Raw genomic sequence first — 70,662 nt, forward strand, 5'->3', positions numbered from 1 at the left:
ATACTCAAGCCTTTCTCAAAAAAATTCCAACCTTCGGCTTTATTGTCCAACCTTTGAGTCGATAACTCAAATCAATCCACGTTGCTTCAAGCTCAAGCAGAGTCGATTGCTCTTTTAACCGCTCAAGCCCGCCAGGACAAATCAGCAATAATATCTTTACAAGCCGAATCAAAGAACATTAAAAATATTTTTCATGATGAGTTAATGAAGAATCAGTCGGCTTCTCAAGAGGCGATTGCTCACCTTTGAGGATTGGTGGAAGGTTCAAACAGCTCCTTGGGAGGAAGATTGGGCAGACTGGAGGTTGTTAATTCGCAGCTTTCGGATAAACCTAGGGTTTTTATTGAACCTCCTCATCAGCCGCATATCTACTTTACCGGAGCTCCTCGAGAAACTAATAGTTTTTGTTTCTCCATGCAAAATACTTTTGAGAGAATCGGTGATCAATTTAATACAGAAAAACAGAAAATTTTGTGGATTTCCGGTTATTTTCGTTTGGGATCCGGTTGTTTGGATGGCGGCGAGGTTCCTGCCTATACGTGGTGGCGTGGATTGCTTTCGAAAAATGCGGAGGTTTTACATTTGCCGCCCCTCAAAGCATCTGCGAAAATGGAATATGTCATAGCTGAGCTGCAAGATGTGGATTCCTTTATTGACGTGATCGATCGTACTTTCGCTAATCATCATGAACTTGAAGAAGCCAAGTCGGCATTTTATTTGGCTTGTCAGGGAAGCAAGACCATCGAAGAGTTTAACATTCTCTTTAATGCTCTTCTTCATCCTTTAAAGTTGGATGATCGTTCCAAGTGTAAAGCATACGACAAGGCTATCAACCCGAATCTGGTGAAGCTGGCGCTTATTCGCGGGCCATGGAACGATGTCACCGACTTGGACTTTAAACAGCAGATTGCGGTTTTGGTGTCGCGAAATTTGGCGGGCGTCACCAAGATTCTTGATCCCAGATCCCATCAGAACCGCTCAATCAATCAATTGGCTCAACATCACCCTTCGGCTGCGCAAGCTCATCATTTGGTTCCAAAAACTCCAAACCCTGATGTGATGGACGTCGATGAGATCAGCTCGGCGATAAAAGATTCAGGCTTCTCCTATGCGGAATTTCGACAACTTTGCGTGGATCGCAATATCTGTATTCGTTGTGGTGGAGCTTTCGATGAAGCTCATTATCAGAAGAGAGGTTGTACGTTGGGGACCGACATGAAGATGGACCTGACGGATATGTTGCATTTGTGGAAGGAGTGGGGTGGTGCAGTTCGCAAGAAAAGGGCTGGGTTTAGACGGGGTGAATCAAAATGGGCTCCCGATAATCAGGCGAGACGATCGACAGGCGCTTTGGCGACAAAATCGCGGCCCCAACATGATACCAGTGACTCCGACTCTCCGGTTGAACGCCCCGATAAAGGAAAGAAGCGTCAATCTCTTGCGGAGGTCGACGGCTTGCCCTTTAAGAAGCATGCAGCGCAATCTCATGGGCAATGTGACGATTCTCATGGGCGAGGGGAAGAGCCGTCTTTGTCTGCGGATGCAATTTCTACGGAGGCTGTGGGAGAGATGACGGCGGGCGAAATTTTCTTCAACACCTGCATGGCAGAGAAGATGAGCGCCAGTGATAGTAAGCACAGTCATTTTGTCACCAAGTCTATTCGCGCAGACAATCGACCCTTCTTTAATGGGAGTTTATTAATAAGTAATAAATGTAAAGCTGACACTTATGTTTTGGTTGACTCCGGTGCATCTGCATCCTTCATTGACATAACGTTTGCTGAAAAGGTTAATTTAGATGTATTCCCGATGGAGGTGGGCCTTCAGTGTAAATCCTTCAATGGGTCAGCGGCGAAGTCGGGTGTAATTAACTCTTATGCAAAAGGGAGTATTTTGATTCCCACGAATTGTGGATCTTTTCTTTGTTCTCATGTAACCCTACACTTAACAAAATTAGCTTCAGCAGACATTATCTTAGGCAACTCGTGGTTGAAGGATTCGGGCTCATTTGTAGGGGGTTCTAACAGCGATATTGTAATGTATGATAGTGCACAAGAGATTTGTGAAGTGACTTGCGATGAATCGAATCTGCTTACCAAAGAGTTTTCTGACGTGTTCGTCACTGAGTCTTTAGCGTGTCTGCCGCCTCATCGGAGTCAGTTTGACTGCCAGGTGAATCTTAAGGACAGAGCGGTGCCACCCTTCGGGAAAATGTATAATTTGAGTAAATCTGAGCGCGACAAGTTAAAAATTTATGTTGACAAAAATCTTGCAAAAGGTTTCATTAGGCTGTCTTCCTCATCCGCGGCGGCGCCAATTTTTTATGTGAAGGTGGCGGGTAAGGCGAATCGGCCTTGTGTTGATTATAGGATACTAAATAGTATGACTGTTTGGGATTCATATCCGCTTCCGGTTATCTCACATTTACTGAACAATTTGCAGGGAAGCAGATTTCTTTCCAAGATCGACTTAAAGGCCGCCTTTAATCTTTTGCGAGTCGCGGAGGGGCACAAATGGAAAATGGCATTCCGGACCCCTTGGGGGTTGTACGAGTATCAGGTAATGCCTTTCGGCTTAGCTAATGCACCCGCGACGTTTCAGCGTTTTATTCAACACGTTTTGCGGGAGTTCCTGGACGTTTGTTGCTTTGTGTACATTGATGATATCTTGATCTTTTCGAAAACAAGAAAGCAACATGTGATAGATTTAAGGAACGTCTTGGTAAAACTGCGGGAATACTTGTTGAAGGCATCTTTAAAGAAATGTGAGTTTTTTTGCTCTATGGTTACCTTTTTGGGGTTTGACATCACGGACAAAGGGCTTAAGATGAATAAGAGCAAGTTGAAATCAATTGAGGATTGGCCTTTGCCAATTTCAGTCCGAGGACTTCGGAAATTTTTGGGGTTTACTAACTTTTACAGGCGGTTTATTCCTCGTTTCTCTTTGGTTGCGGGCCCCTTGACTACGCTGACGCAGAAAAAATATAGCGATTCTATGCTCCTTAGGTCTGACGAAGCGAAGGCCGCTTTTGCGGCGCTTAAGGAGTTGTTTGTCAATGAACCACTGTTGCTTTATTTCGATTTCAAGAAGGACAGGATTGTGCACGTGGATAGCTCGGGATATGCGATTGCAGCAGTTTTGAGTCAGCCGGATGCTAAGGGCAATTATTTGCCGGTCAGTTATTTCTTGCGTAAGTTGTCAGACCGGGAACGGTCTTGGAAAGTTTTCAATTTGGAGTTATTGGCAATTGTCTTGGCTTGCGAGGAATGGCGCGCATGGTTGATGGGCACAGTAAACCCGGTAATGATGTTCTCTGATCATTCAAATCTTTTGTATTTTAAAACTGCTAAATATTTATCTCCGAAGCAAGCCCGGTGGGCTTTGTTTTTGGATAACTTTAATATGTTAATCTATCATATAGCAGGTTCGCGGAATCCGGCGGATGCCCCGAGCGGGCGGGATGATTATTATGATGGTAAGGCTTTGGTCTGCAATGCTGATCTCATTGCAAAGCGAATGGTGGATTGTGGAGAGATAGTTGGTGATGTTGTCACTTCGCATTTGTCATCCCATGATTTATTCTTCCAGCGGCCAACGGCTGATTTGTTGAAGTATTTTGCGGATAATTATTTACCTCTTGACAAAGCAGGAAAGGGTGTTTGCTTGGCTGACGGAGTGTATTGGTTTCAAGATAGGGTTTTGGTTCCATCATCTTTGCGAACGAGGATTTTAATAATGTACCATGATGCGCCGGCGGCGGGACATCCAGGAATAGCGAGAACTTTAGCAGGTCTGACACGCACGTTTTCTTGGCCGGGTGTCAGGGCTTCTGTCATCAAGTACGTGAATAGCTGCGATTCGTACCAGCGGGTGAAAGCTTGGCGGCGGTCTCCGGATGGACAACTTGTTTCCATTGTGGCGGAGCCTAAACCGTGGAGTGTTATTGGTATGGATATGATTGTGAAGCTGCCCTTATCGGGCGGGTTTGATTCTATTCTTGTTGTTATTGATCTGCTAAGCAAACTGACTCATTTCATCCCTTGCAAGGAAGCTTCTTCTTCCGCGGTTTTAGCTTTACTTTTTTGAAAGCACATCTTCCGGTTGCATGGTCTACCCGATAAAATTGTTTCTGATAGGGGTAGTACGTTTGTCAGCGACTTTTGGAGGGCGCTTATGGGATCTTTAAGTATTAGGTCTGCTGTATCAACGGCTTACCACCCGCAGACGGAGCGTATGAATCAGGTTGTAGAGGATTATCTTAGGCATTTTTGTTCCTATTATCAAGACAATTGGGACAAGTGTTTGGAAATGGCGGAGTTTTCCGTTAACAACACTGATTCGGCAAGTTTGAAGATTTCTCCCTTCTTTTTCACTTACGGTTTTCACCCGCGCTTTAATACTTTGACGCAAAACACGGGTCGGAAGGGTTTAGATGAATTCTTAACAGATTTACAGGTGACCCAAGAAACGGCTATGGATTGTTTGCGGCAGGCGCGCATAAAACAAGCGGAATATTACAACAAGGGAAAGCGGCAATCGCCGGTATATCAAGAGGGCGACAAGGTCTTGCTTCTTCAAAAATTCATTCAGTCTCGGAGGATGAACTCTAAGTTGGATTACCGTTACATTGGTCCTTTTAAGGTAAAGAAAATGGTAGGTACAAATGCAGTAGAATTGGATTTGGCGGCGGATTACCCAAAATTGCACCCGGTTTTTAATGTTTCTTTGCTGACACGTTATGTTAGCCCTACTGCGGTCGCAGGACGGAACTCGTTGTTGGGGATAAAGTAAAAGTACTATAGTGATAATCAAGTTGTGGATTGAACCAAAATCAGGGCGGTGTTGGATGAGAGGAGTGTGAAAAAGGGTAAGCTTGACTATTTGATCTCCTGGGTAAATTCTACGCCGGGTGAAGACACGTGGGTGTTGCAGAATCACATTCCAGTCACGGCTAATAAATTTATAGAAAGCTTTTGACAAATGGCGGAAGTTCGGGATAAAAAGACTAAAAGAAAGGTGGCGCAGAAGAGCGGACAGAACATTCCGGTGTAGTAGCCTGGTCTTATTTTGTAACGACTTGATTTGATGATCCTATGAACTTTATTGATCTGAGGTCATGCACTACTAACTTTCCGTTAGGAACAATCGACGATCGCAATTCTGTGTCGTCATTGTTGACTAATTCACGTGTGTTGTTAATCATGACGTATCTCTTAGTTTTGCTTTGTTTTGACGTCATCGGGAATTTCCCCAAGAAGTTTGATTTATCAGTTTACCTTTGTATTTGTTTCGCTTCTTCTTCTTTCCTCTTTTTCCCATCGAGATATTCTTTGTCATTATATTACAAATTCTACTTATCATCTTCAATCCGAGTAAACATTGTTTCTCGCGAAAAGCTTATAAAAACAAAGTTATCATAATCATTGTGAACCAATCTAATCTATTACTCAAGCAATCGGCGAAGTATCCTCTTGGATAAGTTTCATAGCCATTATAGCGAACTGAGTAGTAGGGTAGACCTCACACATGGGCCCGCTGGCGACCCCAGTGGGTCAGTGAGGTGAGCATGGACAGCTTGCGCTATACACTCAGGTTGGCCTCAGTGGATTATACATCAGATGAAAGAGAATAAAACCATTCGAGACAAAAGAGAAAAGATATTCTGGGGGATGATTTCAAAAACTAGCCAAATACTGGGCACCAATAATAAATCAGATCATCAAAGAAAACAAAAAAAGCGCGCAAGAGATTTGGCCTTCATGGTAGATTCAGTCTTTGTGGTTTGAACAGGAGTCCTTTCAATATCAGAGATCAAAGTGTGCATTTCAGAAATTGCATCATTGCTTGCCACACCAAGCAATGTACTTGGGGTCATCTTGCTCCTGACTCCATCACGATATACTTTTGCAAATTCTGATCTAACTTTGTTGTATTCATTGAGATAAAATTTGTGTTTCAGTTTTTGGTAAGAAATAATTGGTCCAAGTCCATTACTCTGTCTTGATATTTTGTTGTAATGGTCAGCCAATCTGAATAATGTCCAATATCTTGAGGACAATGAATATAATTTCAAAAGGTCTTGGGGTTTCAATTGGGTTTCATCTAGTCCTACTTTCCCAACCCAATACTTTGGAAATGTGGCATCTTCAATGCTATAAACATTTCCCAGATCACTGAGTCAGGATGAATTCAGAGCAAATATTTTTCAACTGAAGTCAAAAATTTTACTCACCATTCTTCAATAATTCCTGGAAAGATTTCCTGTTCAATAAATTGCAAAAAAACAAAAATATATTTCATCATTTTTTCACCAGAGAAATGATCAACTTGCAAAGCTTTTTGATAATGTTCCATAAGTTTTTTGTTGAGAATTTGTTTGATTTTCTCTTTGATTCCTACTGGATCCCTTATAATCAAACTGCCCCATTTGTCATTTACAAGGCCCTCTTCAATTTTTTTGAAGTAATTCTCAACAGACAAGAGATTCAAAATTTGCCTCCAATCTTCAGATGGATTGTGATCATTAAACCTTTCTCCATAATATTTGATCTTTTCAACAAGGAATACAATGCTGAATAGTGTGTCTTCTTTTCTACTGAGAACTGATTTTAACAGAGAAGCAAAAAAATATCAGCTTTCTTAACAAGAAAGATTGGGAGGAATTTTGTAGTCCAGTCAATTACCACCAAATGCCTTCTTGAAGTATGGCCAACACCAATGCTCATTCAAGCATGTCACATCAAGAATTTCAGTTAAATATTCATTCTTAAACCAATGATTGGTATAGGCTACAACTTGCTTCATCATCTGGCCTTCTTGAAAGATGGTTTGGACAAATGAATCATTGATGAATTCATTCTGGAGTAAAAAATCCACTATTTCAAGAACATACTCCAAAGCAGCATAATGATTGTAGGTGCCTTTGGAGATTAATTTTGGAATCTGGACTAGTATATTTTCATCCATGATTAACTTCTTTGCCTTCTGGAAAAATAAATTACCCACATTCTTCCGGAACTCTTTATCCACAGCTTCAGATTTGCCAGATGTTACTTTTTCTGGGTCAGGAGACAAGAGCACTTTTAATAGAGGATGTAGATCACTTGTGTCCCTACCCCTAAGCTCCAAGAACCGCATTTCCTTGAGGTGTGTAATTATTTGTCTGCATTGATCAACTAATAGTTTTGCATTTAAATGTTTCAATATTTCTGCCTCAGGAGTATACTCTTTCAAATACCTAAAGTGGTCTGGGAGCTTTCTTTGGGCTTTCCAAAGACTTTTTAGGGATTTTTCAAGCAGTTTGGCATCTGAAAATGTAAATTTACTCTTCTTAACAAGATAAATTTATTTGGTACAGAATTGAAGGATTCCAGATAAAGCTGGACTCACTTGAATTTTGTTTTTTTCTAAATAAGCCTGCTCAGAAGAATGGTATAAAGCCCCAAATTAAGAAAACAAACAGATATCATGAGTAAATCACAGGTACAAAACTAAATATTCCGCACAACCTTTTGTCTTCAATTTCTGGAGCCATTTGTTTTCTGATTCCTCAGATCCATTCAACCAGAATTTCTTGCATTCCTCTTCATCATTATCAAAAAAGCTGAAATCTTCCTCTGATAAAGCTTTCTGATTTCCTTCATTGGGGGTAGACTGTAGATCCCGCAAAACAGCCAATCTATCGTTTTGTGAAAAGACTGAGAAGTCTGAGGCTGGGGTTTGTTGAGTTTCTGTGAGGTGGGTGTTAAGGAGGCAATCAGAAATCAGCAATAAATTTGAACAAATATTTCCAGGACATGAGCTTTTACTTATAAACAGAAGCTATATAATGTGTATTTACCGTGCCATGAACCCCCAATATCTTTGGTAAGTTCAATCTCATCTCCACTTGGAGTACCAAGGCAACCAGGTATGAACAAGATGTACCACAAACCCATAAGCAGGAATGAATGAAGTGTCACAGAAAGCATGAAAACTGCTTATTTTGGAGATATGTTTAAAATGTTATGGAATAAGCTGCACAATACGGTTTGGATATGATCTTGCTTGGGACACAAACCTACCCTCAAGAACATGGCAAACTTTATAGCCTTCAATTTACTTCCAATGGTAATTGAAAAATTTCAACCCTGCCAATTGAAAGCCCGCAGTCAGACAGTGTAATGACATCCAGTGTCACACAAACTCAAGGCAAGTGTTGCACCTCAAACATAGCTCAAAGATTTGTTTCTACTTCATGCAAAACAGAAGCAAATATTGCAACTCAAACACAACCTAAACACACATTTCTAGTTGATGCTGCCATACTTGCATCATAAATTTTTCCTACTTCCAGATCATCAACTGGAGGATGATGGCTCTTGTATTGGATTTTGCCTTGAGCCCCACAGTTTACCTGACACCTGTCAATATAAAACATGCATAGAATTAGGTTTCTCAAAGCTAAAACACCAAAACCTATCATGTTGTGGCACACTGACATAATATTGATGTATATAAATTTGGCTTTAGAGGATGTATTAATTGGTCCAAGGTTTGTAATTTGAGGCCAAAAAATGGCTGGTCTTAAACCTTAGCCCACATAGAACTGGAATATACATGCTCCAGTTACATGACATGCTACTCATATGCGGAGCCATAGATTGGGCCCGCATTTCAAACATCTTTTTGAGGGCATGGCGGTACAGTAGAATGCCTTGTGCAACTGTAAATTTTTATGTATCTGCCAACAAGCAACTACGTGAAATGGACTAATGTTGCATTTCTGGTCAATAAATACACGCACTGCGCAGCCAGATCTGCAGCCTCTTTTTCCGCAAAATTTAAACTTTGTGGCTGTAAGAGCATTCACATTTGTGGGTTTGACCTGCCAATATTGGTTAACTTAACCCAACTGGTAATCACATTGGTCAGTGCTAACCCCGGTTCAGCAAAACTTGGGCTTGATTCCTGGCTAAGAGCATTTGTATTTCTGGGTTTTAAGTCAATGATTTTGAGGAACTTAACCTGGTTGGAAATTGCATTGGTCCGGGCTAACCCCGGGTCAACAAACCTCCCAGGTTTAAACTTGCTAAATTTAGATAGCCTAAACCTGAAATGTAGCCTCAGGCTAGGGCATTTCTGATGTCAGTTAGCCTGAAAGAAAGTGTTTTCCCACTTGAGATAGCCCCCGTCAGCTATCCCGCCCACAAACCCGGGCTTGCTTGACCCAAGAATAGTGAATGAATGTGAATACTCCAAGGTCAACTTAAATTAGCTAGGCTTACCCAAAATTAACCCTCAGGTTAACTTGACCTGAACATTTAACCAAAGAATGTGAGTGCTCTAAATCAGCATCTGCAGGGGCTGCAGACTAATGGACTGTCCTCCCACTTTGTACACACCCGGTTCAAGGCATCTTTAACACTGTTATTAACACATTTTAGCAGCAAGTTTTCATGGGGGTTTCATCACAAGCAGCGGTTTCATACAGGACCAAGTTGAAAAAATTGCAAAAATTTGTGAGAAATGCGAAATGTTGATCAAGATTCAACGTGAACCGGGCTACATACAGGGGGCTTCCGGGCTCATCTTCATCCCTGTCTGCTCATGCTGTGCAGTTCGGTGGTGGTGATCCGTCTCAGCGCGAATGGTGATGATATGACGTCATTTCTATTGATGTTCACAACCAAAGTCGCAATTGTGATTGGCCGGATTTAGACCTCCTTATTTATCTTCAGCGAGTACACCTGCCCCCAGCAAACATCACCAGATTGTTTATTCCCTCACAGACTCCTCGTGCACCTCATCGAGCATAGAAAAACAAATTGAACAGCTAAGAATGGCATCCAAAGATGGTCGTATCGATGAGGGGCTATCAAAACTGGGCATATCCGGTCACTCGAGTTTGACTCCTACCACTAGTGTTCTCATCAACTTTCCAGCTCAAGACCGTCGGCAAACAGCAAAGCTAACTGGAGAACTCTTATCGGTGAATAAAGTGCACCTGATGCAGTGTAAGAGTGTAAAACTGAACGACGTGGTTTCTTCATCATGCTTGCACAGGATAACCACGCGAAATATCACTGTTTCTTTAACGAAAGGCGATTTCATAAGTCAGTCTGTGTTCATGCAGGATTCATTTCTTAGGGACACTAAGCTCATGCGTACTTAATTCCTTTTGCTTTGGTGCACATCTTAACAGTCACATCGTCCATCACCTATTGGCGCTATATTCCTTAGGTGCTGATGGGAAGGCTATCCAAGTGTGTGATATCTTGGTTTCACATCCTGTGTCGAGTGCACCCCGCCCGAATTGACAATCAATACGATCACAACAGGCTTCCTATGACCGCGAAGTTCCATCTCAAGTTTGTCCCTTCTCTTTCGAGTCGAGCATCGAAAGCTCGAGTAACGTTTTCACATGATGAATTTCGACTGTGATTAGAAACCGATTGCTGGAGTAGATAACGAAAAAATTACTGTCAAAAACTGGACCTCGTTCCTCGGTCAAGCCGAGTAAGTGCAGCATTTCATGACTATCTAGCACATATATCTCCAAAAATAAAGCTCTAATCGTTTTGGATTATTCGGGAAAAGGTATTACAAGAACTATTTGAACTTCTTCTGTGAAGAAATTGAAAATAAAGGCGCGGTTGAGGCCATCCAGGAGTACATCTTTGGAAACCCGGATAGCCAGATGTTGAACCGGTAAATGATCATTTCCTTCAAAATGAAGAAAGCGTATAACAAGACGGAGTCTGACCGAAGCATGATTTATTTGTAGAACTTTCTCGGGCGTTCTGCACCCGCGTAAGTTGTTTTTCGGTCACCCTTATTGTCCGAAAAAACGGTGCTGATATAGTCTCGCCGCTTTGCTGAATGTGTATACGTAGTCATCCATGTGAGTTTAATCCCTGACCTTTTTTCATTTAGTTCGAGATGTACCTTGGTTGACATGATCTGCAATTTATTAGTGGGGATACGGTCTTGAATTCAAGCTTGATGGGATCGTGGCGGAAGGTGAGAAGTTGTCCAACTGCATCGCAGATTGTATGATTTACTTTGCTTAAAAATCAACAGGGCTGGCGATTACTGCTGTCCATGGGGCAAATCTTTCCAACTTGAAACTATCCGAACTTTTGACGGAACATGCGACTCACGGAGCTCCCAAGCGACATCACGGTGATGGTAACCAAAAAGGAATCGAGCCATCTTTTGATTTTCGATGTGAAGAAAGCCACAAGATCTATAAGCCTAGGACTGGGTTATCTGCTTTCCAGGTAGCCATCCTTGCCTCTTTTCCATGATGGTTGAAGTAGAACGTGACCTAACGAAGCTTTGGACTGGGTAGATCCTTCACAAGATATCTCAAGAAGCCGACTTGGTGGACCCAATCTTTCAGACTTACGATACCAGAGAGCAATTTTCCAAGGCAGCCGAACACCCAGCGTTGGTCCCATGGTTCAACAAGTGGGAAATTGCAGCTGATTGCGATTGGAAAGAAATCCTTGAAAGGACTAAAGAGGTTGGGGAAGACTTTCTACGTGCTTATTTCTTCAAGGAACATAACCTACTCATCTTTTCTTCCTTTTCGTCGTAGCTCATATGGATGGTCGCCGTTATCTATACGACCAGTTATGACCAAGAAAAAGGGAAATTTGCATTGAACTTTTTTCTGTAGGTTTTCTCGAGTTCTTTTTTACTCTGACACCAATTACGGAGCCGACTGATTCACTTTTGGATCCATGGAATTGACTGGGTCACAGCATGCATCTAGTCACTTCATCGCTCTTCTTACCGGCCATATTACCCCACATCGACGAACAACTGCGCCCCATTTTGCTGAAGGCTTTCTTCAAGGTGAGTAATACCACTCCCGATGAAAGATGCTAAGGATTTGATTTCGAATATACGCGATCTCTTGGTACAACAAGACGGCTATTTGTATCTGGGTAGGGCAAGGAAGATATGAATTACGAATCTCTGAATGCATGAAAGAGCCGTCCTTCATCATGGTACCCGATTCTCAAAGTCCCGGAAAAGCAGATAATCCGTGGTTCAAAGTGTTGGCGAGCGCCGCCAAGCATCCTGATGAACATACCACCAAGGTTTGTCTTTGCGATATTCCCATGTGTTTCTGGCCGCAAAACTCAGATCTGACTCGAGCTTGTATACCAGATTATCCGCGCGTTATCTTTTAATGCAAACACTTATGGAGATAGCCAACCTGGATATTATTCCTGCGATTTAAAAGGCTCTGAGCTATTGGACTCGACCCTCTTTCTCAGGGTACGTTTTTGATTCTCGTCATTTGGCACATTTTTTTTCCAAAACCAGGGGATTTGTGGATTGACCTGTGTTTACGATCCATCTGTCTAGGCTTCCATCATGACTCTTAACAAAATATATTGGTCGGGAGAAGGAGCAATGGACTCGAAATGGTACTAAAAAGAGATCGTTTATGTATTATTGCTCAAAGCAAGGTCATTACCTCCCCGGGCTGCTCGGTTTACAATCATCTGCCGGTCTATTTCGTGTATTTTTTTAGTAGCAAAACTAGGGATTATGTCTAAAACGGGGCCTGAGTCTCATAATAGTCAATTATTATGCTGGGAACCTATCCATATTCACTTCACGTTTATCTGCTCTTCCCATCCTGGCTGATGGCCCCCACCTCTCAACACAAGCGCCTACAAGATATTTTCCACTGATAAGATCATTAGCTCGTTCCACATTGTTCATTGCGGACTCGAGATGATTTTTTTCATCAGATGAGCAGTCAACAGGTCACTGCTTCACTTGGGCACATCACAATTTCGTTATTTTATCTATCAAAAAAAAAGAAAGTAGGTGGACCTGGGCCGACACGGTGTTTGTACTCAAGGGGAGTACATATTCTTGCCGCTTATGGCTTCCCAGTAAACCGCGAAGAAGGTGGGTGATCCAGCGTTTGTGAGATCATCAAGGATAGAAAGAGGACCCCTCATCTAAGGATGCCACCCGGACCCGGGTAATCCGACACTACCCGGTCGGGTGTCGGGTCGGGTCGGGTGTCGGGAGGCCTCTGCGCACATCCGGCATCCGGCCGGGTATTGAGGAGATCCAGCTGGGGCCTGGAAGCAAGGTGATGGAAGTCATTTTTTCCTATTTTTTCGCTGAGAACTATTGCAAACTGTGTATATAATGTTATGTACGATATGAGTTGTATTACAAAGAGAGAAACAAGAGGAAAATTGGCCATGGATTCGTTACTTGGAACAGAAAAAGATGGAACAGATAGATGCAGCAAGTTAAGATGATGTGATGGAATCAACTTCAACAATGTTGTGTTTCACCCAGTCTTTTAAGCAAATGAGGGCCTCCAACGTGTTGAGTGACATGCGGTTGCGGATGTAAGATTGGACGTGTCGACCTGCCGAGAATGCTCGTTCGCATGGAGCACTTGAAGCAGGCACAGCCATGAACGTTCTGACCATGTTCGAAAGAGATGGAAAAGTTTCGGAGTTGGTCTTCCAAAACTGTAAAGGTTGACAAGATTCGTCTTCGCACTCGGAACCTAGGTACACATCTATTTCCTCCTGCAATGAAGTCACCTTTTGCTTCTTTTTTTTGAAGAGACTAGCGCTAATGTTTTTTCGGGATGAATTTGCTGCAGGTTCGGGTTCAGAAGTTGTGTACTTGCTCACTAGGAATTTCTCGGCTTCATTCTTAAACATTTCCAAGATTTCAAACTTTGTAAGGTTCATCAAGTCGAGTACCTCAGGAGTGAGTTGACTAGTTTTCACTCGAGGATCAAGTAGAGTCGCACAGAGATATGGAGGCTTTTGAATGGCCTCATCGAAGTACTCCTTCAGTTTGGTAATCATCACCTCGGCAGCTGGAATCAGTTCCTGCGCTCCGTATTGCTTTTTAACCTGGGATGGAAATACAACCACACGGATCAGCTTGATAGTTCAGAGTCACAGATATTATGCAGTTTATTTTTTACTTACTTCAACGAGATTTTCAATCAACCAGATGTAAACTGGTGCAGCAAACGCTAATGAAACCTGTTTGTGTGGCGAGATCGTATCGGTTGCTTCATTGAGTGGTTCCAAAACAGCACAAAGCTGTTCAACTTTACGCCATTCGTCAGGTTTGAGATCGTACCGTTGAGTCAAATTGTGATTTTCACAAAATGCTTTGATGCAGGGTCGAAGTTTGATAGCTCTTTCGAGCATGGAATAAGTAGAATTCCATCGTGTACTAACATCGGCTATCATCGTCAGGTTTTTTGAAAGCAGAGCCTTTGTAATTTCTTGAAAGGCAGCGGACTTTTGGGGAGAGTGCTTCAAGAAGGATATGAAACCACTAATACGAGAAAGTGAGCTGGGTACATCCACTTGAGGTGGAGGATCATTCAGGATAGCCGAAAGACCCTGATTCTGAGGTTGTCTTGGGGTGGACGACGAGCTGTTGAAAGACTTGATGCCTGCTTGGGCAGCCAGATTGATGACATGTGCCATGCAACCAAGTCTACAGTAGTAACTATTGAATCTAATCAAAGTCGAGAGATGAGAAGCCATCGTAATGTTGTTGGCTGCGTTATCGGTCGTGATACAGAAGATGCGATCTTCAATCTTGAACAACTTCAGAATCTCAACCATGTGCTCCGCTAGATTAACTCCAGTGTGACTGCCTTCGAGAAGCTTGGCAGCAAGTACCATTGATTTGAGCTCGAAATCCGTGTTGATCCAGTGGGCAGTAACACCAAGGACAGATAGATTAGTCGGAGAAGTCCAGACATCACATGTTAAGCTTATTTTTGATTTGGTTGACTGGAATTGGTTTACGAGAGCCTGTTGACCTTGTTGAAAAGATTTCCGGATAAACGACGCCAGAGTCTCTCTCCCACAAAGAAGAGATTTTGTCGCTGGGTTACAGAGTTTCAGAAGCTCGCCAAAATCTTCGTGATCAACAACCTGATAAGGAATGTTGCTGGTGATGAAAAACCGAGCAACAGCACAAGTCAAAGTCTCGCGGGTAAGTTTCTTTGGTGTCGTCGATTTTCCACTTTTGATGAAAGCCGCCATAGCGCCGATGTTACCAGATTTTCCGTCACCGTGTATGCCGTGGCAGCTTGCCAAGTGATTGATCATACTTTTGGTGGATCGCTTTTTGTCAACAGCAAGCTTCTTGAGACAAAGCACTGTTCCTCCAGGAACACGGCTTGCTTGACAAATATTTGAGGTCGTTCCGCCGACAGTTTCAGTTTTGAAATACTGCCAAACCCAGCTTTTTCTAGCCATCTCGTGAGTTTGAGAATCCGTAGCCTCCGAGTCTGGAGGGTTTACTTCGATTTCTGGATCGGATGAGGATGAATCAACATCAATTGTTGTTCTCTTTGAGCGGGGCATTTTTGAGTTTGCAGAAGTTTCAAGCAGTAATGTTTTGGAAGATTAAAGGATTTGTGGCCGACTGAGGATTCAGGAGTTGAGATCAAGTCCTCTCTTTCTATTATTGCAGACAGTAACAATGCCGATACTCATTTGAATCTTTGATAGAGGTCTCCGAACATAAGTATGTACAATTCTCAGCTTAACATGGTATACAGCAACCTTGGCAAGATTCCCCAGCTGGTTTCTCATCATCTTGGGAAGATCAGACCTTGCCGACTCATGTCTGGCACTTAATTTCGTGCTAGGGATAGATTTTCTCACGAAAAGGTCAAGATCCGGCCGATACCCGGCGTCGGGGCCGGATTTGCCGGGTTCGGATGTCGGACTAGCTCTACCCGGTACCGACGCGCCGGGTGGCATCCTTACCCTCATCTTGGCGGCTCCGCAGATCTGTGTTATGTGCAACCAATCTGTCCGTGTGCATGTCACACCTCGTTTTTTTTTTTTTTACATAGTCTCCGTAAGTTTTCACACTTTGATAAAGTTGACATTGAGTAAGTACAATTTGAATATGTACACAGCTGAGAGAGTCGAGAGAACTAGCGAGGATGTGCAAATCCGAGCAAGATAAACCGTCGTCACCAGAACCGCCTTCGTCATTTTTTTTTGTTTCATTTTGCAGCAGAGGAGAGAGAGAGAGAGAGCGAGCCAGCGAGCGAAGGATGATCGGGACTGTTTTCGGGCACCATCGACGACTGGCGGTTATTCTGACGATGTGCAGTCTCGGCTGGATGCTGACGATCGAGCTGGGGGGCGGGCAGGAGGCGGGCTCAGCGGGGAGCCGGCTGAGTGCGAGTCTGCGGCGGCAGTATCCGGGGACGCCGACGACGGCGACATCGGCGGGTCTGGACTGGCTAGGACGAGGGGGGCGCCGGGCGAGCATGCGGTTCCGGGCGGAGACGTATCCGGGGCCGGCGACGATCGGGCCCCGGCCGAAGCGCGAGTGGATCCGGCGCCTCCAGTTCGTCCATCGCCACGCCCCGCCCGCCCTCCAGACCGCGCTCGCCCTCCCCCCCGCCGGACTGATGAAGGACGGCTACGTGGTCTACCCCTCCCAGGTCTCCGCCGGCGGCGGCCCCGCGGGCGCGTGCAGCTGGGAAAACTCCGGCTGCCTTCGGACGCCCGAGCACGGCTTCAACGAGTCCTTCGATATCGTCCACCCCGATCCCAACACGTGGGTCGTCAACTTTGATGATGGGTAACATCCATCCTTCTCTCCCCCCTCTCCGCTTGCCCGGATCCTTATCTCGCCCTCTCCCTTTCGTCCAGTCCGCTGCCGCCGTCCGAGACCCTGTACAAGATCCTCGATGAGCTCGAGCTCAAGGCGACGCACTTCTGGGTCCGTCCCTCTTTCTCTCTGCCCTTGCTGGCACACACACACACACACACACACACAAAGCTCATGAGGATGTCCGACACCCAAAAACAGATCGGGGGGAACGTGTTGAAGTACCGCGAATTGGCGCTGAAGGCCGCTCGGCGGGGGGACCATCTGGCGGTGCACACCTGGTAGGCCCCCACGAAACTGCCTGTCTCTTTTGAAAGGGGACTGACGTGTGGTTGTCAGGTCGCATTCCCATCTGACCTCGTTGACGAACCACCAGATCCTGGGCGAGCTCGGCTGGACGATGCAGATCATCGCGGACCTGACCGGCAAGGTGCCGCGATTCTTCCGGCCGCCGTACGGGAACATCGATAACCGGGTGCGGGCGATTGCCAAGGTACGGCCCGGTTCCCCCTGCATCTCGATCCGAGCAGTATTTTAATGATCTGTGTGTGTGTGTGTGTGTGTGTGTGTGTGTGCTAGCATGTGTTTGGACTGGAGACGGTGATCTGGAACTGGGACTCGGTGGACTGGGGCCTGAACCAGACGTATGCGACGGGCGACCAGGTGGACCGGCCAGAGGGTGCGGCGCTGGGCCGGACGGTGGCCCAGGTGGCCGAGGACATCGCCCGGTTCGCCGGCCAGCCCGCCGCCGCCGGGCTGATCCTCGAGCACGAGCTCAGCCTGGAGGCCGTCGAGGCCTTCCGACTCTCCTTCGGCGCCGTCCGCGCCCGCCACTTCGGCGCCGTTGGCCCGCTGCCCGTCTGCCTGGAGGGTGGCCAGGCGGCGTGGTACCAGCAGTAGTTTGCTATGTCCATAGTCTATGTAGTTACACAGTTTAAATGGTTTTTATTATGTATTTTGCGTGTTTTGTGTTGTGATGTCATCCGTGCGAGTTGTTGGCGAACTTTGGAAAGTTTCCCAAGTGAGCAGCAACCAGATGGCCGAGCAGCAGCCGATCCGACGCAGGAGACAGTCCAGCCTGCTCAGCACCACCACCACCACCACCCCCCCGCCGAGCACCACCACCCCCAGCCACGCACCCAGCCCGATGAGCGCCCCCCAGCTGGCCAGCTACCTCAAGGCCAAGCTGCCCGCACTCATCAGCCTCGCCGTCGGCATCATCGTCGGCCTCCTCGTCGCCCTCCTGCTCTCCTCGGCCAGCAGCAGCCCCGGCAGAGTCAGCAGCCCCCCCCCCCCCCCCCCCCCCCCCCCCGCCTTCTCTCGAAAGCTGCCCGTCGCTGACTGACTGCCTCCCATCTCGCACACAGAAACAGTCGGAGTGGCGGGGCGGAGCCAGCGTGCCCACCTGGACGCACTCGCGCACCGCGGCCACCAAGTTCGCCGTGCCCGTGCCCACGCTCGACCAGCGCTTCCGCGTCTTCAGCCTGCTCGCCACCCTCACCGGCCACCACACCCAGTCGTGCACCAAGGCGGCCCAGAAGCCCTACAAGCGCCAGGTCTACGAGCGCTACGAGCCCCTGCTCGGCTACGACCCCGCCAGCAGGGCCAAGAGCGCCGCCGCCGCCGGGCCCATCCATCTCTTCAAACACCTCATCCCCGGCGCAGACGACCCCGACCAGGACTTCACCGGCATCCTCGACTTCAAGGGCCACTCCAAACTCAGCCTCAACGCCCGGCGCTCCCCGGACGCCTCCTCCTCGTCGTCGTCGTCGTCGTCGACGACCTCCGAGCGCTCGAAGGCCGTCCGACGCAAGGGCACCGGCCACAAGTACTTCTTCGCCATCAACCTCTACAACTCCTTCGACGTGATCCCGGACCTGTTCTCGACCATGTTCAAGGTCTCGGCGATCCTCGGCTTCCAGAACGTGTTTGTGTCGGTGTACGAGAACGGGTCGTCGGACCAGACGAAGGCGCTGCTGCGGCTCTTCGACGGCCTCAGCCGCTCCGTCGGCATCCGTGTCGTCATCCGCACCTCCCTCCGCACCCGCGGCGCCTTCCACCACCGCATCGAGTACCTCGCCGAGGTCCGCAACGCCGCCCTGGCGCCCCTCCAGGAGCTCCGCGACTCCGAGGGCGAGCTCTTCGACACCGTCATCTTCATGAAGTCCGTCTCCTCCTCCTCTCTACTCCTCTCTGCAGTCATGCTGATGCTTTCTTCGTTGTAGTGATGTCTTGCCCTGCACAGACGATCTGCTCGAGCTTATCTGGCAGAGCCGCCGGCAGAACGCGGGGATCACCTGTGGGGCGGACTACATCTTCCACGAAGAGATCGCCCAGCCGGTGTTCTATGACAGTACGTGAGCCATCTACCTCGAGACGCAGAAGAGAGTTGATGGGGGGATGATGCGTGCAGATTGGGTGGCGCGCGACATCAACGGGACCGCGCTGGAGAATGCGCCCTTCGAGTCGATCTTCCGCGACCCGCCCTCGCAGCACGCCTTCGAGCGCCACCTGCCCATCCAGGTGCAGTCGTGCTGGAACGGCATCGCCATCTTGGACCCCGCCCCGCTCTACGCCCATCCGCGGGTGCGCTTCCGGATGGCCCGGCTGGCCGAGGGCGAGTGCAGCGCCTCGGAGTGCTCGCTGATCTGCAACGACTACTGGAACGCCGGCTACGGCCGGATCGTCATGGTCCCCCGCGTCAAGCTCGCCTACGATAACGTAACCCCCTCCCCCTTCTCTCTCTCTGCTTCTACAGCTTGTTGATCGGTTCTGTTTGCACAGAGGGTCTGGCAGATCATCCATCCCGAGCGCAAGAATCTGACCGTCATCCGCGGGTACACGAGGCTCGGCGGGACGCCCGACGATCCGACGGCGGACCCGCAGGACCGGGCCTGGTTCGGCCCGCACGACCGGCTGTTCCGGCAGGAGGAGAGCGAGGAGCTGGCGATGAAGCCCGAGCCCGCCTTCGGTATGCTCCCCCCCCCCCCCCCCCCCCCCCTGCCCTGTCTGTGTGTGTAGGACTGACTGGTGTCTGGTGTTTGCAGTCTGGTGCTGGGGCTGGGACGGCGCGGGCGACCTGGACGGGCCCGACGTCGACCCGATCTGGGAACCCACCAAGAACCTCACCTTCGATCCCCGCGTCATCCGCCACGACCGCGGCTTCGACCTCGGCGCCTGACCCTCTCTCCTCTTCTCTAGACCCCCCCTCTTCCTCCAACTCAAAAATCGCGCCCTTGGGGGCTCGTTCCTGCGTGTGCCTCTGCTGGGCTGTAGTCTTACTCTGTTGTATTTATGTACAGTGTGTGTGTGTGTGTGTGTGTGTGTGTGTTTGTGAATGTGTTTAGAGTGTCCCAGTCGCTGTTCTCTGGGGCGGAGGATCGTTGGGTCATCATCTGCCACTCTCCACCCCCAGTCAGCCGCGTTGGCTTGCCGATCCGCCCCGGTCTTCCCCCGCCCTGCTCCCGGGCTCGCCGGCTGGTCGTGTGTGTGTGTGCGGGTGATCCGCTTGACAGTGTCCCTCTGCCCAACACAGCCAGTCTGCTGCCGGCAGTCCCATCGCCACCAAGAGGTATGTCTGCATCTATGTACTCACATGCGTTTTGTGTGTATTCGAGGGGTGTGTGGGCTGCTGTATGCTGGATATACATATCCGACTGGCGCCGATTCGCGGAGTCGCGCCCATCCGCCGCCGCCCAGACTTGCACTCACATCCTGCTGCAGTGTCTGTCCCTAGCCAAACAGCTCGATTGGCAGCGCCTGCGACACAACCCCAGGCGCTGTACACACGCCGTCTGCCAGCCGATCGGAACGCCCGGGGCAGCCCTCAGATTATAAGAACTCACTCACAGCCAGCCGAGAGCACAATCCATCCCCACATATCCCCAACCATGCACCACCACCTCACCAACAACAGCAACAACAACAACAACAACAGCCACCAACCCCCGCCCTCAGACCCTCCCAACTGGCGCAGCGGACTCGGAAACGGCCGGTTCACCGTCGACAGCGGCGGCGGGCCCGACAGCACCACCTCCTACGACCCACTCTCAGACACCATCGGCCCAAACAGCCTGCCCACACACTTCCACCCCTACCCGCACGGCCCACCCCCCTTCGCCTCCGTGCCCTCCTCCCCCGGCCATCGGCTCGCGATCGACTTCCCCTTCACATCCCTCAGCCCGGCCGCCGCCGCCTCCTCCTCCCGAACAATCCCCTTCCCCCCATCGAACCCCTTCCCCATCCATCTCCCCAACCCCCCGCCCGACCAGCGCCCCATCTTCTCCCCGCTCAAACCCGCCCCCGCTCCAGCCGCCGCCGCCGCCGCCGCCAACAACAACAACAACAACAGCTACAGCCTCATCCACCATCCGCCCCACAACAACAACCCCAGCTGGCACCCACCCGCCGACAACAGCTCCCAGCCGATCCGCAAGCTGGCCGAGGATGCGATCTACGTCTCCAGCGCCCACCCGAACGACCACCGCCCGGCTGCCGACTGGGGCACCCATCATCCCCACTCCGACCGCTCTCTCTGGCTGCTGAGAGACCCGAGCACCACCGTCCTCGAGTCCCCCCAGAGCGCCCCCTACTCCCCCTTCTCCCCCTCCTCGCCCTACTCCTCCTGGTCCTCCCTCACAGCCGCCGACGACGGCAGCTCCACACACGAATACCGCCCCGCTCCCAACCTCCCCGCGCACGACCCCCTGGCCGCCCAACTCTGGCAGCTCTACGGCCCCCGGGACGAACGCCCTCCGACGAACGATGCGCTCGAGACCCTCGTCCGGAGACTCGCCGAGCTCGGCCTGGACGTCAACGAGCTCCGGCAGCGGCTGAATTCGCAGGAGTGGAAGGACCCCAACCTGGCTACCTACGCCCAATCCGGGCGCCCATCCTCAGAGCTTGGTGGGAAAAACAGCCAGAACAGCGAGCCTGCCGACCTCTCCCAAGAAGGCTCCTCCTCCGACAAGGCCTCCCGGAGCAGAAACACCCCTCAGCCCTCCGCCCGTCTCGCCAAGATCGACGAAAACCTCGCCAATCCCTCGCTTCGCAGCCCGCTCTTCACCAGAGAGCCCAGCCTCGAGCGCGGGCGCAAGATCGAGGGCGGCCGCCGCGCCGCGTGCAACCTTGCCGGCCGATGGCAGGAGGAGTGCACCTCGCTCAACCGCAGCCCTGCGGTCTCTGACATGTGAGCATTCTCTTGTGTGCCCACCTCTGGCCTTTTTTTTTTTGTTTTGTTTTTATATCGGGTCTTCTGAAATGGAATGCGGTTCTCAGGGACTGGAAGGCTCGCAGTCGCTCCCGCTCCCGCCCCCACGCGGACTGGCGCCAGGGCTCCCGATCGAGGTCGCGGCTGCAGGACCTCCGGCCCGACTTCTTGGCCGCGACCCATCTCCTTGACGCCGACTCGTCCACGTGCGGCCAACGGCTCAAGCCGGGCCCTTTCGAGCCTCCAAGCAGCCTGTTCCCCGAGTCGAGCGACCAGTCCGGCCCCAGCAGTGGGCTCGCCGCCAACGAGGCCTATCACCACGGCCTCATCCAGCAACTCATCGGCTCCTATCAAGCCCAGCAGTCGGAGGAGAACGGGCTGCAGAGTCTGGCGCAAAAGCAGGCCGACCATCTCAGCTTCGACGCCCTCGGCCCCCTGGCCTCTTCCTCTGGCCTCTTCCAATCCTCCTCGACCCTCCCGCTCGGCGAATTCGAGTTCGGCTCCTGGCACCTCCCCATCAAGCCCTCCCAGCACTCCTTGCTCGGCTCGATCCCCGGCCTCACCCAGGACTTCGCTGACATCGCCAACGCGCATGCCGAGTACGGCTACATCCCCAGACTGGTCCGCAAGACTAGCTTCGACGAGATCCTGGCCCAGCAGCACCATCCCAAACGCGCCCCCGACTCCGCCGATCGCTCGCCTACCCGCCTCGACCATCTCAGTTGCTCCACTAGCGAGTCCTTGGTTCGCCCCAACACTGCCACCGATTCGCGCGAGGGCCAGTACCGGATGGGCCTCGATCCTTCTTCTGGATACGAAAAGGTCAGCCTTGTGTCTCTTCCCCCCCCCCCCCCCCCCCCCCCCTTTCAATCAATCATCCTTAAAAGCTGATGGATTGTCTGTCCTAGCAGGCCCAGTCCGGGTCTGCGAGCCAGCCGGACTACTTCGACTTGTTCAGCTCGACGCTCTCCCCGCGCGACCCGAGCTCGAGCGAGTTCAAGCCCGACTTCCAGTCGCCCCGGCTGAGCGCGGCCTCCTCGTCGGACGAGCCGCTCTTCCAGGCGCGGGGCGCGGGCCCGGCGCTGCCGGCCTTCTTCGCAACGGGCGAGTCCATCGTCGACCGCATCTCGCCCTTCGACCTCCTCACCCAGCTCGACCACTTCGACAGCACGCCCACTGCCCGCCGCGACCAGTGGCTCCAGCCCAGCGTCGCCCCCGCCGCCCTCCTGCCCCCCGCCGCCAAGGCTCCCGAGGCCCCAGCCCGGCTGGTCTCGTCGCCCAGCAGCACCAGCAGCTCCAGCGCGGCCTCCAGTCGGCCCGGCCCTGCAGCTGCCGCGCAGAGCAAGATGGAGAAGGATATCGCCGCAGCGGCTGCGGAGGACGGCCAGGCGCCGGCCACGATCAGCTTCGCCGGCGGCAGGAGCTGCCAGCCCAGCTCGATCGCCGAGGCCCGCAAGCGCTCCAAGCAGATGCCCTACCACGCCGCCGACCCGGCCTCTGCCGCCGCTAGTGGCCCCGGGAGTTCCGGGCCGCCGGGGACCGGCGGGATCCAGTGTCTTAACTGCCAGACTACCGTGCGTCTTTCTCTCTTTCAGTGCTGGATGGCGGATCGCGTGCTGATGGGTCGGCCGTCGGCGCAGGAAACGCCCCTCTGGAGACGCGACCACGAGGGCAGACCGCTCTGTAACGCCTGCGGCCTGTTCGTCAACCTCCACGGCACGCCGCGCCCGGCCGCCTTGAGCACCGGTTCGTCCCCTCTCTCTTTCTTCTCTTTCTGGTGCTTCTGGGGGGGCTGAAAGGGTGGGGGTGGTTTTGTAGGCGTCATCAAGCGCAGGAATCGCGGGAAGAACAGGGACAAGCCGCCGGCCGCCGCCGCGTCCAAGCTTCCCCTGCCTGCCGCGGGGACGGGGACGGGGACGGCAGACAGGCCCGGCTTCCTCGTCCGCCCCCGCCCGTTCCCGCCTCTTCCTCACCCGCCCGCCGGGAACGGCGCCGACTCGTGACCGGGCCGGCTTCGCGTCCTGGGTCTCCTTCCAAGGTCTTCTTCCTGCGGTCTCCTTCCTGCGGTCTTCTTCCAAGGTCTTCTTCCAGGGTGTTCTTCCAGGGTGTTCTTCCAAGGTGTTCTTCCAGGGTGTTCTTCCAGGGTGTTCTTCCAGGGTGTTCTTCCAGGGTGTTCTTCCTCTCCTTACAGGGTCTTCTTCCAGGGTGTTCTTCCTCTCCTTACAAGGTCTTCTTCCTGCGGTCTCCTTACAAGGTCTTCTTCCAAGGTCTCCTTTCTGCGTCGTCTTCCTGGGTCTTCTTCCTCTCCTTCCTGGGTCTTCCTGGGTCTTCTTCCAAGGTCTTCTTCCTGCGGTCTTCTTCCAGGGTCTTCTTCCAGGGTCTTCTTCCAGGGTCTTCTTCCAGGGTCTTCTTCCAGCGTCTCCTTCCAGCCGCGCCCGCTCCGCGCCCGCTCCGCGCCCGCCGGCTTCTTCCTCTTCGGCGCGAGGGCCTTCCGTGCCGCTCATCCCCTCATCTCCCCGACTCCCTCTCCGCCCGCCACGCCCCCCTCTGTACTACTCTTGTCCGCTGAATTGTCCGCCCCCGGGCTCCTGTCCGTCTCTCTCTCCCTCTCGAGAGAGTCTTGTGTGTGTGTGTGTGTATCGAATGTGTATCTGTCTTGGGCTCTTTCAGGCGCGCTGGGTCTCGCGACCCGTCTGTTTCTGATGGTCGGAGGATCCGGGTTGGGAGGTGGGGGTGGGGGTGGGGATGGGGTCGCAGGAGAGGTGAGCGCTGAGCGGGGCGTGGAGGGCGGGCGGCGTGGAGGGGCGCTGCTGTTGGACTCCTCGCGGCACTCGGGGCGCGGGCGGCGGCGTGCTTGGGTCTGGGCCGGCTGGGCGCAGATGGTGGTCGGTCAAATGTATCATTACTTGCGAAGTGTGTTAGGCAGATTCGGAGTCTGGGTTCCCATTGCATAGACTTTCTGGTGTTCAAGGATTTTCTGCTCGTCTATGTACTGGAGAAAAAAAGGCTTCTTCAAAGGCCTGGGACGTGTGTGGCTTGCTTGCACTTCCTGGCCAGCTTTGAATCCCCCTATTACAGCCAATCCGAAAAAGCTTGGCTTCCTTGGAAGGAATTTCCAGCAGAAATTCCTTTTGGATTTGCCAACCTATGTCCATCCAACATCAAGCTTGGACACATGATATTCAGACCTGCAAGCGCAGTCACAAACCAAGCTGTTTGGTAGCAAAAAAAAAAAAAACTCGCCGGACCTTGCAGCCGGCAGGAGAGGGGCATCAGCTGAATCCCTTGATTCTGGAATCAGAATGGAGAAAAAAAGAACAGGAAGTGGCTTGTGGGATTTCCTTGGCTGCTGTATATGCAACCTGCACATATTGGCAGCAATTATTGGGGAATTGGATGCATAGTTTGGGTGGGAATTCCTCCCAAGGAAGCCGAGCTTTTTCTGGATTGGCTGGACTAGTGTTGTTGCGGGTTGGGGCCCCTGGTTGGCTTTGGCTGGGGGAGAGGGATCGGCAGGATGCTCCCCAGCGGGCAGGCGGTGGTTGGACTTGTCTGGCTTTTGGGTGATTGGGGACTTCCTGTGATCACCCCCTTCCAGAGCCAGATCTGAGCCGGATTTTGGGGCAAAATCTGCGCTGTGGGGCGCTGGGGCTGGCTCTGGCTGGCTCCCTGGGTGCGACGGGAAGACCCCCGATTGCGATTTGTGGGTGGTGTTTGTGCGGGCTTGTGTGCAGAGGCATTGCGCACACTGGGTTGCAAACTTCACACAGGCCCTGTGCTGCTGCGGGCGCCTGGTCTTGCAAGGCAAGCCTCCGATAGCCCTTGGCAGGAGGGACTTGGGCACTGTTGCCCCTTTTTGGTGTGCCAAGATGGCTGGCTGGTTTCTTCAGACCATCCCATTTAACCTTGAGGATTTGCTTGTCATAAAGCCTTGCTTCTTGCCCCCCATCGCATACAATCTGAGGTATGTTAGACCTTTTCTTCTGGTACACTTAAATCATCCAGGAAAATCAGACCGTGGAGTTTGCTGAAGTCGGGTACCAGAGATCATCTGTGCTCAATGAAATCTACATGCAGTTTTTTTTTTTTTCAACTTGCAGTTTGTTTTCATACCATACACCAGCATACTCCCCACTTGATGACGGGTCATTGGATGGAGTGTGCTACAATCAGGTAGAGTCCAAACTCCATCCAATCACCCAGCTCCACTCAACGGCCGGTCATCGGATGGAGTCCCACTCCACTCTATTGGATGGGGATCACGGGTCATTGAGTGGAGTGGTGCTCCATCCAATGCCCGCGAAGTGGCACTCCACCCAATGACCGGTCGGGTGGGGTATACACCCCACTTGATGACCGGTCATTGGAATGGATGGAGTGTGGACTCCGCAGACCCCACTTGATGACCGGTCATTGAGTGGGGTGTATACCCCACCCAACGGGTAGTGCCACGTTGGATCAGGTCATCAGATGGAGTGCCACTCTACTTGATAACCGGTCATTGAGTGGAGTGTACACCTAATGGCCGGTGTGGTACTCAAAAATGTGAAAAATCAAAAGTTTTTGTCTCCAGGTATTTTTACACATAGAACGCCACAAGATACAAGCAAATGGACTCTACGGCAAAACTTTACCCTTGGTCCCCACCGGAGGCATCACTGGAACCCCGCTACACTGGAATATGGACTCTTTGGACACCTGTCATGCGCCTCAAGGCATCTTCCCCACTATACATACAGGTACACAGCAAGCATACAGTTACATAATTCCCAGCACCATTCTATCTCCACTACATATATTAGTTTGGTTTTGTTTGTTATCTGCATAACATCATGCGGCACTGCCTCATGCAGGCTATGCCCCCCCCCAACTGAACTATTACCCGCATTATAATATCTTCCAACTCCACTCTATTTGGCCTTATTACATCACCTGATCATTCCCTGCACAGCTTATGCACCCCTTGCATAAATTGTGACATCATCTGGCACAGCCCCACCTCATGTATGCACCCCTTGCATAAATTGTACACAGACACTCCTTCTTAACTCCCTCATGTTGTACAGCACAGGCCAGCTAAGATACCTCACTCAGGGGTTGCCCTGGAGCCAAAATCCCTCACATTTGTCTATATAGAATGGTTACATTGTCCAGCTACATTGCCAGGGTCCGTGCTCTAATCTCACAATGAATGTCTCCAGATCTGGGTTACAGAGTCAGTAACGTTCATCAGGTTTGTTTCTCTTCTATAATTTCTCAGGATACATATGAGCCAGTACCATAAAAAAAACGGAATCAGCGGTAGCATGTTGGGCTGATCTGGAGCAAAAAATAATAACAAAATGTTGTGGTATGCGAGATGTACAACAAAGAAAAGGAAAAAAAGACCTGAAAACCCCATTCTCTGTGCGCCAGAATGGGGAGGTACGGTGTAAGTCCCTCCTGAAGGAGGCTTGCTTTGTGTGTTCAGCCTACCCCCTGGGGGCCCGGAGTCTTGAGGAACTTTGCTAAGTTTGACAGGGTCGCCATTGCTAGATTTCTTGAGCGGACTCGTGGGCCCAGAGACTGTGAGTTCAGCTTGCTCATCAGATGCTCACGCGCACACCGGCTACATCCCCACTCTCTCCCCCCAACATCCGCAACTTTTGGGCGCCGGGAGTTTCATTTGTGGGGGTTGAGGCTTCAGGAGCCTTGAAGGTTGGGCTCCAGTCATGCTGCAGCCAGCCTCCGTCACTGTGAGCCTGGGTCTCTATAGTGACCACAGGACACAAGAAATGGGGGGGCAATGGTTGGATTTCTTGGGATAAAGAAACTACAACTATAAGAGAAAAGAGAAAGAGAAAGGGAAACCAAGCAGGATAAGGAAGAAGAGAAGTACTAGGTTATTCTAGTGGGAATGCACGTCCACTGGCAATGCTACTCTTCTGAAGAGTGCTGCTTATCTGTGCTAGAAGTGCTACAGCTTCCTCTCAGGAGGGTATCTGGATTAGATAAGTTTAAACCAGCCACAGTTTTTTAGACTTCTCTCTGGACAGTCAAGGTTCTTAATGGGAAACCTGAGGGACAGCCCTGCAACCTAGATTTGTGGCAAAGGCCAAGTGATAATAAGGGACAGCCCTGTGATCAAGATAGAGGCAAAGGCCTGTAGATTTGGAGGGACAGCCCTGTGATCAAGAAGGAGGCAAAACCAGAAGAAAGAGCAGATCAAGCAAGACACAGAGTTGTACCTCTGAGATAAACAAGGTTCAGTGAAAGAGGTTACTTACTGTCAATATCCTAGGCGCCTGTGACGGTAGGTATACTGGGAGTATAGTAGGCTCTTTGGTGGTGATCCTGGAGTTATCTGGGTGGTGGTTCTGGTGTGCTGAAGTCTGTAGATCCGCCTCAGGCAAGGGGGATCCTGACTACGAAAATTTTCACAGTTTGCTTATGTAATTTACATATGTACATGTGGTTTGGCGCGCCTGGTAGCGCTGACACGTCACAACTGCGCAAGCGCGCCACAACTCAATAACTCAGGGAAGGAGTATAGTTACAATGAATTAATAAGTTGTAACTAGGGTTAAAATTGCATGAGGAAACAGAATATGAAGTCAAAACAAGGTTATCTCTTAAGATGAAAAAGATATAAAGTAATTTATATGTAACAAAGGTAGAACAGGCAGCTTTTAGGTCAGCTGTGATGACTCTAAGGCTGACATTCCCTACCACCAAAAAGGGTTGGATTTCTGTAAGAAATTAAACCACAGGGTTATACCTCTTCTCACTTCTGAATTTCCTGAGAAGGATAGCAGAGTCTGGGATGTCTTTCTCAAGGAGCCATTCATCATGATCAGCACTCATACCTTTGTATCTAGCTAAGTACATCATAACATCTCTGTTCTCCACTCTCAATCTCTTGTCTCTGAGAATCTTTTGTATGACTTTACTCTGAGGGGTTTTATCCATGGGGGGAATGACAACTTTGACTTTCTGTCTCAAAGGGAACTTGTCTGGATTGGGGTCTTTGTATGGTTTCACCAAGCTGACAGGAAATGTGGGATGTTTCCTGCTAAACTCTTCAGTCAGTATCACTTCTACAGCATTCTTCCCATGTAAAGCTTTCACAAGGAATGGTCCAGTGAAGGAGTCTCTCATCTTCTTAGGGCCAGACAGGTTGTTGAAGTTTGCTGTGGATATTAGGACTTTATCACCAACTTTAAAAGATGGTTCTTTGTGACTCTTGTCCCATCTCTCTTTGTTGTAAGATGTAGCTTCTGTTATGCATTGCTCAGCATGTTTTCTAGCTTTCTCAAAGATCTTTCCATAGGCAAGAGCAGTAGGATGAATGTCTACAGAGTTTTGCTTCAAGAAATCCCTGGGAAGGTTTGGGATCCAGCCTTTTTCCAGGATGGCAGGAGGTTTTCCAGTGGTTGAATGTATGCTGGTGAAATATGCTAGCTCAAGGATTGGTAGCAGTGAAACCCAGTCATGAGTGTAACCATCATTGTCTTTGAATTCTAGACCATATGCACAAAACCTCCTGATCATATCTTCAAGTGTTTGAATCATCCTTTCAGCTAATCCATCAGTCTGAGGGTGGTAAGCAGTGGAGAAGGAGAGTTTTGTTCCTAACATACTATGTAAACCAGTCCAGAATTCAGATGTGAACTTAGGGTCTCTATCAGAGATGATGATTCTGGGGATGCCAGTCCTAGGCATTATAACTCTGTTCCAAAACAGTATGGCAGTGTCCATGGCAGAGTCATCCTTGAAGCAGGGTACAAATATAGGGGTCTTGGAGTATCTGTCCACTATTACCAGACAAGCATTGAAACTAGCAGCTCCTCCTGGGGACAAGGAAGTTACCCAATCCATGTTAATAACATCCCATGGTTTTGAAGGTTCTTCAATTTTCATGAGCAGTCCAAATCTTTTGCCTGTGGCTTTATTTGCTTTCTGACATCTATCACAGGAAGAGCAGTATTCACCAGTGTCTTGTCTCCAGTTAGCCCACCAAGCAGTATCAGCTACTTTTTCTAAAGTCCTATCTTCAGAAAGGTGACCAGAGTAGACACTGTCATGGCATTCATGCAAGATGGTGTTGATACTTTCTTTGTCAGCTAGGACTAGGACAGAGTTGTGTTTCTCTCTGAAGTAGATGAGGCCATCAAATATAGAGAATCTTCCTTCATCATATAGCTTTCTCCAAGGATCTTGTAAAGAATTTTTTAGTTGGGCATCTTTAGCATCCTTCAACAAAAGTTCAGCCAATATGGTAGTGTTCTTTTCTTGCTTGTAGCCTTCTCTCACTGAGTCAAAGAACTCATTCTTGAAAGTAGAGACATGTATGCCCATGATGGGGAATCTATCATCATCCTTGTCTTCTGGGTCATAAGCAGGGTTACTAGGATCATTTGGCAAAGCCCATCTGCTCAATCCATCAGCATTCTTGTGAATATTCCCATCTCTGTGGATTATGGTCATATTGCCTCTGTATTCCTGAATAGCAATCTGCCACCTGAGCATATGCCTGTTGGGAGTCTTCATGTTCAGCAGTGATCTCAAAGCTGTGCAATCTGTTACAACATGAAAGACACTGCCATCTAAGTAGTAATGGAGTTTTTCCAGGGCCCAAACCAGACATAAGCATTCAAGTTGACTAGCACCATATCTTGTTTCACTGTCCTTCAGTTGTCTGGATATGAAAACAATGGGTCTTTCTTTTCTCACTCCATCAATGACTTGGACTTGATGTAAAGCAGCACCTAGACCAGTCATGCTAGCATCTACATATAGTGTGAAGGGATGGGCCCAGTCAGGAAACAGTAGCAATGGAGCTGTGGTCAGTTTCTCTTTTAACAAGTTGTAGGCTACTATTCTATGATGGGTCATCTCATATATGATATCAATCCTTGTCAGTTCAGTTAGAGGTTTTGCTATCTCTGCAAACTTCTCAATGTGTTGTCTGTAGTAGCCAGCAAAACCAAGAAATGATTGCATTTCTTTTCTACTACTAGGCACAGGCTTTTGGAGGACAGCAGCTACTTTATTCTGATCTATTCCTATGGCAATGCCAGAGACAAGATGGCCCAGAGCTTTGATCTGATCAAATCCAAAGTTACACTTCTTCAAGGAGATTTTCATGTTCATGTTAATGACAACTTTCAGGATCCTGTCTATCCTATTGAGGTTTTCCTCCCAAGTGTTGGACATAATGATGATATCATCAATGTAGATAATGACCCACTTCTCATCAATTTCCTTTCTAAACTCAATGTCCATCATTCTCTGGAAATGAGAGGGGGCATTATTGATCCCAAAGGGCATTCTCAGGTACTCATAGATTCCTTTGTGCATAATAATCCTGAGTAGATGTCTGGAATCTTCTGCAATGACATTCTGGTGAAAACCTTTGAGTACATCCATACTAGTCAGATACTTAGCTTTGGCCAGGTTGTTCAGAGTCTCACTGATCTTGGGAATGGGATACCTGTCTGAAGCAGTGTAGGAATTCAATGCCCTGAAGTCTCCTACCATTCTGGACTTTCCATTGTGCCAGGCAATGATTACAGGAGTAGTGATCTCAACTACTTCATTATGACCAACTTTCCTTAGAACATTCAGGTTTACTAGTTCTTCAATGTGTTGCTCAAGAGCTTCTCTGCTTTTGGGGCTGGCAGGATAAGGAGGTCTTCTGAGGAGAGGAGGATAGGGTCTCTCAGTTGTCAACTTGATATGAACTTCATGACCCTTAATGGCACCAAGGGGCTGGTTGGTGTTGGAGAAGGCAAGGTTGTTATTGTAAAGGACTTCAAACAGCTTCTCTTTTTGCTCAATAGTCAACTTATCACTGAACTTGGCTTCACAGAGTTCTTCTGTAATAAATTTCTGCAGTTGAGGAAGGGACTTCTTTACAGCAGAAATTTCATTGGAAGGGCTCATTTTCTCTAGATGATGAGACTTAAAGCTGAATTTCTTCCTCTTGTTCTCATTTCCAATGGTGAAGAATCTCTCTTTGCTGTTTGTGATGTCAAAGCCATAAAGAGACATGTAATCATTTCCAAGGATAAGATAGTTAATTCTTGCATTTTTCATGACTACAAATTCTGCCAGGATTCTAATGGAACCTTTAGTGTGAGGAAAAATCAAAGCCATTTCTATTATGCCCATTGGCTGTAATTGGTCACTACAGCTGTGAAATTTAGCATGGTTAATTGGCATGAGTTTGTTTTCCCATTCTGGTAATATAGAACCTAGCAATTTGTTGCTGATGATTGAGCAAGAAGCTCCACTATCAAGAAGACATGATTGTTCTCTGGATTCAATGAGGACAGTAGTGAGATTTGATTTTCCAGTAAGATGAGCTTTTCCTCTATCAGGTTTACATTTCATCAGTCTAGCATCCTCTATGTGGGAAGATTGGTAGGATTTGTCCCAGGTCTGGGGTTGATGAGTTTCAGCTTGAATTTCAGCAATGGAGAAGTCTTGGTTTATCTCACACTCTACAGCATGTGCTCCAAAATCAAAATCAACTAAGGGGTCATAATTGGCACCATTTCCATTGTCCATGGCAAGGATCATGTGATTGGTTCTATGATTCTCTTCTTCTTCATCTAGTTCTGATTCAGACTTGTGTGGTTCACCTTGATCTTCTCCATTGTCAGTCTTGGGATCATCATCATCATCTATTCCTACATTATTAATTCTGCTCTTCTTCTTAGGGCATTCCCTGGAGAAGTGGCCAGTTTGTTTGCAGAAATGACAGATGAGTTTTTCTTTCTCAGGGGCAGAGACAGGATTCCTTTTAGTGGAGGAGTCAGTTGGCTTATCAGTTTTCTCAGGGGCAGTATTGTTTCTCCATTGGGATCTATTAGGAGTGTTATAATTGTTTGTCACAGGTTTGTTCCTTTTCATGACTCTGTCTATGACTTCTTCAGCAATTATAACCATATCCTCAAAACTCATTTCAGTAGCATCTCTTTTGTATCTGCTTTTAATAGCATGCTCAAGATTTGGAGGGCATTGCTTCAAGATTTTTTCACAAATAAGATACTCACTGAGTTCAGGTTGATAAGCCTTCAGTCTTTCTCTCTGATTACCAAACCATTTATGGATTTTCCTCCCATCATAGGCAAAGTGATCATTCTCAAACTCTTGTTGCATTTTCCATTTCCAGTTCTCAGTACCAAACTTGTTCCTGATGGCATTCTTCCACCAAGCCCAAGATTTGTTCCCATACTGGTCTCTGATGCCTAGGTACCAATTCCTTGCAGTGTCAGTTAACAGGATTGTTAATCTACTGATTATCATGTTATCCAGCATCAAGTAGTCTCTGACCAAGATATCAGTGTTTTTAATCCAAAGTTCATGATTGTAAGGCAATTCTCCAGAAAATTTCTCCCAGTCTCCATTTTTGGGGATACCTTTCCACAACTCCTTCCTCATTTCAAAGTCTATTGCTCCAAGATCAATGTAGGGGAATTCCTCTTGGGTCTTAGCATCAGGAGTATTGCTAGCAGACTTAGGAAAGTTATCTCTTGGAGGTCTCTGGGGTTCAGGAGTAGGAATAGGAGGAGGTGGTCTGTGTTCCTGTTGTTGCTCATGGTGTATATTCTGGAAGGGATTATTGTATAAGAGATGAGGGGGTTGGTCTCTGTCATCTGGTATTAACACGGAATCCAGCTTTGAGCTCACAGTGTTTACTACAGAAGATATGTCACTGAATCTTCTCTTAGATTGTTCAAATCTATTATGCTCATTGGCATGAAGGTCATTGATCTGATTACCAATGGAAGTAAGATTGTTGCTCACTTTCTCTTCAAAATCTTTCAGATTTTGGCCAATTGTCCCCATGTTAGAATGACATTGTGATTCATTTACCAGAATTAAATCTTGAACTGTCTCAAACTTCTCATCTATGTGTTTCTTCAGTTGTTCTAACACATTGTTATTCACTATGGACTTCTCTCTGGCACTTTCACCTATGTTGTTCAGGATTTGATCAAGCAGAAAGGGAATGAATTCATTTTTAAACAGATCAAGAATGGACTGATTCAGGACATCTTTAAAATTGCTGACACAAGATTCAAGAAGAGTACCAGGAATGGTTTCAACAGTACCAGATAATTCAGAGAGGAATTTAGAGAACAGGACTTGTAATTTTTCTTCTAGAAACAAAGGACCATTTCTAGACATTTCAGAGTTAAGATTATTGAGGAAAAATTCTCTATTTGAAGGATCAGAGAGATTGTCAATATCTAAACTGAGGCCTAATGGGGAATCACTACTTAAAGAGCTTTTAGGTAAAGATTCATCTAATAAGGGCCTCTCCCTCTGGCTCTCCCTCGTCCATAGCCTCTCCTCACTCCTCGTGTGGCTCTCATCAGGTATTCTCCTATTTCTAGAACTCTCTGAGTGTCGTCCTGAGGGCGTCTCCAATACCTCCCTGATCCTCTCCAGTTGTTTTGAGGAGGAGGGGGGTTGTGGCCTGCGAATTCTTGCGGCATTTGCGGATAAAGGGGTGGATTGTAGCCGCCAGTTTGAAGATGCGGGCTGGGGCGGAATAACTGAACCACCTATCGCGGTATAGAAGCTGGTGGTGGCCTCACTTGGAGCGTCTGCGGCGGTGGCGGCGGCGGCAAAGGAGTTCCTTGGTAATGTTGGCTCTCTAGGCGCGGCTGGGATTGATGCTGCGGTTGAAACTGAGCCTGGTTGGAGGGGATAGGACCCTGGAACTCCTGCGCTATAGCTCGTAGTTGAGAACCCGTGGGTTCCGGCGTTGGCGTCGCTAGAATGGGTTGCTGACTGGCGTGCGGCACTAAGGCTAGCTGCGAATGAGGCCGGGATACTTGCGCCGTAGAATTCTGCGGACCTAGGCCGTTGTTCTGGTTCATTAGAGAGGCTTCCAGGTTGTGTAGCTCGTCTCTGGGTATCCATTCTTGACAGAGACGGATACCGTCGTTCCTCCCAACTAGTTCTATTATCATTTCCTGCGTCATAGAGGCTTGGGAGAGGAGGCGCCTCATGGTTAACGTGTTCTGCGCCTCCCTGGCGCGAACAAATAGGTCGAATTGTTCGTTGAACATGCTGATGAGGCTGGAAAGCTCTTCCTCTTCCGGGATAAGGTCCATGGGACCGGAGGACGCCTCCCGTCGAGGGCTCTGAGTGTACGGAAGGAGGGCTAGATTGGGCGGCGCCGTGGATCTCATGCCCTCTGAGTTGGTAGGCTGGGAGGGCGGTTGACTCGTCGGAGGAAGGTTCACCGTCAAGTCTATCTGCTCCCTGTCAATAGGCCGCGGAACCGGCGTGGATCTGCTCGACGCTAGGGCTATGGATGTTTCCCTCGGCTGGTATAGGGCCGGAGGGATCCCGGTATCTGGGGGGAGCGGCTCCTCTTCCGGGAGCTTGAGGAAATCCTCCTGTAGTTCCAGCAAGGCTGCTTCTAGCCCTTTGAAGCCGTTCTTCGGCGGCTGGGCTAAGACGGTACCGGTGGCGGAGCTCTTCGGAGAGGTCTTGGCCATTTCTAAGGTGAGGAGGCATGATGATTATGTGTAAGAAGGGAGGGTAATTAAGCGGTAAAATTGAGGATTAAGAGTTTTTCAAGGTTAAATACCTGAAGATTTGGATTTAGCGGAAATCCTTTTGCTTTTCCTAGTAGTAGAAGACGCTTTCTTCTTGTTTTCTCTTGCGCTTGACTTCGCTGAGGGATTAGAAGTCCACTCGGCTATGTTGACGGGAGCTACGGTCTTCTTTCGTCGAGTTTTCGGCGCTTTTGCGGTAGCTATAGGGGTCCACGACGTGCTACTGATTAAGTTGCCGTTACACGGATCTGCTACTACTCTATCGTCGTAGTTTTCGTCGTCTGCGCTAGTCTGCGCCGTTAAGAATTTTTTTACGGTCAACTGGGGTAATTGTAGATAAGAAGCAGGAGAATCTTTTGAGCGTACTCCGTTTTTCGCTATCTCTTCTTGATCCGAAGATATAGAGGGTTCTGGGGAGGATAAGTCCAACAAAGGGATAAATAGCGGCGCAGAGGAGTCACAATTCTGCACTTTCACGAGTACACAGGGCGTAAAAAAAAATTTTCAAGGGTTCAGTTAGGAAATTTATCAATATAAAAGTAATTTTGGATAATTTTAGAAGAATTTTAGCGTTAGTAGGATATGTAGAAAATTTTTTAAAGTGAATTTTTTTCAAATTTTTAAGAGTTTTTTGTTTGATTTGGTCAGGATGATCAGTCCTTTGGCTTTATAGCAGTCTAGAATTATGAAAGGTGAGTAATTTTCCCGATGAGGCCCCCAATTGTGAGCCTGGGTCTCTATAGTGACCACAGGACACAAGAAATGGGGGGGCAATGGTTGGATTTCTTGGGATAAAGAAACTACAACTATAAGAGAAAAGAGAAAGAGAAAGGGAAGCCAAGCAGGATAAGGAAGAAGAGAAGTACTAGGTTATTCTAGTGGGAATGCACGTCCACTGGCAATGCTACTCTTCTGAAGAGTGCTGCTTATCTGTGCTAGAAGTGCTACAGCTTCCTCTCAGGAGGGTATCTGGATTAGATAAGTTTAAACCAGCCACAGTTTTTTAGACTTCTCTCTGGACAGTCAAGGTTCTTAATGGGAAACCTGAGGGACAGCCCTGCAACCTAGATTTGTGGCAAAGGCCAAGTGATAATAAGGGACAGCCCTGTGATCAAGAAGGAGGCAAAACCAGAAGAAAGAGCAGATCAAGCAAGACACAGAGTTGTACCTCTGAGATAAACAAGGTTCAGTGAAAGAGGTTACTTACTGTCAATATCCTAGGCGCCTGTGACGGTAGGTATACTGGGAGTATAGTAGGCTCTTTGGTGGTGATCCTGGAGTTATCTGGGTGGTGGTTCTGGTGTGCTGAAGTCTGTAGATCCGCCTCAGGCAAGGGGGATCCTGACTACGAAAATTTTCACAGTTTGCTTATGTAATTTACATATGTACATGTGGTTTGGCGCGCCTGGTAGCGCTGACACGTCACAACTGCGCAAGCGCGCCACAACTCAATAACTCAGGGAAGGAGTATAGTTACAATGAATTAATAAGTTGTAACTAGGGTTAAAATTGCATGAGGAAACAGAATATGAAGTCAAAACAAGGTTATCTCTTAAGATGAAAAAGATATAAAGTAATTTATATGTAACAAAGGTAGAACAGGCAGCTTTTAGGTCAGCTGTGATGACTCTAAGGCTGACAGTCACACTTCCTGGCCTGAATGATTGGATTCGGCTGCCGTGGAAATTGCTACTCTGATCACACGGGCCGGCCTTTGCCGGTCACCGGGTGATTGGAGATCTCCACATGCGTTAGCTGGCAAGCAAAACCCGGCAACCCAATAGCAGAAAACTTTGTGTTTGGTTACACCGACTGCACTTGTCACATGTTTCACACTCATTTCAACCTCCTATTCATGTTTCACACTTTTTCAACTGATTTTATTATGAACATACTTTATATATATATGCTTCTATCTAGTGAGGCTTGTATGATAGAGCTTATAAGTTGTACTCACTGGATTCCATTGTTTGCCAGACTTTCAGAAGAGACAGAAATGATAACATCACTTATTCAACTGGTTCCTCTTTAAGTCCAAGATGCATCACCCCATCACTACTTCAATATAGCCTGTTCCATTCACATCATCAGATCACTGGGTGACTTCCCGTGGGATCTGGCACCCTCCCAGATGCTGCTTTAGACCCGAAAAGTCTAGATTTTTGCCGGGAAATCTAGCTTTTTGGGCTCTAGATTGTTTCTGGGAGACTCCCAGATCTCGACGGGAAGTCATCCACTGTCCGGAACTCTAGGCCTGAATGTCTCCAACTTATTGTTGGCTGGGCCTCAACTCTTTGGAGCAGATTTGGCCTCATCTATGGCTCAGAGCCACCAGAAAATCTCAGTAAACTTCTATTGAATGGATTCTAATCAACTCCTGAGTAACCCACTGCTGACATCCGCTACTTGCATAAAGGTGAATTGATTTTTTTGAGATGGCTTCAGCTGGTGCCCGGTCATCTCCAGGGTCAATGAAACTATGGCTGGGGATGGTCTGCTGCTAGGGTTTATACATATACACTTGTCAGTATTGGAAGGGTTTCTGGGTGACAATAATAATACATCATGGGGTTGTGTTGGTGATGTTGCTGCTTGCGGTGTTGTTTTGGTGTGATCAGGATTCAGAAGTAGAGATAATACCATAGGCAGGGGGAGGAGGGAACAAGTATAAATGAAGAGGACTTTGCCATGGGTGTTGTTGATCTTAGCTCATCCCCCATTGCGCTTGCACCGGTTGGTGCTCTCACAGCCCTGACTTTTGCTTCTCACACTTGTGCCAGGCTGAGCAGGTTAAATTTGGCCCCTTTTTACCTGTGCCATGTCACAGGCTGGGGGGTCAAGGACTGGAAAAAGCTTCTTTGTATATTGGCATTAATCCTTTTTTGTCTGTGTGTTTGTTTATTTTGTAGGGCAAACCCCCTTCTTTATTTGTTGAAAATGCTTATGTGTGGGGGAAACCTTTGATCTTGATTTTGCTCAATCTGTGGTTTTAATAAAATTGGATGATTGGATCCCAGGGTAATTTTACAGGGTGCTTGATGAAAATGGGTCTCCTTACAAAGTGGGGATTAGGAAATATGGCTTGTAAAATTATACATTGACTGGACCCTATGCATAATTCCACAGTTATTTTTTTTACAAGGTCTTAGACCTTGTAAAAATCAATATCCCCATTTTTAATTGTTGTATCTGCTGGTCTCAGTACTTCCAGCCTCCTATGGTTTTCTGGTTTTTTGCCTCGCTGCATCAATAGCTGCCGTACCTCCCGTTGCAATTGCATCGGGCCCATCAGGGTCTGTTGTTGTTTTGTCTTCAATGAAGTTACGAAAATGGATAATTGACTCATCGATGTTACTTTCCTGCAATGATGAGAAAAGTGTCAAATCAGTCATGGTGACCCCCCTCCCTTGCCGGATATCAATTCTAGAAGAACTTACTTGTATACCCTTGTGAGGGACGTCGCTACGCTCCTTCTCTGGGTCCGCTTTATTAGGGAGCGGCCTAATTAAGGGAAACAATAGTGCTCAATGAATTAGCTTTCAAGAGACCCAATCAGATCCCCTGCTTACTCCTTGATCATTTGTATATGCCATTCGCCTGTTCCGGCCGCATTTTTTGCCTTTTCATTTGTTGCTACAAAGGCCGTCGGTTTTACGACTTGCTTGAGCTTATCATTGCCGGTCGAATGGTAAACACTCAATTTACTACAATGATAAACATGTCAATTTTTCATGCCTTCATTCATCATCTTTTTCTGCCGTGTCATTTATTATCATGTGCACGTACTTTTGCTTCCACTAGCCAGAAAAAAAGAAATAAAAACAAACAATACTCAATTTAGATACTTTCTTCCATGATTCAAAGATTGATGAGCTAACTCACATCTACCTCTATAGCAAAATTGAATATAGTATCCGGGATCATTTTAACATCAAACAGCGTTTTGAAATTGATGTCTCTCACTCTAAAGAAATCTGCATCTGGACTTTTTGTTCCGGCGGTGTTGTCACTTTTAAATGGTGTACCTAGGTGGATGTCGTAGATGTGGGTGCCTGCAGTATGCGAACAAAAATTCACGCGTCAGGAAAAACTCAACAGAGCAACTTTTCAGAAGATTCAAATTCACCGTCCTGAAAATACGTAATCAGGTATGAAAAAAGACAGCCAAAGTTAGAGCTTTCTTGTGTTTGTGCAAGGTTTGAAGGACCTGTATGCTTACCGCCTTAGCAAACTCAACACTTGCAAGCAGGTAGCCGTGCCTTAGATCCAATTTTCCATCTTTTTTGACAATGAAACTCTTTCATACACCGGGGTAGATAAAATCAGCTCAAAATCACTTCTGATTGGCGATTGCACGTATACTCTCACATGATGATATGTTTTTATGTCTTTTTCGATAGAAACTGGATCATAAACGGGTACGATATCATTGCGGCTAGAAAGAAAGAGTATCAGAAAAGCACAATTAGAGCAGGCTTCCCGGTTTGAGTTAGCAGCTATTGAACTAACCGAAATCCTTTTTGATCTTGAAAAATCGATTTGTCGTTAATTTTTAACACCATCTGCTGAAATTTACCGGTGGCTGGTTTCAAAAATTCGTAAGCCTCGGCTAAACTATTAGTGCCCTGGATGGTGTCTTTAGTTAGTTTGCCCAGCGCGGTGGTCTTCACGGTCAGATCGGCGACCTTTGCAGTCAATGGGATTCGGTAATCTAGAATGATTTTGCTGAAGTTTGGCGCCACCAGGGCGGACAAGACAACAAGCAACAGTAGTGATGCTCTCGTGGCGGAATAGATGGTTTGAGACATACTGTCGATTATCGATACGAAGCAAAGGTGAAAGTATTCGTGCGTAAGATGCGATAACTGTTCTTAAATTTAAGAAGTGCAAGAGAGAGAGAGAGAGCTGCCTGACGATGCGCGAATGGCTCATGAGGGGCCACTAGTTTATATAGGCTTGGCATCTGAATCACAGAAGGCTATCTGTGTGCAATGAGACTCGCACATAGTCAACTGATACCAATAATACTTTGAAGACCTTAACCACCGATGTCAACGGTCAAAGTGCAATTCAGCTATTCGCTCCCTAGTGATAAGGAGGGCCGGTCGCGTGGTAATAAAAGCGCTATCACCGTCTGGACCTGGTGACACCACACTCATAAGTCGCTTGTCAGCGTACTTGCCAACAAGGACAGGCACTAGTGACCGAGGTATACCCGACGGCCAAAAGCTCATTTGATCCATTTACTTCGGGCCTGGTGATGAAGTGCCCGGGTGGTGTAGTCGCATTATGAGACAATTGATTGTCAACTGGCGACACCCGAACACGCGTAATTCTGAATGAAATCTAAGTTCATTAAAGACAGACAATCACAAAAACACAGATCAAGGGTTTCCCCTACAAAATAATAACAAGAAGAAAAGAAATACAGCCAAACAACAACACCAGCCCAATACCCAACCTCTTCTAGGGAGGTTGCAAGCATTGGGCAGATAACCCCCAGCGCGCCGCATTTAAGGCAATTGCAAAGGGGGGTCATCAAGAATTAACCCTCAAACTGCGCAAGTGCAACAGCGGAGGGGGGTGAGGCAACCCCCAGCTGGAATTACAGCTCTGGGAGTCGCCCGAGCAAATCACCATCACGGCTCTATACCCCTATTTATAGCCGCCCAACCTTGACCATGGGCTCAACAGCTATCCACCACCCAATCTCACCCTTCTGCCACCTTGGCCCAGGATACCAGATACTGCACGCATCCTCCAGCCAACCCCGCGACTCAATCACAATTACCCAAGCCCTACCAACTGCCCACCAAGGCTTACCATTGCTTGCACCTTAACCCCACGTACCTAATGACCACTCAACCAGCCAGCTTTCAAGCCACTCTCCCAAACGGTCATCCTGAACATACTGCCGCGCCTGCTACTCCCTTGCTGCTCAAACGACCAGACCCCCACCCACCCATACATGGCACTGATTACCTAGGCCCGGGCCCTTGTCACTCGCCCCCATCGCAACGCCAACCCTATGTACGCTCCAGAAATCTAATCATTTCCGGTTTATTTCCATGAATCACAAACGCCAATTATCCACCCATCTTACTTCCAGCGCTCCCATCCAACTATAATGCCTTCCTTGAGCCACAACCATACAACATCCAAGAAGCTTCTGCCACGTTGACCGGATCTAGCATCGCCGCCAAGACCACTGAGTAGCAAGAATATAGTGATCACTTTCTTTTCCAGATTTTGCCAAAAGTGGCTGAAATCACCAGTGAGATCCCAGTGTTTCTAAGCGCTGTGGCGGCCTGTTTGCGGGACAAGCCAGTGCCAAATTTATGTCCAACGACGAGGATGACACCGGTTTTGGTCATCCGGCTCTGCTGGGCGCGGGTGGTATGGCTCTTGTCTGTGGGTACTGGAAGGGTTCCCGTGGAAGGAGAGGGGTACAAGTGCCGTACAGTCTCAGCAAACAAGCGGTCGTAGTTCTCCATCACAACTGCTGCTTTTCCCTCCGGCGAAATGTCGTCGTGATAGGTATATTTGCTGGGATAGACTCCCTTGGTGTTGATGTTATTGGCTTGGGCAAAAAACAACGGGCCTCCGAAGAAGGCGGGGAAGTTGGGTAACACTCACTCATCTGGTCTTCTGCTTTCGAAGTAGACAAAATTCTTGTTGGCTTGGGGTGATCGACAATTTGGATCTGAAGGCAAGCTAGTGGCTGAGGAAGAGTTTGGGCCGCAACTCTTTGGCTTCCCTGCGACCGCACTCGTAGCCACAACAGCACAACTGGTCAGATAGGTATGCGCCAGGGGGTGTCCCATCCGGCCCTTATAGTTCTGTTTGGTCGCGCTGATCCCCACCTCATCTTGAGCAGGCCCATGCCGAGCCCTATTCAGAGGCCACATCTGGCGGGTAGGATCCTTGGCCCAGATGCCTGCAAGCTTGGCTTCCGCCTGGACGACGGAGGATACGGCGGCGACGTAAGACATGACCCCATCGGCCACCAACTTGCCCTTCATCACCTCTGCTGCCGCCACAAGGTCCGGTAACCGGGAGTCAACACACAAAATTAGGTATGCCTTCTGGATTGCAATTTCTTCTCCTTCCCCTACAGCCTACTATGCAAACATATCACACGGGCAACAATCTCTGTTCCTGGCTCCTTTCAGCTAGCAACAGACGTGAGCCACTGATCCCTCCCCAACGCTGCAGAGGCTCATCATGGATGCTCAGCCACTTCTTGTTGCCCTGGAAGCCCTCAGGCTCGCAACAACCCTCTCGGGCTTCATCTACCCAAAGGCCTCGCCGACTTCCTCTGCGATCTTGGTAGCTTTGGGGCCGCTAAACTCGGCCCTTTGACTGTCAACAATCTCTATGAGGTCTGTCTCCGTCCACACAATATATATATCTATGTGTTTTTTATTGTCATATTAGAGCTACCCCTCCAACATGATAAATTATAAGTTTGTGGGCTGGTTTCAAGTGGAGGATTTTTTTTTGATAAGTTACTCAAAAGATAAGAGTTGATTTTAACAATCCTGGAGCTGCATATTTTCAAATTCAGGATCGAACACAGAGGCCCCAATTGTTAAAAAGAGCAAATAGATTAGTAAATAATTCATAATCACGGAGCATGTTGCTATGATATGTTGATCTCTTTTTTTCAATTTGTTAAAGCAATCTAACTGAGAGTGTGGAATTGAAATTGAATGATCTATCTAACTTTGACAAAATGTTGATCTAAAAATCTGACTAGCCTATCAAGGGGGGAGGACCTGGGTGTTGGTTTTGCAGCGGCGGAGCCGCCTTGGCCTCTAGTTATCCAGATTTCATGAATATATACGATCTGCCCAGGTCAACGTAGAACAAATGACTTTGCTGAAGCAGGGAGCATCAACCGAATTGGCTTGGGTCAATTGTACCTAGATACAGAATAGATACAAACATGTAAGTGTAATAACAAATAAGTTGTCTTGGAGGTGGCAGCTAGTTATGAATCTACTCAAGTATTATCCAATATGCTGACACTCGTTGTGTAGGTGGGACATGGGAACAAATGCCTGCCCGGTCTTTGTATACACCAAGGACACACTGTTAAGGATTCACTTTGAAAGTACTGCGGAAGGGTACTGATTTGAACAAGCATTCAATTATCACTAGAGTCTAGCCGCCTTGTGCACTTTCAGAGCATTTGTCTGACCTCTTGCCATTTATGGTATTCAAAATTGCATAAGATTTTTTTACATAAAATCATAAACTTCAATTTTGGCTGGGAGATGTCACTTTAAGTTTTATGCACGCTGACATCTCCCAGCAAAAATTGGTTTTATGATTTTATGTAAATAGTGACATATGCAATTTTGAATACCATAATTATCATCAAAGATGCACATGTGTCCCCCAAAGGGGCCTCATAAGGCCCTGTTTGGCAGCGGTTATTTTGTATCATAATTTCCCATTTTGCATAACTGGGCCTCACCAAGGCCCATATCACATCACTTGCATGTTTGGCAGATTTGGGAAGTTATGAGGGTCATCACAACTTTCCTCATCACTTCTCATCATCCCAGCCATTTTCAACATATGATTCAATTTTGAAGACCACTAATGTCAATTGAACATCCCAAAGAAGTGCCCATGTTACATTAAACATTTCACACTACTCTTGTCAAATATCAAGGTAAATACAAGCACCAGTGTCACATTTTTCTATTGCCCCAAATATGAGATTTGCCACAGCCACATTGGTCATGTTGATCAAGATTTTTAGAAACATATCTTCATTATGCTCAGTAGAACCAGTTGTGATGCACCTTGATCAAAAAATGCACAAACTCATAAGATTGAGCCTCCTTCCAGTCTGAGGATCATTATTTTTCCTTTGTGGATAATGATCTATGTTTAATGGACTATAAATTGATTGAGCTTAGTCACTTGAACTTCTTTTTTTAGTCAAAAATCACAAGTTACAGTTTTTTGAATCTAAAATTATAGATTGACTTGTGTACAAAATTGAAGAGGACCTTCCATGGCCACAGCTTCAGAACAAGCAAAAGTTGTTGGGAGGGAACCGGAGCGCAGAGAGGTCCCGTTGTCCATGGGCTAAACCCATAGTGGAAAGACTTGGGACCTCTTGGGACGCGTCACCAGCGCCTCCTTTCCCCTAGGAAGAGGTACGCCTCAGGTTGACCAGGGGATAGGCGCCCAAGCCTCCGCCAACCCCCCAGAAGCTGTAACTACAGCAACAGAGGCGCGAAGCCAACGTGACACGTGACCAAGCTAAGCGACCCAAGGACGGTCCCGATGGGATGAAGTCGCTGGGAAAGGACATAAATAGGCGACTCCTCTGCGCCCTAGTTTGTCCCCCCAGCTCTTGTCTTCTCCCATCGAACTCGAGCATCCTGTCTTTTACTCAATCAATTTCCTTTCTTTTCGGCACCACCCGCCCACCCCAACATAGCGCACACAGGGGGGCACAACTTTTCTTCTGATCCGGGGGGTTTTTCACTCCTCTCGAGCCACAAGACATAGAACAAAGGTCTTCAGAGGCTTGGGGGACACGGGGTGGAAAGCCCCCCCCGACCCACACTCAGCCGGCTTGAAACCCCCCAAAAGGGGTTCGGGCCGGCCTAGGACCAACGCTGTAGATTGCCATCTTCGCGCTGGCCTGAACCTGTAAGAAAAAAAGTGAGAAGCGGGGCCGGGACACTCCCTCTTGGCCAAAATTAGGCAAGAAGAGAGCCCCCCCCCCCGCTACCCATCCAAGTTCGGTGAGGGACCCGTTGCGGTGGGTGCGTAAAATGGAGTGAGGTCAGAGAGGTGGAGAGAGCTGAGGATACAAAAATCCAGCCTAGCAAAACCAACCTGTTCAAGTGAGGTGGGGCAGCAGTAGGGATGCCGTCTTATAAAAAAAACATGTTCAAGTGAGGTGGGGGCAGCAGTAGGGATGCAGTCTTAGCAAAACAAACCTGTTCAAGTGAGGTGGAGGTGGCAGTAGGTGTTAGAATTTGAGACACATTGGTGCCCTCTGAGGACGTGAGGAGAAGATTTTGAAAGAGGAGATGGGGACTTGATCTTCTTGATGAATTCTTAAGGGTAGTCAACAAAAGAATGTGCTCTGACTCAATGATTTAGTATTAATGAGTCAGAGAAGAATAAACCAAGCTCGCCTGTCACACTTGTGACAGATGAATACAACAGCTTGAAAAGAGACATGTCTCAACTCTACAGAACACAATTATTTTAGAATCTACATGTCTAAAATTAAGAAGATATAAATTCTAAAATTCATGTCTAGAATAAAAAAGATTAAGATCTACATGTCTTAATATTATGATGATTTTATGATAACTAGAGGCCAAGGCAGCTTCACCACTGTAAATCCCAGCTCTAAATCTTCAGGTGCCTTGTCTGACTGACTTCAATGAGTCTAGGCAGATTAAGAGGCCACACTTACAAGCCAACTCCATGGCTTTGAATTCTTGCAGGTCTCTAGATCTAGCTGATGAGATGAGAATCACTTGTTGCCAGTTGTTTCAGCTAGATTGAATTTTGGTGACTAAATATGAGAAAATCAGTTGTTCCCTCTGACTCCCATTTTCATCAATGGATTGAGACCTGAAGCATTGCACTGCAGTTCATGTTCATTTGAAGAACATTCTGATAGTATTGCTAATTTAAGGGCCTGTACCATAGGGGATTAAAATTGAAATTTTCCAAATTTATTTGCCTCAAAATTTCTTGGGACAAAAACTCATGAGCCTGGCCAAAATGTAGGCTTGAGCCCAAATGTGAAGAATTTCAACATTTGAACCCTCCGCTAGTTTTCAATTTTTGTGTACAGGGCAAAAAAAAGTTGAAATTTCTCAAAATTGAGGCCCATGGTACAGGCCCTAAGAAGTGCCACAATTCACTCTATAGAAGAATTAGAGTTTTGAATGACTACAGCTGGAAACATGTTGTTGTTACTTGCCAAAGCTTAATCCCCACATACTTGCTTCAAATTTCTTCAATCACATGTTTATATAAAACTTCAAGTACATAGGCCTTGTGTGCATCATCCCTTGATTAAGATTCAAATGCTCAACTGATGAGCTTTTCTGACACAAGTGGCCCCATTAATTTCTCTGGGAGCATGAAACACAATTGGTGGCAGAACTTAGAAGTATTTACACACTCAGTTATCCAGCTTGGGATCAACAGGCCTATGGATACACCCCCAAGCTGATTGAGCAGAAAGCAGAAGAGGTTGATCTTGCACAAGGTTCAGGTGAATCAGTTTCTGTTCCATGTGGAGATAATTTTTTATGATAGAATCAATGGTGGACTGATCTGATAAATTTTTTGTTAGTGTAGCATATTGTTATTTTTTCACTGCACTACATCAATAATACTTTTATCCTTGACTTTTTGCAAATAACAATACTTTCTTTGGTTTTATTCTTTTGCAGTGAGTGTAGATAAAAGATAGCAAGTTAAGAATAACTAAATACTGTGGTGGTTAACCATCTTATCTTATCTCTGAAAATAGATGCACTAAGAGTTAGTGTATGTATGATAGTAGATACAACAACATTTATTGCATCTCTGAGATTAACAATAGGACAAGGCAAATCCCCCATGTGATAATCACAATGGAATTTGGTAAAGAATCTGTTAATGATACGAATATCTTGTGGATGGTAAGGTTGGGGGATATCAGCTCCGGTCTCTTATGTGACACGGAGTTGATGGGATTTTGGATACACGCTGTAGCGGCTAATGTAGCGGCCAGCGGAAAAAAGGCCACACTATAACCTTAAAGGCCAATGGGAATAAACCACGCCTCGACGCTGGACAGCGGAGGGGCTAGCACCCTTATATAATAAGGGGACGCGGCGAGTTTACTCGAGCCAGGCGCCGTGGCTACACAAGGAATGAGCCTCTTGTCTTCTAGGATACAGGTGTTATAACACTCACCTGTACCTAGGGGAAAAATACACGAAGGAGGAAAAAGCTGTAAAGTAAAAAGGTTAGTAGATTATATAAAACCCCACTCACTTTATGTTTCAAAGTAAGGTTAGCAGGTTTGTATGTGTAATAATCTTAGGGGGGGAAATCTCTCCAGGGGAAAGATCCCCCCTTTTATATTACAGGATCAGCTCCCTCCTTCGAGTCAAGGTCCTGAGGGATCCTTAACTCCAAGGAGGAGTGAACACGGAATTCAGAAGGGGATTTACACAAATAGGTATGTAATCACCCTATTTGTACATATATTAAGCTTAATCAGGATAAATACACAGAGAGATAAGATTATCTCTCTCTGTACAAACAGATATGTAATCAATGTGAAATAAGCTTAATTACATACTCAAAAGAGTGTGAAATATGTATTAAATACATAATAATAGTACATTGAAATAAAAGGTACATAATTAATGTAATGACAGGGAATTGAACTCTTGACTTTATGTACATGAGTCAATCATTAAAGAAGTCTTTAACCATTAGGCTATAAGACATGTACTCTGCATTGTAGACACATGGACTTAGTTTCTCAGTGTCTGACAGGGGACCTGACTGTTGATCAGAGCTAAATGCAGTAACAAATTTTTGGGCCAAGTTTCATGTATTCACATCTCATTCAAGACATTTTCTGGATGAGCACAGTTGAAGCAAGCATGAAATAATTATTGCAAATATGATTGAAATCCAGTGCAACAATGAATAGGACAGCTCAACCATGCTTATGAAAAAACATGATGATCATAGAGAAGAACAATCAAGGCTACAGTGGTCAGGAAAACATGGTCACAAGGGAAGTGGAAAGTGATCAAATTCTTGACTTGATTGGGTGTTTTAGAAAGTTACATGCTATGCAGTATGTCAAGTCAAGTGATCTCCATGCTGAATCTTAATGATTACTGTAAGAGGCTCCATTAACATGAAATTCAGCATTGTATTTGTTGAAGCATGGGGTGGACAAACTCCACATTTGGAGTGTGTGGTAGTCAAGAGGTGGTTTGTCAGGCTCAGTGATGCCAAGAGTATGAATACTCCTCTAGCTACGCCGGCGACAGAGCACAGTGCGATGTAGCGCGCAGAAAATGCGCGGTAGAAGTGCAAAGTAGCTTTGACATCTACTTCTAATGAAACCAAAAAAGAGGTTAACAGAGGGGCCAGGGGCGCCTGGGGTGGTTTGGTGCCCTCCGCGGTTCTTACAGGGCCTGCGCACAAAATGCGCAGGGGTTTTTGTGTCCTGTGACTTCTGGGGCCCTTGGAAAGGGGGTCGTTGCGCAATAAATCTCTCCCAGGATATAGATAGGGATAGAGATCCCAATAGAAAGACAAAAAACACAAACTTACTTTTTTAAGGTAGGTTTGCGGAAAAAAGACTGGTGATTCCAAAAAACCGTAATTGGGGCTAGGTCAGAGGGCGCGCTGGTCGGATAGGACGAGGGCGGGTCTGGCGAGGCTGCGAATTGGTTATAAAGGTATCTGAGGGGCTTTCCTTCGCCTGAAGGCCCTCAATGATATATTCGAGCTACAACCGGTAGGGTTGTAGCTCTCATTGCAAATGCTTCCTCGGTTTCTCGGCCGGAGGAAGGCGTGCTTCTGACAAGAGTGCCGGGAGTGAAGGGGAATTCTACTAGTCTCTTTACTCCCATTTGTTTTTATTTGTCATGTGATCTTTTTGCTATTCCTTGGCTCAAGGAATAGTGTGGTTTTATGTTTAATCATCGGCCGGGGGAGGAGGAGTAGTATAGTTCTGTTTCTCTCCTCCCCGGCCGAAGTATTTCTATTTCTCATGGAGACTACTCTCGGTTTAGTAGTCTCTTGAGATTGTATGGCAACCCGTTCTCTTGGCTTGAGAACGGGTTTTGAACTATTGTTCTTTCTCCTGCCGATTCTGCGGCCGGAGCTATTATCCCTACTCGTCTAAGGGATCTTGTTATTATGTATATAATTATTTGTTGTTTTTATTCTGTGCGCGGCGCTCCACATCGCAGCTAAGTCTTTCCCAAGAAAGAAGTTTACTTGTAAGCGGCGCTCTGCGCCACTATTAGTACATACAATTGTTGTAATGTTACAATAGTTAGCCGGGCTCTAAATTATTATAGTAGCCCGGCTGACATTCCCTCTCACCAAGATAAGTTACTTGTAACTTAGCTGAGCTATTTACGCTTAGAAACTCTGTAGTTGCGTAGTTGAATTGCTCCATCCGGGATATTATTCTTGGGTAGCCATTCATCTTTATCTGCTGACTGGTTTCTGTATCTTACTAGGTATAACCTCGTATCTTTACCTAAAACTCTCTCTTTTTTATCTTTGAGGATCTTATGTACTTAGTTGCTCCTTTGTAGGTGGCTCTTCTATTGGTACGGGCAAAGGTTTGGGGACCGGCTCATTTTCTCTGTGAACATATCTTTTTATTAGGCTCACCGCAAATACGGGATGTTTCCTGCTGAATTCCTCTGTAAGAATCACTTCCACTGCATTTTTACCGTGTAAGTTTTTGATTACAAATGGTCCTACAAAGGCGGGTTTGAGTTTTCTAAAACCGCCCAAATTGTTAAAATTTACTGTAGAAAGAATTACTTTTTCTCCTATACGGAATTCTGGTTCTTTATGACTCTTGTCCCAACGCATCTTACTGTACTCAGCCGCTTCTTGAACGCATTTAGCAGCATGTTTATTTGCGGCTTCTAGCATCTGTTTAAAGTCTAAAGCTGTAGGATGTGCTAGTGGCAATTTATCATTGAGAGTGTCTTTAGGTAGTCTGGGATTCCAACCCCTTTCTAAGATATACGGCGCTTCCTTAGTAGTAGAGTGCTTGCTACTCTTGTAGGCCATTTCTAGGGCAGGGAGTAGATTAACCCAGTCATGTGTATACCCGTCACTATTTTTAAATTCCAGCCCAAAGGCGCAAAATCTTTGTAGAAGATCTTCCAGTGTCTGGATCATTCTTTCTGCTAGGCCATCCGTTTGTGGATGATACGCAGTTGAGAAGGCTAATTTGGTACCCAGCATATTGTGAAGATTTCTCCAAAATTCTGACGTAAATTTTGGATCTCTGTCACTGATAATAATTTTTGGGATACCCACGTTGTGAGAACTCCTTTTGGGACGGGTGGCAGTTCTGCGAGGGGGAAATAGCAGTTATAATATTTCAAGTATGTATGAAGCTTTTACAACTGTTACGGGTGGTTTGAAAGACCTGCCCCTCTATAATACTACACAAGAGTTATCACAACACATTTATTTTTATTGTTGTGGCAAACTAATGATAGAGATAACTATATGTAGCAGTCTCTAATCAAACCTAGATCAAACTTGAATTCAGCGGAAATGTTGAGTGGATACGGGGAAATGGAGTTGGTGGTGGAAATCAGTAGGAACGTAAGATATGTTTTATATGGTTTATATGTTTATTGAGTGAGAGAAGTATGTGCTGAGATATAGAATGTTGCGAAAAAAAAGACTAATGGAAGATGTGAACTATTCAAAGTGTCTTTTGCCCTCCTCCTTAACCTTCAGTTAAGAGTACAATGGGTTAAGATCACTTTGACTTGTTAAGAGCACAAGTGGTGATGCTTGCTACTTGACTACTTATATATCCTCTGAGGTATGAAAGATGTTGATGGGCAACTTGATTGAGATCACACTAGTGGATTTATGTTGATTTTAGCTTTTAGCTTCTGAGTGAGATGTGTGTTCTGATTAGGATTGCCTGAGTGGCATCCCCCACTGAGGAGGGAAGACATGCTCCTTATATAGTAAAATGTGAGGGATTTTTGCTGGTGGGGAAGTCAGTTGAGGGATTTATGCTGGTGTGACTTCTCCTGTGAGGGATTTTTGCTGCATGGAAGCTTCCATTGAGGGATTTTTGCTGCATGGAAGCTTCCGTTGAGGGAATTTAGCTAGTGAGCCTTCTGATAAACGTGTGATCCAACATGTGACTGATGATGTCATGCGAACATACAGGGGTACGTGTGTGCACCTGTATAAACTACACCCTAACTATGTACTTGTACCTGATTCTATACTATGTACTACCAAGTATAATTCTATAGTATTTAATTGAGTTATGTCACAAACAGTTTAATCCAAATAACTTTTGACTGAGTGGAGCTAGCCTAGTGGTTCAAGTGAGTGACTAGGGTTTAAATGACCTGTAGAATCTAATCATGCAATAATACATCCAAGAATATGCCTCCTTCTCATACAGTGAACCAAGACTTTATGCAATTTGATACTTGAAACAGATTTGGCACACCACATCCACCCCCAACTTAATGCTGTCCGCAGCATTCCTGTTTCAAGTATCAAAAGCAAGAAAGGGTACAAAAGAAACAAAGAGTAAAAAAAAATCTACATCTACTTCAAAGTTCCTAGACATAAACCAGCACTTCTATCTTTCCTTTTAACACTGGAATCAAGTCCTGCACAATATCCATAACCAGTAGCTCAAACACTTAACACTTCTAACTTTGTAGATATATCTAATCCAATAGTTATATCCATTTACCCAATATCTCTAACCTAAACTCTAAACTCCAAAACTAATCCTCATATATTGTAGCTACTAGTGTATGAACCTTGCTTAAACTTCCCTTCCTTGTCAAATGAAAGTCTATCCGTCCCATGATATGTCTTCAGTCCTTATCCATGATACAGATCTTTACTTCTGTCTCCCGACTTTTCATTGCCTATTTTGATTTACTGTTGAGATTATTTATACTCTATGATTTCTGCTTAGATTCTCTTTAATTTTTTTTTTTTTTTTTTTTTTTTTGAATGTACACTTAATCTATTCTTCCCTGTCTTCTGCATTTTCAATGTTCTCCTCCTCCTCTTCTTCTTCTTCTTCTTCTTCTTCTTCTTCTATAGTGTCTTCTTCTTCATACAGCTCTCCTCGTGGATAAAACTTCTTCACCTGATTAGCAGCATATCTTCGTGCCAGCTTGGTCCCATCAAGTTCTTCAAGCTCGTAGGGCCCGTTCATTATCTGCTCTATTACCCTATAAGGTCCATTCCACCTGGGTTTGAACAGCAAACCCCACTGATTTTCCAAAGCTTTATTATACACTAAGACCATATCCCCCGGTTTAAGCGGTTCCCTTCTTCGATGTGCAAGTCTGCGGTCCCAGTATTTCACGGAATCTCTTCTAGCTTTTTCCAATGTTTCCTTGGCTTTCAGGATACTCTCATCTCTCTGAGCTAATTGATCTGCTCTTATATGAAGTAAGTCTGCTGTAGTTTTGATCTCTGTCCAATCCACACTGAGGTAGGTCTTAAGCTCCATATCCACTGGCAAGACTGCTGGCTGTCCAAATTGTAGTTCAAATGGGGTGTATCCAGTTGACCTCTTGGTTGAAATTCTATCAGCTAAAGTTACTAAGGGTAAGTATTCTTTCCATTTCCGGCCGTCTTCTCCACACATTTTTATTAGTGCATCTTTTATTTCTTTATGTCCTCGCTCCACCATCCCTTGAGCTTCTGGGTAATAAGGGGTCACAACTCTAAGCTTTATTCCAGTTTTCTTCATAGCCAACTGTAATTCTTTCTTAAATTCTGCCCCTCCATCAACGGTAACTTCCTTTGGTATTCCATACCGACACACCCACTCGGATACAAACCATTCTGCAATTGTTTTTGATTTGAGATTTGTTAGACCCACGGTTTCTGCCCATCCGGAGAAATCTTCTCTTGCAACTACAATTTATTTCCATTTACCAGCTTTGACATGTACTGCATCCATGCTTACTCTTTGGAACAAAGTTGAGGGGGCAGTAGATTTTCCTTCTTCCTTAGGTAAATCCTTGCTCCTCTTTTGACAGGATTCACATGATTGAACCCATTTCCTGGCCATCTTCTTCATTCCTTCCCACCAAAACCTTTCTCTCACTCTTCTGTAGGTTTCCAATACACCTCTATGCCCTAAGTCTTCATGTAAAGATTTTAGGACCTGAACCTGAATATGTGGATTTGAGACCACTATTTGATTGTAAGGTATCCGCCTCCTTTTTAGTTGACCCCCTTCCACAAAGAACATCACAGACCTACGCTTTATTTTGATGAATTCATTGTCTTCACAAATGGTGGGTCTTTTCCAAGTAGTCAAATATTCCTCCATTTTCCGCCAAAATTTTGTTTGTGTGTTGGCCTCTATTTCCACCCCAATAGTCGTCAGATTAATCTCCTTAGCTCCAAAGCCTGGATGAGGGGTTACCCAAGGTTCTTCTTCGTCAAATTCCTTCAATTCTTCATCATCATCTGGGGGCCTTCTTGACAAGCTATCTGGCATTGTAAATGTCTTCCCTGGTTTATGTACTAAATCAAACAAAAATAGTTGAATAAATGCAACCCATCTTGTCATAGGTGCCGCAGGAAGACTTGGAGTATTGATCATTTCTATAAGTGCCTTTGCATCAACTTGAAGCTCAAAATGTTGTCCCCAAAGGATAGTCTGTAATTTCTTTAGAATTTTTGCCACACCACACAACTCCAATTTTGCTTGGGAGTAATCTGATTCTCTTCTGGAAAAGCCTACTGATTCATAAATTACTGGTCTGTAAGTTTTCTCTTTGTCTTCTTGCATGAGAACTGCTCCTGCTGCAATGTAACTGGAATCTACCGCCAATGTTACTCTTCCTGCCCCCTCCCCATATTCCAAATTCTTTAATATGATTTCCTCCCCAACAATTTTCTTCAACTCTTCAAAGGCATTTTGACATTTATTGTCCCATTCAAATTCCACGTCATCCCTGGTAAGTCTTCTGAGTGATGCAGCTATGGTTGAAAAATTTCTGATGAACATTCTAACATAAACACAGAGACCTAAGAAGCTACGGATGTCCTTTTTACTCCTAGGTATTGGCCAGCTTTGTATCTTGTTGACCTTCTGAGCTGACATGATTCTACCCTCCTGCGAAACAACGTGTCCTACTATGTCCAAAGCTGGAACACAGCAAGCAAACTTTTCTCCTGATATGGTGAGCCCTGCTTCTTCTATTCTAAATAAAATTCTCTCTAAGGTAATAGCATATTCCCAGACAAATCTCCATATTCCCGGGTTCTCCTTCAAAGTCTCATTATTGTAGGTTGACTTTGGTCCCTTAATCCCTCCATCATCAATAAAGATCCCCACATGATCCGGTATCTCTTGCTGAAGGATCCAGGTCATCTGAGCTTGGTAAACTGCTACCAAATTAGTTGCACCCTGTGGAAGTCGGGTTAATTGTAGTCTGCCAAGGACTGTCTCAAAAGTTGTAAGTGGCCGAGATGTGGGATCAAGTTCTCTTTCATCGTAGCCACCCATTATATCCCCTAGGCCGTAACATGCTCTTCCTGAAAAAGAGTCAACAAACTCTTCAATCTTCGGGGGTAGCCCCGCATCTTTTATTGTTACTTTATTCAAGACTTGAAGGTCATGAACTATCCTGAGCTTCCCATTTGACTTGGTAACACAAAAAACTGGACTAGAATAGCTAGATGTGGATTGCTCATATAGTCCAGTTTTTATTCTCCTTCTTACTAATTCTACAAACTGTGGCAGAATAGGTTTTGGAATTGGTATTGGCTTCTTTTGCCATGGCTCATGCGCTACAACTGGGATTTTGTATGGCTGGCCGTATGAATGGTGCAATAGGCCTCTTTCTTCCTCATCAAATGCCACTGACTTTTCGCGTATCACAATGACGTGTTTTAAGAGATTTAATTCTTGCTCAGAAAGCCACTTGGGTGGTCCAAAATTCACCGCTTTCAACCTTTCATGAGTAATCCTGGCAGTAGGAATAAACTCAGGTGGATGAGGTGTGAGAGGTGTTTTGTAAGGATCCCTTGACAAGAGTGGGCGCTGAAGCGGGGGATTTATGTCTTGAGGCATGGGATGGTTAATTGGTCTGATTTTCTTATCCACCGTTTTGTACTTCGCTGCTAGAACTGATTTTGCCATGGTTTGAAAAGATTTTTGTAGTTTCTCAGTCTGTTTAGGACTTGCCGCAGTTTAAGGTCATACAGGACCAACTAAATCCCAGTGATTTTTTTTTTGTATGGGTATACTTGACTTTTAATCCTGCCCTCCATTTGTTCCCTATTCCCTTCTGATCTGTTTACCCCCATAGCTTATTTCAAGTAAACCCATAAGTGTCTTATAGTGGTTATATTGGGTTCTTATGTACATAGTCTGGTACAGATGTGTCCGAAAGAAACTGCTGTACTAGGGTGCGCTTATGTAGATATATGCACTTGAGTGTAAACTTGCATGCGGGTTCTTCGAACTCGAGCAGCCGAGCTGACCCTTGTAATCAAGAGCATGCCGGTGTACCAGCCACCGACGCATTGATTCACGGCCTCGTAAGTCCCATAAGTCTCGTCATCTCCCCAAAATCTCTGCGTGCGGTTAATGCAGTATAGCCTAGACACGCTGCCGACTGACTGGAGCAATTGCTTTACTTCTATGAACATCTCTTCTGTAGACGCCTCACAGAATGCCGCTTCTATGGACGCCACTAATTGTAGTTCGTGATCTTTCCTGTACTTCATTCGCCGCCAGCTCCATTACTTTCAAAAAGGTGATCTTTCCGGACTATCGCCGCTTCAGTTCCTCTCTCCCTGCTCGTCACCTTCGCCAATTCGCCGGTCGCCGTTCAGAATAATGATGGGCTCCAAAGTACGTACATACTCGCCACAATTTTCTTCCTCCCTGTACGTGAAACTCTAATTGACCCTCTTTCCGCCTCCTGAGGTACATATGCTGTTGTCCAGTGTGTATGCGACTGGGCTGAATGCATCCCACAAAAAAAATGATCTGCCGACGCCGTTGCCGCCTCCGTTCCCCCTCCAAACGCCGATCCGACTCCAAAGTTTTAAGGTTATTGGCTTCGCCATATGACGAATGCAAGCTGATGTGTTTTGCCTTCATTCCCTTCATTTACTTATGCTTCAGAAAAGAATAAGCCGTGCCGGTGGTGCCAACAATGGATACAGAAGACCTTATTGAGTCCGCTTCTATCGTGCGAATAACTTGAAGCACCTTTGCTGCTGACTGGTTCTTCTTCTTTTTTTTTTACAGATCAGTCTTGTCTATAAAAGGGTGAGCTTTCCTCTCACTTTCCTCTTCGTTTTCCAGCATCATTTCCCGTCATGTCTGAGGTTCCTCCCCACTCTCCCAACCGCTCCGTCTACTCTATCTCTTCTGATCGATTGACTCCCAACCCTTTTGATGAGGATGGTGACTCTTTTACTTCTTTTGGATCTATCCATACCCCTCCTCGTTTGAGATCTGCGATCCGGCAAATATTTGATGGTAGCCTCCGTTGTACGTGTCTACCATTTATCCTACCCTGTTCTCAAGACCCAAAAGTCCCTAATTTTTTTTTTTTTTTTTTTGTCTTTGTTCCCCTCAGCTACAGGTGATGCCTCTTCTGACGTTGGTTCCTCCAACCCAGGCTCTCAGCACGAGCCCATGTCAAATTTTGGTACGCATCCTACCACTGCTTCCTCTGGACTTGTGTCTGGCATCCTGCTCATTTTTATTTATTTTTAGTCCCACCATCAATCATTGACGACAGCCTCCAGCCAGGTAAGTAGCTGAGCAAAAATCCTCTTCTAATCCGTATACACTAATGCTTGCTGCTCTCAGTCGCTTCCTGGCTAGGCGAAACATTTGGCGAACGACGGGAACGCTTGATAGCGGCAGCTCGGCCATGTGACCAAAGGGCTATGTCCGCCGTTGCACTATCTGATCAGGACGGAGAGTACGAACTCGACGACTGTATGCTGCATTCCCTTCTGTTTGACTGTTACCTTATCCTTCCACTGCTGACGACAGCGCCCAACACTACCTTCTTTAAAAAGGTATTGATTCGCGCAAAGATACTCCTGACCCGGTGGAACCCATGGTTACAGTCAACACCACCGTCGCGACTGGACTAATCGAGGCTTATGAGCTAGGTATCCACCTTTTTTACAACGTTTTTCGTCCCCTGTTTGCTGACTGGTTCCTCCTCCCTCTCTTGCAGGTGATAAGGAACCATCCGAAGGCCCCTTTCAGCCAACCCTTGGATATAAATCCATGACTGAGCTTCCAAGCTCCTGCTCAAGTATCGACGACGACCCCAGCGATCCAACCTACCACCCATCCAAATCCCTTCGCAGAAGATCCAGGCCAAGATCCCGCCGAGCTCGCTTTTCCGGGCAAATTCAGGCTAAACCCAAGCCCCCTCAGGCCCGTCTTAGAGACGCGACGGGCCGCTTCGTGGCGGCGCGATCTGAAAGTAGGTTTACTCGTGATGCCAGTATAGTCTCCTTCCTGTTTGCTCTATCTGACCGTTTTCTTTTCTTCTTCTTCCTTTTTTTTTTTTCTGGTAGGAGTTTGCAAAGCTCCTGTTGAGGCTGCTCCCTCGTCGGAAGTCTTATTGCCGCGACCAAGCACCCCTTGCTTCTCCAATCACAGTGAACTCCAACGGACCGCTCTAGAGACTGCTACCAATACGTTCCTCAACACTGTCCTCCGCTCTCCCAACAACAACAACCCCTTAACCTTTGAATTTCACGACCCCTTCCAAGCTCACTTCCGCCTCGCCTCGCCGCCTCCTCCTGCAATCGATCCTCTTCTGTTCCGCGCTCCTACCGTGAACCTGCCCCCGACCGATCCTCGCGTCCGGTTCCGGGCCGCTTTTCTCCAACTCCTTCAAGTCCTTGAACCTTTTCTCACTGGTTTCAGCCCCCTTCGCGACGAATGGGGAGCTATTGGTGAGATTACCAATGCAATTTATGCCGCGGAAGACTGGTACATTAAATCTGTTTATTTCTAGTAAGTTCTATCTTATTTCTATACACACTCTACAACTTGCTAACTTAATATATTTCCCCCCTTTTTTTTATGCACCCTCTTCCAGTCCTGATGTGATGGAGCAGACTGGCGGATTCTGAAATTTAACTGGTACAGTAAAGGAATGGACAACACACAAAAAAAAAAAAATGAGTGGTTGATGCTACTGTCTCCAGTAGTCAACCCCCTTTTTTTTTTTTTTTTTTTTTTTTTTTTATCTTTTCCTCTCTCCCTTAATAACACAGAAAGCTTGTTTCCTCCTCTGCCTATCTCTAACTCTAATCATATTCATAGAAATTCAAAGAAAGGAAAAAAAAACATTGCTTATTTGTTTTTTTGTTTAACAAACATCTGCCCCCCCAAGAGTGGCAGGATAAAACTTGTGTTTCCTCCATTTATCTATTTTAGGCTTTTGACTAGAGACATGAGTCCTATACCACTTCTTACCACCACCGGAATACAAGCTCTGTCGTGTTTTGCTACTGACAAAACCAAAACGTGAAGTCCAAGTGCCGTGCCTAACAAAAGCTTCCCCAGCTGAGAAGTTCAAAAGCTGCAAAAAATCCAGTGAGTTGGTGAACCCTCCTGGTAACTCCCGGAGCCATTCTGTAAGGGTTTCTCCCTTACTGAAACAGAAGTCAAGCTAGATGCACATATGCATATGCATCTACATTGTAGGATCCACTATATAAGCTTGTAATACTCGACTGCTCTCATTCTCTCTTTTTCCCCAAGCTGGTCTTCACCTTGAGGTTCCCCTTTCCATCCCTTCTCACGACTCATTAGTGAAATATCATTCTTTTATATAGACTCCTGGCCTTTGGCCCTCCGTCCCACCGACCCTTCCAGTGAGGGTTCACTGAACCCTTACACTTTTTTTTTCTATATAAAGATCAATTTTTCACTCGATCTCCTTCCTTCCTTACTTCCATCAGCCTTTCCAAGCCCGCAACGCCACTGGAAGCTCCGAATTGTCTTTGAAACATCATCGTGGTCTTTGGAAAATCTTCATTGTCAACCGCCTCATCCTTGTTGGACTCGGAGGCTCTTCATCATTGGGACAACCTCATCCTCGCTGGACTCGGAGGCATTCATTTCAGAATAGCCTCATCCTTGTAGGACTCGGAGGCTCCTCATTTTCGGAACAGCTTCATCCTTGTGGACTCGGAGACGCTTCATCAATTGAACGGACACATCCCTGACCAACAACTCGAACTCAATCTCGCCAGTCATCGATCTCTTGGCCCTTTGCCTGGATCCCTTCCACACCCTTGGCCCCTTGGACTCTTTCTCGATCTCTTGGACGCCCTTCCTCATCCGCCAACGCCCATCTGCCCCGCACCAGCCGCCACCATCCACGCCCTCTTCGTCGTCCTCTTTCCCCGCCCCGCTGCTCCTCTTTCTTCCGCCGCCGACATCAACTTCAGGCCAGCCTCAACCTCGCCTTGTGGTGGCCACATCGCTCCCTTGCCAGCCTCGACACGTTTTCCTCCGAAGGACCAGACAACAAATCGGTCGCCGGCCTCTCTGCTCTCTTGTCTCGATCCCAAAGGACCAACAACCCGAAGGTCACCAACTCGCCTCGAACTCGTCCTTTCTTCTTCAGAGGGGTCAATGGGGTCCCTCTGAGAAGAAAGGCTCCACACCCCGGACAACCCGAGAGCCGCGGAAGGTCCTCAACCTCTGATGCCTCCTGCGACTTGCTCTCCTCCGCCGCCTCCTCCGCCGGTCCCTCCTCGTCCTCCTCAACACCTCCATAGATCGTTCGGATCTATCGCCTCCCTCGCACGACCACGTTCTCATAGACCACACGGGTCTATTGTCCTCGTCACATAGGCCACACGGGTCTATCTCCCTTAGCTACATAGTACATTCGGCACTATTGATCACTCAACGACACCCATCACCCTCACTCTCTCTCCATCGCCTTCGCCATCCTTACCACTGCCACTCCAAATCCGAACCCTCTCGACAGGACAATCGAACAATCGCCCCGGCCTTCCCTTTTTTTATGCTCTTGGCTCGCCCCCCTCGTCACCTGCCTCGTTGTTCCTCGTCACTGGGCAGGCTCTGCGCCTCTGTTCATCGTCTCCACCCCTCGACATTGCTTGTAGCCCCTCTTCATCGTCTCAGGCCGCTCGTCGTCGCCTCTGGTCCCTCATCATTGCACCTAGCCCTCTCTAGTCTACCTCAAGATCATTGCCCCTGCCTTTTAACAGCACTCCCTCCTGCCCAGCCTCTATCAAGTAAAACAAGTCTGAAAAGCTTTGGCATCAACATCCTCCACCCACCATCCTGCAAGCGAATCTTAACAGGGATGTCCCTTCGACTCGACAAACAATTCTCGGTTCCTCGCTATTGACCCTCGAACAAATCCTTTGCGAACGGACAATCCTTCAGGTTGAGAGCATGATGGACTCGGGGTGGAATTGAAGAAATCGGATTCCTCTTAAGATGAAGTTTTATTGATTTATAGCTGGTGTAACTGGGTTGTTTTTTCTCTTCTTTTTTTATAGGAGGGGAGACTGTAAGGGTTTCTCCCTTACTGAAACAGAAGTCAAGCTAGATGCACATATGCATATGCATCTACATTGTAGGATCCACTATATAAGCTTGTAATACTCGACTGCTCTCATTCTCTCTTTTTCCCCAAGCTGGTCTTCACCTCGAGGTTCCCCTTTCCATCCCTTCTCACGACTCATTAGTGAAATATCATTCTTTTATATAGACTCCTGGCCTTTGGCCCTCCGCCCCACCGACCCTTCCAGTGAGGGTTCACTGAACCCTTACACATTCTTGCCCCTTTCTTCCCCTCTTTGGCCTGTTTCTTTCGTCAAAAACATCCCTGAACCGGCGGGGAATATAGTGCTCAATCCAGTACCACTCCAAACCCAGTTCTATGGTATCTCTGTGGGGTTCTGATGCCCATGCTACTTCTGCCTCTGCAAGTTGTAAATCTGTGCGCCTTTGTTCATCCTCTGTGAGACTAGCAGCGCCCATCTCATTGGCCCAATTTACTGGTTCTGACAGGTAAACTCTCCATGGGTCTTCCTTTGTTATATTTTGATCAGGAATGGAGCTACATGGTATATCTGTTTGATGTGGGCTTTCTTCCTCCCTAATTTGATTTAAAGGGTTTTGAAGACGTTCCAAATCTTCCAGCTGCTCCCAGTCAATTACAGGGATATTTTCTTCTTTTTTGTTTAGCATATTCTTTCCAAGCTGTCCCAAAAAATCCCAATCAACCACTTGAAAGGAACAATTCTGTCAAAGCTTAGGAGGTTCCTTGTGCCAGCCTGGTGTGCTGGGTAAGCAGATAGGTATGCACATTCTTCTACCTTCTGAGTCAGGGAAACTCAAGACCTCCCCCTTCTGATTGGACAACTCTAATCTTATGTTATGATCTGCCAGGAATGGACGACCCAGGACTGTGTGGACGGAACCTCTGACAACAAAAAAATTGGCCAAATAGATGTAGCCAGGAAGCACGCTAACTGGTATATTTTCTGCTAATCCAACAATTGGTGTAAAATGGCCTCCAATCCCTCTAAGACGCATAAAAATCTCTGTTGTTACTAATCCTAACTGATCTGCCAGAGTGTCTGGGATGATGTTCATTTCTGCACCTGTATCAACTAAGGTCCTGATTTTCCTTTTGTTGATGGTCATATCTACCATCCCAACAGGGCAAGTGTAATTGAGACATGTGTTTTCTTCCTCTTTGGGTTCAATTCCAATAGAACAATTCAATTGACCATTGTTTACTTCTTTCCCGGTTGTTTCAGATTCTGGTTGGGATTCCTGTAGACCCTTCAGGAAATGTGGAGCAATCTTTATGATTTCCTCTAACGTGAGTGTATATGTCTGCTTATAAAATTTGTTGCGTATGGTTTTGTCTAGTTTGCTGGTTAACTCCTCCTTCCTTCCTTGAGGTGTATCACTAGATTGTCTACCCTTTTCGAATGCAGATGGCTTATGCTGCGCTGCCTCTTCCTCTGCATTTTCTTCCTCCTCCAGCCAGGATCCTGGAAAGCTCTTTCTTCTAATGGGGGCTTCCAATGCTTCCTGATTGGGTGGTGGAGTCTTGCTGGTTGACTCTTGATTTTTGGTAGGTAATGGTTGACTGTTTGGTGGGTTGTTCTTCTCCTGAATCCTTTGTGATTTTCTGAGCCCAAATCCAATGTTGTTTTGTAGCTCTTCCTCATCAATGTGCATTTGTGGTGGAACCCAAGATCCCCACTCTTCTAACTCTATTACCGCAGATGTTGGTCCCTGGTTTTCTTTAGAGGGAGAACGTCCAGTATCTGGCTCCTCATGGAATTTCTGCACCATCTGCCGTACCGAAGAGTTGTTTTCTACTACAATGGGCTGCCTATTTGGATAGTAGTAAACCCCTTGATATCTGAACACCCTTCTAGTTTGTATGTCCTGGTTGTATGATTCACACTCAGATAAAGTGTGTCTCTCTTTACAGTAGTAGCACTCTAATGGTGTAAAACGGGGCCGTGTGTCTGAGAATCCTGGTCTTGATTCTGAAAATCCGGGTGATGAAGGCCTGCTAAAATGAGGAGGTGCAGCTCTAGTCTGGTATTCTAGTGCATTGGTGAGCTTCTTTACTTTCTCTTTCAACTCCTCTGTCTCAGTAGGATCTTGAATTGCAACCTTCTTTTTGGGCAATTCTTTAGTAGCTGATGTGGCCTCATCATCATCAAAATCAATGATTATTAGAGCCATGTCAACATATTTCTTTAAAGTATCTAGTTCTGGAATGATATTACGCCCATCTATGGTTTTCTTGAGCTCCTTGGCGTGAGCTAACTCTTTGGTGACTTCTTTCTTTAGCTCAGGGGAAAGAGCCCTCCAAAGAGGATTCCCGCTTTCTGGGTTCAAGTGACTGTATCCCATTCGAGCAAAATAATCTGTCATTTCTTCAAGCTCACCAACAAACTTTTTGTATTCAACTCTAGTTTTAATACCCTGACTTTCTTGAGCCTTCTGGATCAACTGTGGTATGGCATCCTCCCTATATTTCCTGAATGGAATAGCCCTTCCCCATTTCCTAATCATCTGTTTCTTTAGAAGCTCCCAATCGCCCGTCTCGTGTCCTTCCATCTGCTCCAAAGCTTCACTTATCTTCTTATTATTAATGATGAGTGGCAGTTGAAATGCAAGATCAATTGCACCAGCGCCTTGAATAGAAGCAACTTTCTCTACCCTCTGTATAAATGTTTCTACTTCTGTACCGTCAAAGTGAAGGTTTGTCTTTTTTACGTCTAGTATGACTCCTTTACGCTCGTCTGGCAAGGTGATTTTAGTACGGGGCCGGGCCTGACTTGATTCTGGTGATGGACCTCCTGCTGTAGGTAATGGCCCTGGGGACATTAAGAATGTTTCATCTCCTGCTCCAATAGTTGTGTCTAATCCTTGTGCCCTATCTGCGTAAGGGGTTGACATGGCAAATCTTAAGGCAGTCCGTTGTGCTGGGGCTGGTGTATTTTTAGGTGTGTGAAGTAAGGCCTGCATTCTTTCTCGTTCCTTGCGCATTTCCCTCATTTCCTGCATCATTTCTTCCAGCGAAGCTTGTAGCTGAGAAATCTCCTCTTCTTTGTCCTTGAGAGTCACTTCTGGGTTGTTACTTGATTCAGCCATTGTGTTGTTTCCTTGTAGCACACTTGCTAAGGTCTTGTGGATGTCCTTGTCGCCTCGGGGGACCGCGTCAATGTATTCGCTGACAAATTCTCTTTCCTGTTCCGACAAGCCAAGGTTGTGCCAAATCCTCTCCTCGTCTTGGTTTCCGTCTGTATTGTTATCAACTGTTTATTGATTTCGTGTTGCTGATAAATCTTTTTTTTTTTTATCGTTGATCTTCTGAATTTGTAGGCCACTGTTGGGACACCAGATGTGAGAACTCCTTTTGGGACGGGTGGCAGTTCTGCGAGGGGGAAATAGCAGTTATAATATTTCAAGTATGTATGAAGCTTTTACAACTGTTACGGGTGGTTTGAAAGACCTGCCCCTCTATAATACTACACAAGAGTTATCACAACACATTTATTTTTATTGTTGTGGCAAACTAATGATAGAGATAACTATATGTAGCAGTCTCTAATCAAACCTAGATCAAACTTGAATTCAGCGGAAATGTTGAGTGGATACGGGGAAATGGAGTTGGTGGTGGAAATCAGTAGGAACGTAAGATATGTTTTATATGGTTTATATGTTTATTGAGTGAGAGAAGTATGTGCTGAGATATAGAATGTTGCAAAAAAAAAGACTAATGGAAGATGTGAACTATTCAAAGTGTCTTTTGCCCTCCTCCTTAACCTTCAGTTAAGAGTACAATGGGTTAAGATCACTTTGACTTGTTAAGAGCACAAGTGGTGATGCTTGCTACTTGACTACTTATATATCCTCTGAGGTATGAAAGATGTTGATGGGCAACTTGATTGAGATCACACTAGTGGATTTATGTTGATTTTAGCTTGTAGCTTCTGAGTGAGATGTGTGTTCTGATTAGGATTGCCTGAGTGGCATCCCCCACTGAGGAGGGAAGACATGCTCCTTATATAGTAAAATGTGAGGGATTTTTGCTGGTGGGGAAGTCAGTTGAGGGATTTATGCTGGTGTGACTTCTCCTGTGAGGGATTTTTGCTGCATGGAAGCTTCCATTGAGGGATTTTTGCTGCATGGAAGCTTCCGTTGAGGGAATTTAGCTAGTGAGCCTTCTGATAAACGTGTGATCCAACATGTGACTGATGATGTCATGCAAACATACAGGGGTACGTGTGTGCACCTGTATAAACTACACCCTAACTATGTACTTGTACCTGATTCTATACTATGTACTACCAAATATAATTCTATAGTATTTAATTGAGTTATGTCACAAACAGTTTAATCCAAATAACTTTTGACTGAGTGGAGCTAGCCTAGTGGTTCAAGTGAGTGACTAGGGTTTAAATGACCTGTAGAATCTAATCATGCAATAATACATCCAAGAATATGCCTCCTTCTCATACAGTGAACCAAGACTTTATGCAATTTGATACTTGAAACAGATTTGGCACACCACAACGTCAGCCATGATTCTGTTCCAGAATAACATAGCTACCTCCATAGCGGTATCATCTTTGTGATGTGGTATAAACCTGGCTCTCTTGGAAAATCTATCTACTACCACTAGGACGGAGTTATAAGAGAAGGCTCCTCCCGGTGGTAGTCCTGTCACAAAGTCCATGTTAATGATTTCCCACCTAGTTTTGGGTTCTGCTATGGTCTGCAATAGTCCAAATAGTTTACCAGTCTGTTTATTGGCTTTTTGGCATGTTTCACAGGATTTAACATATGCTTTAGTTTGAATTTTCCAATCAACCCACCAGGCTGTCTGTTTGATCCTTTCCAAGGTTCTATCCTCAGAGAAGTGACCTGCGCCAGCATTGTCATGGCATTCATACAACATATTTTTAATGTGATTTTCTTTACTCAGGACTATCACACTGGAATGTCTATGTCTAAAGTATATTATGCCATCTAACAGGGTAAACTGTCCTGCTTTGTATGGGGTCAATAGGTATTCTGGTAAGCTAGCAATCAATTCTGGAGCACTGTTTTCATTATCCAGGACATTGATCAACTTGAGAAGTTCCAAATCTTCACTATAGCTGATTCTGACTTCTTCAAAGAATGCATCGTCAATGTCACATACATGGATGCCCAAAATGGGGAATACATCCTCATCCTCCGGATCATAGGCAGGATTATCTGGCGTATTAGGCAAAGCCCACCTACTCAGTCCATCGGCATTAGTATGCTTAGCGCCAGCCCTATGGATAATGGTCATATGTCCTCTGTACTGTTGTATTGCAATTGACCACCTTAGCATGTGACGGTTAGGCGTCTTCATGTTCATTAAAGTCCGCACTGCTATACAATCTGTAACTACAATGATTTTACAACCTTCCAGGTAATAGTGTAGTTTCTCCAAGGCCCATACAAGACATAAACATTCCATTTGGCTGGCTCCACATCTCATTTCTGTTTTCCGGACTTGTCTAGAAATCAACAGAACAGGTTTTTCTACCGGAATTCCATCAATTATGAATTCCTGATGTAAAGCCGCTCCTATACCTTCAAAGCAAGCATCTATGTACAGTATAAATGGCAAAGAGTAGTCTGGTTGCGCCATTACGGGAGCTGTAGTAATGAGCCTCTTTAGTTGCTCATATTGCTCTACTCTCCCGTACGTCATCTCAAAGAAGACATCTTTGCTACATAGCTCGTATAGACTTTTTGAGATGTTTGCAAATTTAGGGATATGCTGTCTGTAGTAACTACAAAATCCCAGAAATGACTGCATTTCTGTCATTTATGGTGTTCAAAGTTGGTTTGCATAATTTTATGCATGCATAAATCATAAAATCATAAAAATATTTTGGTGAGGAAATTTTGTATCACATAATCAGACAGTCATATCCCCTGCAAAAAAGATTTTATGATTTTATGATTTATGCATGCATAAAATTATGCAAACCAACTTTGAACACCATAATTGTCTGCGGCATAGGTTTAAGCAGAACTGTGGCTACTCTGTTCCAATCTATGGCTAGAGATAATCCGGAGACTATATGACCTAAAGCCTTGAGTTCTTGAAAACCAAAATAACATTTCTTGATTGACATTTTCAAGCCTGCTGTGATAGCTGTACGGAGGACCAGACTTATTTTTTCTAAATGATCCTCCCAGTTGGTAGAATATATGATAATGTCATCTATGTATATCATCATCCAACTTGGCCTAATAAAGGATTCAAATATTGTGTCCATCATACGCTGGAAGTGCGAAGGAGCATTTTTGATACCAAATGGCATTCTCAAATATTCATAAACTCCTAGGTGACAGATTATACGCATAAATTGTCTGCTTTCTTCCTTAATGGGTATTTGATGGAATCCTTTAAGCACATCCATTGTGGTAATGTATTTAGCTTTTGGCAAATTATGTAGTGAATGATCTATCCTTGGGATAGGATAATTTTCTGCCTTGGTGTAATTATTGAGGGCTTGGAAGTCTCCTACCATACGGGACTTTTTGTTATGCCATGCTATAATCACTGGCGTAGTTATTTCCACTTGTCCATTGTGGCCTACTTTCCTCAGAAACTTAAGCTCTAATAGTTCTTTGATGTGAATTTCTAGAGCTTCGCGAGACTTGGGGCTCGAGGGATATGCTGCTCTCCTTAACGCAGGAGGGTAAGGGGGTTGACATGTAAGTTCTATCTCAATATCGTGTCCTGAGATATTCCCTATGGGTTCTTCTTTTGTGCAGAAAGCTTCTTCATGCTCAAAGCAGACTTTTAACACAGCTGATTGTTGCTCCGCAGTCAAGTTACTACTTATGGCAGCTTGAGACATCTAATCTTGTCTGAATTTGTTCAATTCCTTATTCTCATGGTCTCTTCCCGGAGGGTCCTGAAAGCTGATTTTACATATCTCAAACTTTTGTTTCCAATCACCACCTATTGTGTAATATCTGTTTTTGCTTTGAATTACATCTATTCCATACAAGCAGAATGCATCATTTCCTATAATGAGGTAATCACACACAGCATCTTCTAGGACTACAAATTCTACGTGTAATCTCAAAGATCCTTTTGTATGTGGGAAGATAAGAGGTAGTTTGACTATCCCTATTGGCTTAAGGGTTGAGTTACAACTGCTAAATTTAGCTTTTGGTGTGAAGAGGAGGTTATTCTTCCATTCAGGGTAACAAGAGTCTAGTAGATTAGTACCAGTGCAAGAACAGAATGCTCCAACATCTAAAAGAGCTTGAACTTCTCTCCCGTCAAAGATAACTGTTGTATAGCTAGTTTTTCCCAGAGTATAACTCATGCCTTCTTTGGGCTTATTTGTCATCAGTTTTGCATCTGATACATGACCAATTCCTAGTGAAGAGTTCCATCTCTGTGGCAAGTTGGACTCTCCTTGGATTACAGTAATATGCAAGGGATCACCCAGATCAGCTTGTATTACATTGCATTTGGCATTAATTTCAGGTTCATCCCCACAATCTCCCAGTTCAGGTTCCATACTGAAAATGTCAAATTGAGAGCCCGTATCAGATAAATCATCTTCATCCAACTCTACTTTGATATTGTTGATGCGTTTACAGGGTTTAGGGCAATCAGGTCTCTTATGGCTTTTCTCCCCGCAATTGTAGCACTCAATACCAGCTGTTTTTCTAGGAGGCATTTCTGTACTCTTTTTGTCTGCGGCCGTGTTCTCTCTAGAAGACAGATTACGCCTTTCTTCATACTTTTTGGGTCTCTTGTCTAATTTCTTGGCCACAATAATTATTTCTATGGTAGCTACTAATTCGGACAAGTCAACGTCGGCATCTTTCAATCTGCACATTACATCATGTTCTAGATTATTAGGGCACTTTTTGAGAATTTTCTTAGTGACAAATTTCTGAGAGGGTTGGTTGTAGATGCAGTCATTCCTTTTCTTCTGACTCAGACACCATTTGTATGGATCATCTTTGGTAGGATCAAAGAAATCATTCTCATACGTGGCTAGCATTTTATCCTCCCAGACATCTGTAGATGTACCAAACTGTTTGTGAATCAGTTTTTTCCACTCTTCCCAGCTTATTTTTCCGACAGATTTCTTTTTTCTGACGAACCAGTCTAAAGCTACTCCTTCAAACAACCTTGGTAATCTGGAGGTTACTACTTCATCAGTAGCTTCGTAACACTCAAGGAGGTGATCTACATAATCTATGAAGTAGATATGATCATATTCTCCTTCTCCAGAGAATTTGGGCAATTCTTTCATTGGCCGCATTAGTTTGCATTTGGTTACTGCGTCTAAACTATTCAAAAAAGAAGTGGTCTTTCTAGGTTGTTCTTGGTACGGTTGAGAATCACTGGCAGCATTTTGGCGGGGCGGAGCAGTTGGTTCTTCTTCTTTGGGAGGTAGAGGTCTCTCTTGGTGTTGAAACACTCTGCTTCTGGTGTTTAACAGAGGATTGTTGTAGATGAATTCCTCCGTCTGAGAAGTTTCAGGGTTACGATTCAGGTGCGGGGGAGTTTGTATTCCCGCTACATTTTGTTTAAGAGTTTTTATCTCTTGTGTCAGGGAGCTAATTTGCTCTGCAGTAGAGATATTGATTTTATTCATCATCTCTTTTATGTTATCCTCTTGATGACTAACTAAATCTATCAATATTTGTAACTGGGTGGATTGGTGGTCTTCACGCTCTCTGTTTCCTTTGATAACCTCAGTTTTCAAAGTGGTTAACAATTGACTTTTAAAGTCTGCAATACCAATATCAATATCAGTAAGTTTGTCTTGCAGACTCTGATTGATCTCAGCCTGATTTTCTATGTTTGTTGATATCTCACTGATGTTTTTCTTAATTTCTCCAATGTCATGGAGAAACTCAGGAATTTTAACAAAGTGTTCTTGAGACATTTTTATTGCTTGGCTAACAGCAGACTCAAGGGTGTTAATAATAGAAGTATGACATTCCACAATTTTAGAGTTTGTAAATTTATATTGGTTACTAGAGTTACTATGTAAAAAGGGTGTTCAAAGTTGACTTGCATAAAATCATAACACCACAAAATCATAAAATTCTAAACTGAAAAAAATATGTACCACCCAAACACTCAAATTACAGCAACATTTCTAGAATGGTACATATGAAATCATCACTTGAAAGTTTTATGATTTTATGATTTTATGTATTGAAAATTTTATGATTTCAACTTTGAACACCTTAAAAGTAGACAAGTTTCCATACAAATTATCAAACATGTGGAAAATGAAATCTCTATCTAAATCTGATTGTAGGCTTGTTCCAAGGTGTTTGCTGCCTTCATGACTTGAGCCCATCTGCCGCGGTCTCTGCAGAGATTGTTGGATTGATGGCTGGGAGGAGTCTTTTGTTTTCTCGAATTCTTCACCAGAGGGTTGATTTGCTTCATCACCGTCCAGGGATTCCACCCGTTGACCAAGGATTCTAGCTCTGGTCAAGTTAGATGTCTCTGAGCCGCTTTTTGAGTCTCCTGCGCTTTGCGCAGTGCGGCTAGGAACTCCTCTTTTGGAACCCTGCGCGCTTGGAGGGCTACGCACTTTTTCCAATTCAATCTGTGAGTGTACACTAGATCCTTGATTAATTGGATCTGTTCCTCCTCCAACTCTTTGGGAGTCTTTTTCGTAGCTCGGGCTTTCGAAGTGCTTGGAGCGGGGGTCTTCTTCTTGAACCGAAGCGGGATAGTTACCTCCGAGGAAACAAGGATAACCTGAAGGGAAGCATAGAACATTCTACTTCTATAGGATGAAACAGCCATGTGGTCAGAGTAGTGGGTCAAGGAGTCACATGATGGTGTTGTAAGAGCTCGCTTGGAGCTCTTCACTAACCTC

The 70,662-nt window shown here is 46.1% G+C and overlaps 6 protein-coding genes across 6 annotated transcripts; 4 read left to right on the forward strand and 2 right to left on the reverse strand.

Annotated features, from left to right (window-relative positions):
- Positions 1–9,820: 9,820 nt before the first annotated feature.
- On the forward strand, positions 9,821–12,429 carry PtA15_10A187 (uncharacterized protein; the record flags this gene model as incomplete). Its single annotated transcript, XM_053160338.1, has 16 exons — positions 9,821–9,970; positions 10,045–10,094; positions 10,184–10,244; positions 10,320–10,349; positions 10,427–10,497; positions 10,579–10,689; positions 10,766–10,791; positions 10,875–10,882; positions 10,956–11,001; positions 11,062–11,261; positions 11,333–11,506; positions 11,582–11,658; positions 11,748–11,841; positions 11,916–12,089; positions 12,160–12,270; positions 12,361–12,429. 16 exons carry the CDS (start codon positions 9,821–9,823, stop codon positions 12,427–12,429), a joined length of 1,452 nt encoding a protein of 483 aa, XP_053024323.1.
- A 3,652-nt stretch (positions 12,430–16,081) lies between these two features.
- PtA15_10A188 (uncharacterized protein) lies at positions 16,082–17,547 on the forward strand (the record flags this gene model as incomplete). Its single annotated transcript, XM_053160339.1, has 6 exons — positions 16,082–16,384; positions 16,451–16,617; positions 16,689–16,758; positions 16,849–16,928; positions 16,987–17,140; positions 17,290–17,547. 6 exons carry the CDS (start codon positions 16,082–16,084, stop codon positions 17,545–17,547), a joined length of 1,032 nt encoding a protein of 343 aa, XP_053024324.1.
- Positions 17,548–17,794: 247 nt separating this feature from the next.
- On the forward strand, positions 17,795–19,828 carry PtA15_10A189 (uncharacterized protein; the record flags this gene model as incomplete). The annotated part of the gene is made up of 6 exons (XM_053160340.1): positions 17,795–17,923; positions 18,015–18,797; positions 18,919–19,000; positions 19,061–19,368; positions 19,432–19,618; positions 19,695–19,828. The coding sequence occupies 6 exons, from the start codon at positions 17,795–17,797 to the stop codon at positions 19,826–19,828; spliced, it is 1,623 nt and encodes a 540-aa protein (XP_053024325.1).
- Positions 19,829–19,984: 156 nt separating this feature from the next.
- Positions 19,985–23,859, forward strand: PtA15_10A190 (uncharacterized protein; the record flags this gene model as incomplete). Its single annotated transcript, XM_053160342.1, has 6 exons — positions 19,985–20,130; positions 20,624–20,917; positions 21,041–21,217; positions 21,305–21,835; positions 21,925–22,307; positions 23,780–23,859. The coding sequence occupies 6 exons, from the start codon at positions 19,985–19,987 to the stop codon at positions 23,857–23,859; spliced, it is 1,611 nt and encodes a 536-aa protein (XP_053024326.1).
- Positions 23,860–38,633: 14,774 nt separating this feature from the next.
- On the reverse strand, positions 38,634–40,226 carry PtA15_10A191 (uncharacterized protein; the record flags this gene model as incomplete). Its single annotated transcript, XM_053160343.1, has 9 exons — positions 38,634–38,777; positions 38,856–38,919; positions 38,988–39,122; positions 39,205–39,215; positions 39,301–39,443; positions 39,515–39,548; positions 39,638–39,715; positions 39,787–39,853; positions 39,928–40,226. The coding sequence occupies 9 exons, from the start codon at positions 40,224–40,226 to the stop codon at positions 38,634–38,636; spliced, it is 975 nt and encodes a 324-aa protein (XP_053024327.1).
- A 1,422-nt stretch (positions 40,227–41,648) lies between these two features.
- Positions 41,649–42,440, reverse strand: PtA15_10A192 (uncharacterized protein; the record flags this gene model as incomplete). Its single annotated transcript, XM_053160344.1, has 2 exons — positions 41,649–41,964; positions 42,055–42,440. The coding sequence occupies 2 exons, from the start codon at positions 42,438–42,440 to the stop codon at positions 41,649–41,651; spliced, it is 702 nt and encodes a 233-aa protein (XP_053024328.1).
- Positions 42,441–70,662: the final 28,222 nt, after the last annotated feature.

Source organism: Puccinia triticina, chromosome 10A (assembly GCF_026914185.1).
Source record: "Puccinia triticina chromosome 10A, complete sequence".
Classification (NCBI taxonomy): Eukaryota; Fungi; Basidiomycota; class Pucciniomycetes; order Pucciniales; family Pucciniaceae; genus Puccinia; species Puccinia triticina.